Here is a 72089-nt window from a genome sequence, read left to right as displayed (position 1 = left end):
AAATCAAGGTCACATTTTATTTTGGAACAAAAAACTGCACGTGGTCCAAATTTGAAGCCTGTACCTTTAAAAATGTGAAAGTAGGTCACTAGATCAATAACAAGGTCAAAGTTTTTTTCGATACACAAACCTATGCATGTGGTCCAAATTTGAAGGCTGTAGCTACAGAAATGTGAAAGTAGGCCACTAGGTCAAGATCAAGGTTCATCTTGCCACTCAAAGCTATACACGTGGTCCAAATTTGAATGATGTAAGTTATGGACATGAAGATTCTAAGTTTTTCCCTATATTAGTCTATATGAACCATATGACCCCTGGGGCGGGGCCAAATTTGACCCTAGAGGGATAATTTGAACAAACTTGGTAGAGAACCACTAGATGATGTTACATTAAAAATATCAAAACCATAGTCTTTGTGGTTTGGACAAGAAGATTTTCAAAGTTTTTCCCTATATAAGTCTATGTAAACCATGTGACCCCCAGGGCAGAGCCATATTTGACCCTAGGGGAATAATTTGAACAATCTTCGTAGAGGACCACTAGATGATGTCATATACCAAATATCAAAGCCCTAGGCCCTATGGTTTTGGACAAGAAAATCAGAAACCGTTTAACGGTTCCTGGCCAATGTGACCTTCATCTTTGACCTAATGACCTCAAAATCAATAGGGATCATCTGCTGGTCATGACCAACCTAACTATTAATTTTCCTGACACTAGGCCCAAGCATTCTTAAGTTATTGCCCACAAACCTTTTTACTGTTCCTGGTCACTGTGGCCTTGACCTTTGACATACTGACCTCAAAATCAATAGGGGTCATCTGCTGGTCATGACCAACCTCCCTATCAACTTTCGTGACCCTAGGCCTAAGCGTTCTTTAGTTATCATCCGGAAACTGTTTTACTGTTCAGGGTCACTGTGACCTTGACCTTTAACATACTGACCTCAAAATCAATAGGGGTCATCTCCTGGTCATGATCAACCTCTCTATCAACTTTTGTGACCCTAGGTCTAAGCCTTCTTGAGGTATCATCCGGAAACCGTTTTACTGTTCAGGGTCACTGTGACCTTGACCTTTAACATACTAATCTTAAAATCAATAGGGGTCATCTGCTGGTGATGACCAACCTCCCTATCAACTTTCATGATCCTAGGCCCAAGCGTTCTTGAGTTATCATCCGGAACCCGTTTTACTATTCAGTGTTACTGTGACCTTGACCTTTGACATACAGACCTCAAAATCAATAGAGACCATCTGCTGGTCATGACCAACCTCCTTATCATCTTTCATGATCTTAGGCCCAAGCGGTCTTGAGTTATCATCCGGAAACGGATTGGTCTACATTCCGACCGACCGACCGTCCGACAGACCGACCGACATCTGCAAAACAATATACCCCTCCTTCTTCGAAGGGGGGCATAATTAAGAACCATTAAACATGAAAACGCATCACGCTTAATTAAGAGTAATTTCACTGAATCAATCAGCACTCCCAATATTTAAGTAATACTTAATGATAATACAAGATTAGTAATGACTCGGTTCTTACTTATAAGGATCTTACATGCCTGCCTGTGAAAACTGGGTTTTCCCTACCCGAGGGACAATGTGGAATGGAAAACCGAGCGTTAGCGAGGTTTTTTATCCACGCTGTCCAGAGGGTTGGGAAAACAGCCGTCTTACATAGGCAGACATGTTAGATCATTTTTCTTGCCTATCACGTTCAAAATAGATCATGGAGACAAATAAATTTGGGAATTTCCTGACATTTCCTAAATAATTGGTCTTGCCTATACCTAGTGGGGAAAATATACATTTGTCCGAGCTCGTGTAGGGAAAACACTTCTCAAAAATAGTGCACTTAGGTGACGTCACATAGTACTGGAACTACTATGACATCATAAACTAAAAAAATAATGCCAGGAAATACCCAAAGCTATTTGTCACCAGGATCTAATTTTGAACGTGATAGGCAAGAAAAATTATCTAACATGTCTGTCTGTGTAAGACAGCTTTTTCCCAACCCTCGGGACAGCTTGGATAAAAAACCTCGCTAACGCTCACTTTTTCATTCCATACTGTGTCTCGTGTATCTTATACAAGCAGCCATATAAGATCCTTATAATATAATATATAATAATAACTCTTATCAGAAATATAGATTTCTATATTGTTTATACTAAATGATTCAATACAGAGTAATCTATAGGCCACAAATGTTAATATATTTATGCTGAAATATATAACGGTAGAAACATGCTATACCCATCCAGCAGTGAAAATTTACGCTTTATATTCTATAGATTCTGAATTATTACTGCTTAAAACAAAAGCAGTCACACTGATTTTACTTTTAATTCATTATATAACAGCTACTAAAGCATAAAAGATTTTTTTCTGAATTTCAGACATTTGGTATGAAAGCGTGACCCTTTAGATATCTATCATTGTTTGTGATCAACAGTGTGTAGAAAGAGTAATCATTAATGGAATAACATGTAAAAAGCGTATGTGTGGCTGTGTTCATTCCTTTTTTAAATAACCAATAAATTTTAACAGTTACTGTGTAGAACGTAACCTCCTACATTTTAAAATAGAAAAACACATATTTAAACTTCACAGTCGTCAAATAAATTATGCAGTTTAATATCAAATGGTATATGTGACGTCCACTTGCCGTTACACTACATCTTTCATACATTTATTACTGTTCTTTAACTTCTGACACTATTTAGCGCTGGAACTTTTTTTAGTTCTAAAGCTACAATCCACTCCAAACCTAAGAGAGACCTGAAACAAATCTTTCTTCTTTTTTACATATTCAATGGCTGTTTCTAAAGATCCATGTTCTATGTACAAATCTACTGTTTCAACTTCAATAGACTGTCGCAGTAAACTCAAACTGTCAGCAATATCTTTCCAGCTGCTAATACTCATTAAAACCTTTTCAAAGCTGACATTTCTGAGATTTTTCATTTCACTTGAAAAACTTAAGGAAGCATCCGGTATATTCAAGCTCTGGAACTCTAGAATTTCTAATTGCTGCAGGTGATGTAAACTTAGGGCAAACTCTATCCATGCCTCTTTTGTTAGTATAACGTTTTGTAACAAAATATGTTTAAGGCAAACTAAACTCGGTGGAAATGTGAACGATGAGCTTTGAATATCCATGTTCTTAAATACTAGGCGCTCTAAAGTACATAAATACTGTAAACTGTTCACAAAATCGCATATGTCTGTCTCAAAACATTTCACATTGTTAACAACTAAATGCTTCAGATTGCACAAACCTTTCGGAAATTTTATGGAAATATTCATGTCCATCAAATCAAGACGCTCTATCTGTCCTACACCTTGAAGGGTATTCAAAAGGGTTATCTTCACTCTGTCAGGGATATTCACTGCACGCAAGGTAAGTTTTTGTAAGGAAGGAAATGTTTTCAGACTGTCAGTAAACATAAGCCATGTTGTCTCACTCATTTGTACCTCGGACATTTCTATATATTTCAATTTCTGCATATCCGATATAAACGTTTTACTGTCGCTGTGAAATGTCCAAGACGACAAGTTAATGTATTCTAAAACTTTGGCTCCACTAAGTAAATGGTCAATGCTGCCATACTTGTCCATCCCAATCAATACAAATCTCGTAAGGTTTTCTGAATTTAGTCCAGTCAGGCGGATGTCGGCATCACTTATGTCCATACTCCTCAGTTTGACATGTTTTGATAAGTTTGCCTCATGCACTGTGCACTGATCAGCTTCACAATGCATATCTCTGAGTGAAAGCACCTGTAGGTTTGTGTTCTGCTCTAAAAATGACGACAGACCAAACATCTTGTCGTGCTTCCACCTTATGTCTTTCAACTCTAAAGCCTGTAGATGGTTATATTTGCATGATACAAGAGTTGAGTAAACTGGCAACTCCTCTGCAGGATCGGCCGTAATAGAGTCTAATTTAGAGAAACGGTATAATGACGATGAACACTGACTTATTGTACTGCATAATATTCGGACATCACAGTCGCTGAGGTGTATACTTGAACGGGACAGACCCCATATTTCTCCAGCTATAGTTATTGACAAAATGTTTTCTTTCTTAATATTTTTGAGAAGAGGAATGTCTGACTTATCCCTTATTATAGCATCTGCAAGGTATAAATCATACCCTTCGCAACATTTACTGGATTGAAATTCCTTGATACACCCAAAAACAAGCTCTTGAATTTGAACAATGATGTTACAATCGGGCCATTGTTTGAGTGTCTCTCTGAATTCGATGAATCTTTCATCTCTTATTACGATATCATACATGTACTTAGATACATCTGCTGTTAGTGACGGGTTAAAACCACATACTAGTTCAATTACATCAGACTGTTCCAAAATATCTTCCGCTGTTTTTACATTTCTAAGATATTCTGAAACAGTTTGACTCATAGCGTCACTTTCAACAGATTCACATTGCATCACAATATATATGGCCGCCAAAACCTCTTGTATAGACTTATGAGTAAATGAAAGTTGAGTATTTCGACGCTTACTTAAAGAGAAAGTAACATTCTGTTCTTCAGTGAAAATTCCCATCTCCAAACAACACTGTATAAAATCTTTATTAGCTCCATATTTTCTTAGCGTTGCTTGTCCAAACGTAAGCGACGATTCCTTTTGTTCTGAAAATAGTGTATGGTATGCAACTTTGCCTGCTATGAGTAATATATATTTGTATTCCTCACATATTGAGTCTTCATCAAAAGTGAGAGGAAGACTGATTTCTTCCAAGTCCATTGATTTCTCTCGAAACATTTCGAATATTCTGTCATCAGGTTTCCTCTGTACAGACCATTCCAGAGATAATTCAAGCATACTGGTGTAAATGTTACGTCGGGAAGACTGGTGAAGTTTGTCATCAAACCAAAGACAAACCAACTGCTGTAGCATTACTGGCGATTTCATAATGTCATTCAATGGCGTTTTGTTTTGTTCATTGGAAAGAACGTACTTCGCTAAAAATCTGTTTGCGGATTTTTTCTTTTTGAAAATTTTATTCAAATAACTAACAATATAGGTAGTCATTTTGATAACAGACTTATATTCAATTCCACACAGTCTAATCTTATTGTCTATTTCTGATTCTTTTATTTTCAGAATATCTACTTTCCATGGTCTAGAAGTTGTTATCGTAGTATATTGCTTGCTGAGATCACGTTTTGGCAGTCCAATTGTTTGAAATTGTGACAACTTCTCCTCCGCTGGTGGTTTCCATTCATCGAGTCCATCGATGAGTATCAGACAGTTTCTCGATTCTCTTTCCAGAATGACATCTAATGCTGGATCTTCGTAATGATTGTTCAACATCGTCCTAATATCTCCCGTGTCGGTGTTATGACGTAGAGAAATGTAAAATAGAAATTCATAGCTTTTCATTATTTCCTCATCTGACATTACTACATCGGTGGCAAAGCACTTTCTTTGACTATTCGAACAAACTTCACTTTGTTCGAAATTGGACAAACACCATTTGTGAATCATCTTTTTGCAAAATGCACTTTTACCTGACCCAGCCTCTCCAATTATATAAATTAACTTCATCAATTGGCCATCTTTATAAAATATGTCATAGAAAAATGATATAATCCTACTTCTTTCGTTTCCTGGTGCTACTTCTGGTGACGTTTTGGTTTTGAAAACGTTACAGCTGTTATTGTCTAGTTTCAACCATGGTGTTACATACAAATCATTTATAGTGGCATCGTTTCTCTCGAGATGAAGTGGCAATGCAGACACTTTCACAACGGTTTCCATGTAAAGACTGATTAACCGCTTCTTGAAAACTAAAAGAAAACAGATGACTTTATTTCTCCAGCAGTAATCGTACCAATGACATGGCAAATAAAAGTGATATTAGAGGAGGATATTCACTTCACATGATGTGTAAAGAACTGTTAATAACGATGTTCGTTTATGGTAATACTGCTGCAAAAAATAATCAAAATATTGTGGGGTTTTTTTCTATCCTGGTCACAAACATTTATTGCGTTATGGAAACTTGTAAGCTATTCCTGAGAATATGCTCCAGCTCACCTAAGCCAATTGCCCCGTTTAGGCACGATATTAAAACCGTATGTTCGTAAACATTTAACGGTCTACAAGTGTGGTGTAAGTGTTATAATGTTGCTGACAAAGCCTAAATATCTAAATTGTCATAACTAAAACATTTATATTTTGAAACATAATTCCATAATTTACCTTCTTTCATCATTTCATAATCGGGCTGTTTCTGCTCTGTAGATCCATCTGCTTCATCTACATACATCCGCTGCAAAATATACATACTGAATGTAATTAGAACTTTTTCCGGTGTCCTTACATTATATTAGTTTTAAACAAAGGAGTGATGATAAAAAAGTAAAATGTCAACTCACGCAGTACTGATTTTATAATATGTAAAAACATATGACACATTACCTGTGTTATGTATTGTGGGGTAGAAACAACTATTTCCTTCTGCTCAGATGAATTGACATCTTTTGACATCGATTTCAACATTTGCTTTTGTTTAGTACCTGTCTGTTCCAATGATTTTACAATAGACAGTTGTTTTTGAGACAAAGTTTGATTAATTTCTTCAACTTTCTTACCCAGCTCTTCCATATGTTTGTTTAACAAGTCACTTTGTATATTTTTCATTTCTTTTATAGCTTCTACTTTTGAAATTGTTAAATCACTCTCTGCAGTCTTCATACTTTGGATGATTCTATTTTCTTGTATGCGTACAGATGACTCAATGTTCTCTAAACATTCCGTTGCCTTTACATCTAGGCTAAGTGTATGTTTGTTCAGAAGGTCATGATGAGAAGCTTGAATTTCATCTAAGGTTTGAGCTTTTGTTCGCTGTATTGCATCATCTACGTCTCGAAACTTTTCCTGTATCGTACTGACACGGCCGGTTGTAGTACTTTCAATTTTCTCCAAACTTTCGTCTGTTTCTTTTGCCAAAGCCTTTCGCATTTCCTGAAATATCTCCATCTCGTTCTCGGTGGAAACAATGAAATCCTTTGTCTTCAGCTAGTTAAGAATTAAAAGAAAAATACAGATATTCGGTTTATAATCTAAATAGTCATATATGTTTGTCTGCATTAATAATACTTAACCGCAATCATTTTTAGAATTTTTGTCATATTACATATAGTCAAAACAAAATTAATTCCTTTCTTGAAAGTGTTAACTGCGTTTAGACAACGTTTTTGCAAATTAAGCATTTTTCAAATATTCTGTGAAAACTTGTATAAGTGTGCAGTTTGGAAATCATTTACTGGCTTATTAACGGTATATAAGTTGCCTAGTTGTGGCTTACAATCTGGAACGAAGGAAGACAAACACATCTATAAACATGAACCTATAAAGAAGTTATACTTAATCATTCAGTCTTATGCGAATATTCGATAAAGTAAAATGCACGTTTTTAAATACCGTAGTATAGTTATTACATTAAGATAAATTTCAAAGCGTTGATTCGGCAACTAGTTATTTCAAGTTTTCAGATAATTATGTGTGATACAAAGAATCAAATTTTCAGTAGCAACACAACCAAATAATATAGAGAGGACAGTTTCGATGCTTCAAAGATTATCGTCATTCTGCGGTTTTACAAAGCGGGGGTTAATATGTACGATTATAAACAACTGACCAATTAGTATAGGCCTTTATTAGCTGCATACAAATTTGTTTACTTACTGTATACAAAGCGTTTTAAACGGATTAAAAAGTTTAAGCATTTAAATGTACATATATACCAAAATATTGACGTTTAAACTTTAACAGGAAAAGTCGTGTCAAGTAAGTTTCAGACTGTTTAAGGATAGGCGTAAACGTATTGTTATTGAAAGAATTCAAAAAGCAAAATGCACGCAAGATTGTATCCAAGTTCGAATCCCTATCAAGGCAGCTATTTTCCCTTTCAAAAATTTGACACTGGTGCAAGATACTTACCTCTGTCAACTTTTTGACAGCTTCTACAGATTCTGCACGTGAACAAAGCTCTTTGGCGTCTTGTAGAACAGCTATCATATCATCAATGTAGTTACCAGCTGTCTCATTCTCTAGTTCCATTGAAGCTGAATGCAATATCTCATTCCGATATTGTCTCGTCTAAAATATGAAGTAACCATTTACAGAACTTGTATGACAATTCTAACTTTCAGAATAAATGGTATATAAGAATAAAGTAAACGGAGGATAAACAATTTCAGAAGAAACATACATATGAATTATTGATAATTAAAACTGATTTTTCAATAATCATTCCGTGGCGATTTATAAAGTTTATTGTCTCATTAAAATATCAAATTCAATTGCATCAGTTACCATATTCAATGTATACGCGCCTACCTTGCATAAAATATCAGAGCCGTTTATATCACACTGCAGATGAGAATGGAATCCCTTGTTGTTAACAATGATATGTAATAGTCCAGCACAGTCAGTCTCACTTGCTGATCTGGTATGGGCATACCCTGGAGCATTGATAAAACATTTACCAATCTCCCACGGGTTTGAACACCACAAAGTGGCATCAGTATTTCTCCAGTACGGTGCAGGGGGTGTCGAACCATGCAGATGTATTACTTCTTCATATATTGCACCACATATATCATTTGGGCAAGTTCGTTTTCCTTTTGGTTGTCGGCAGTTACAATCGTTAACTCCCAACGGGCAGTGATTTGACCTTGTTCGGGCATGATTTGGCAACAGAGAATTAACTTGACATTGATTACAACTTGTGGCCATGGATTTACTTGCTTTCCTCACTGTCATTAGAATAGCTAGGTGCTGTTCATCCAAAACATCCACTGTGAATTGTTCTAATCCTTCTTTTAAATACTTCAGGCCCAGTCCTGATTTTACCCAGCTCCGATATTTCGGATTTCTGAGTTGCTTTTCATGAGCCATTGAAGTGAAGTTTAAAACAGGCCTGTCAGAAGGAATAACATTTTTCTAATATCTAAGTGACATCCTTTCCAACCTATGGATGTACACCATTCCGGTCGTTCTTGAATACAGGCACATCCTGCAAAACAATACAATCCTGTCACAGCTTTAACTGAAAATGAGGTAGGAACAGTGTATGTTGTATCAGTTTTTCTGTTCTAAAATTTCCGTAGTACAAATATCATGACAACATTTACTATAAACTACAAGCCATAATACATACTCTCTCGTATCAAATAAACAATTTCTTCATATTATTAATGAAATTCGTAGATCGGCACAGCATAAACTGGCCGATAGTTAATTTACTTGTATATACTGCGCAAAACTAAACAAAGATGACTAACATTGTAATGCAATGCAGCAAAACGGTGGGAAGCACTACTTTCGGTTTCCTGTGTTCTTACGAGTTCTCTAATATATACAACTACTGCATTATGAAAACGCGGCAAGGGAAATTCCGCTTATCGATTGCTGCTATTTTTGCTTCAATGTAACCTGCTCAGGCGTAAAACATTGAAAATTACATTTCTTTGTATGTTCAAATAGACATTTACAAAATTTATTCATAGATACTTACTTTAATACTTACTTTAATAAGGAACTCCTAATATCCTTCTTTTCTTCTTTTTTTAGTTGCAACATGCATATTTAATACAGGAATGCGTGCGCAGCTTACCACTCGAGTCGATATGCTATGCAGGAAATAATGAAACGGTGGCTATTGCTATTTTGAATGGGACGCACGCTTGAGCGAATTATTCATATTATTCGCTGCAATTGACTGAATGTAAAAAGGAGCGGGTTTTTCGAATTTTTTTAAACACGTCCCGGTTGCTCAAAGATTTCCGTTTGTATCAAATTTAGAAAGAAGTAGCAGCACTTGTACTTTAATCTGTAATATGGCAGAATGTGTGTGCTTCACAATTTAGACCTACCGAGTCACCTCTATAAGTACTAGGCTTTAACCTACACCAGTTCCCTCTTAAAATGAAAGAAATTTTGACATTTTACCTTATTTCCAGTACATGCCATACTTTAATATAAAAGGGTGCACACCTCTGCTAATTTATTTATTTGGGTTTTACGGCGCACCAACACAGTATAGGTTATATGGCGCCAAACAGGACTACAAATTTTGGTTTCATATCTCATTTACATCGAAATAAAAACATGAGGTATGGAATCAAAGTTTGCATACCTGGCGGAATCACAGAGTTACAGCAAAACCAAGTGTTAAGACCCTATTAGTCGCCTTTTACGATCGAAGAGTGAGCCCTAGGCAATTCTGCCACAAAATTCATGGATCTTAGTGTACCCAAATATTCTCATCTGTTTCTTATATTTACGTGTATGTATGCTACACGTTGATCTTTTTGATAATTTATTAGTACACTTTGAACAAAGATATGATATCTAAAATTGACTGGGACATATCCCTGGCACCCTGACTATGAAAACAATGGGACACAAGCGGGTCGTGAGTTCGAACACCTGCTCCAACTAAAACTTGCGTACATTGGGATGCTTACAGTCCCGTGTACACCTGTCATGCTGAAAAACCATGAAAAAGGAAGGAATAGGGACTGTTGTTCCTTAAACTCTTCTCCCAATAACATCACTAACAGACTTCTGGGGCAGGGGGTCGCCCCTGAGTTACCTGAGGCGACTATAGATAAACATGCAATCAAGCAAATTTTACCTGTAGAAATAATCATTTGCAACATTATTAACCTGTTCTGTTGTAACTAGTTATGATCACAAACGCAATCAGAGAACAGCCACGCTAGCCTTGTTACTTAGATAGTGGAAAAAGGTCGAAAAGGGAAAATAATTATGGAACATGTGCATTGCGTGTTAGGTCATGAATGTAAAATTGTGTATGCTACTGGATGCTGGCATACTAGCCTACACACACAAAAATTACCAAAATTAAATATTGCTAAGAGAATGAAAGGGCATAACTTTGTAAAATGCAAATAGAGTTATCGAACATGTGAATACCATTAAACGACAAGTGTATACAGTTCCAATCCATTCCCAACAGTAGGTATTGAGACAAAAACGTAACCAAATCGGAGTGAGTGCATAGCTTTAACTATTCTTGAAAAGTAGATAATTTCTGAATGCTGAAAATATGGCTAGAATGGCAATTTATTCCGAACGAAGAGCAAATATAACAGCAGGGGGTCTACTAGTATTACCCCAATGGGCAATTGTGAAAACATGTATATTGAAAATTCCATTAAATAATCACTTTTAAATGTCTTAAACAAACTGAAGGGTAAGGGCCTATACAGCTTACCTAACCTAGTTTCTGAAACAAGTTTTAAAATCAACCTAGATCTGGTTACATGAATATTCTGAAAAGTTTATTGCATGTTAGGTTGGAAAACTTTTAATGAACTGTAAAAACGATATAGCTTTGAATATAAGACAAACATTCTGACTGGGTTCATGTAGATCATGTGAAGATGCTGCTGCTGTTGTATGAACAAGGGTTTTGTTCATTTTTACCAACTGGTCTTGTTTCAGACCCATTATGACCTAGTTTCATTCTTGACCTACATTTAATTATGAAATATTTTAAGCAGGTTTCATCTAAAAGGGATTTCTGTTCCTTAACCTTGTGCCCTTATCACAAAATGACACAGTTTCTAAACTGACCTATATCTTATAGACAAACATTCTGACCACAACTCATATAGATCACATAAAGATGTGGCCTCTGGAGTGTTTTTTGTTTGTTTGTTTTTTAATTTGGGTTTTACGGCGCACCAACACAGTATAGATTATATGGCGCCAAACAGGACTGCAAATTTTGGTTTCACATCTCATTTACATCGAAACAGAAACATGAGGTATGGAATCAAAATTTGCATACCTGCTGGAATCACAGAGTTACAGCAAAACCAAGTGTTAAGACCCTATAAGACACCTTTTACGATCATGCAAGGGTAAGGCAGTGGTTCCAATTCTTTTCTTACACAGATCGGCCCAGAACCACATGTGGCACAAGGTCTGTCTTTGAATGGACCTGGTGATCTTGACTTTGACCACAAGTGTCTTGGTTTCAAAGCTGCCATAGAATTAAAGAGATAAGCATTCTAATCATTTTTCACATATCTCTAGTTTATAATATGGTTTAGTAAGGTTTTGTATGACTGGACCCCATGGTAAGTCAATTTGTTGGTTATATGGAACAGAAGCAAAAGATGCTAGCAACCACCTGACGCCTTGAAAAAGTGATGGGCTCAGTATATAAGACATGTCAAGCAGGAGAGGTACTCCACCAAGGTAGCACACACTCTTTTGGAGATGTATTGTGCTTTAAAACTAAGAGCTATTTTCGAAATACCTATGAATACTGGCAGACCCTGAACTTTGACCTACCGATCTAAAACTAATACCGGCCATGTACTTATCACAAGAAATAATCCTATGAAGTTTTACTGATATAGCCCCAAGCTATCTTATTTATCTGAAACCATTTTCAGTTGTGAGTTCAATGTGTCATTGACCTTTGACCTACTGACCTAAAATAATTGGGGTCAATGACCAAAAGACAATCATTTTATGGTTAAAGCATTCTCCAGCTATTGACTGGAAAAAGTTTTCACCTCCAAACTTCAGGCAATCCTGTGAGATTTTATAGATGTAAACCTTCACAATATTCAGTTTTTGATTCGAAACCAAAATGTCTACTAGCCACTAGATGTACAGATCCACAAACCAACATGAGCAAAACAATATACCTCTTCTCCTATAAAACTTGCATAAAATTAAGATGTAAATGCTGCTTTAATCTTTTCTACTGTGACTCACTGTCAGTAGATGAAGCCTAAAAAATGGCCAACCGTGATGTTCACACCTAAATTAAAGAATATGAAAAAATTACGTATCAGACTTTAGCAAGAAATTTGACGTTTAAGAGATAGTTGTACCACATAGGTATAACGTTTGCTTAGTAAATTAGCAATTTTTCAGTAGTTTGGGTCTGGCTTTTCACCAGAGGTAAACACACGTTAATGATTTCATAAAGCAAAATAAAAAGCAGGTCTACTTCAATACATTTGAAGTTACACACTTATAAAAGCTAGACATCTATCCTGTGGTATTCAATGCCAATACACTGAATACATGATTAGCATTAAACTGCTCATATAGGGTGGAAATAAATTTTAGGTGGTATAAAAATAACAAAACAAAAGTTCAATAATATAACTGTTTTCATACATGTGAACAAAACAAGATTGCATCAAACAAATTTACACAATAAATGTCCCAGCATCAATAGCCCCCTACCAGAAGGGGCACATAACTTTCAACAAATGGAATAAGGTATTAGTTGCCACATCAACCACAATAAATATAGATGTAGCAAAACATAAAATGACTGCACATTAATTTTGTCCTACTACCATAAACATATCTATCTAAATGAGAACATCTCTTATATCCAGAATTTTATTTTGTTTTATGTTAACAATTTGTTTGTTTAGGAACTACTGTTTTAGTGTTTCGACAAAATAAAAACCTGCTTATTCTCAAAAGTGCTAACAATCAAAATAACATGCATAATTTTTTTTGCTCTTTGCTGCAATAGCAACAATACTTTTTGACAAAGCAACAAAATTTAAAATAGTTCATATTCCCCACAAAGCACTCATTATGAACGCCACCTTGTCAGAGGAAAGAACACGCCTTGTTGAGGGACTTTGGCTTAAATACAACTGTCACATGAATTATAATATTAAAGCAACACAAATCAAAACCTAATCATATCACAAAAATATCACAGACGTAAGGTTTTTTCATTTAAAAAGTTATTCATAAAAAATAAATATATTTGCTCTACTACCTTAATGTATAAAACCTTCCAATCACACATGCCCCAGTTTTATTCACACAAGTTTATATCTTTTCGTTCACTTAACTACTTTAGGGTACACAGACCCTTTTTACTGGAGAGCTTTAATCTACCTATAAAGTTTCTACACAGCTATTTTGTAACAATACAGTTATAACATGTTACATATCAAGAGAACTATCAGTAGTATTCAACCCTAAGTTAAATGAAGAGTTACAAGTTACTGAAATCTTACATAAATAGTCTCATCTCAAACTGACAGTGTTTTAATTCAGAGGATTTGGGTAGCACACCTTTGATCAATTCTGCAAAGCAATGTCATATTAGTCTCACCATGAGAAAACCAACATAATGCATTTGCAGCCAGCATGGATCCAGACCAGGCAGCGCATCCGCAGAGTCTGGTCAGGATCCATGCTGTTCGCTAACGGTTTCTCTAATTGCAATAGGCTTTGAAAGCGAACAGTATGGATTCTGACCAGACTGCGCAGATGCGCAGGCTGGTCTGGATCCATGCTGGTCGCAAATGCACTATGTTGGTTTTCTCATGGTGAAGCTCAATAAATGTGAATCAGTTTCCATTACTGATGACAATAAACAAAATTTGAATATCAATTCTATTCCTTTTCTTGTTCTTTAAAGCAACTGTTACACAAAATCAGAAAACAAAGATTTCATCTCATGTCAAACACAGGACTCAATAAATAGTCCCTTCTTCACTATACCTATCATAACAATGTATACATCTAGGTTGGTTAGACAATGACTCATAAAATACTTTTAAAGTGAAAACATCTTAAACATATAAAGACTAAAAATAAACATGGAAATTAAATACCCTAAAATCTCACAAAAAGACTTAAAAATAATTAAAGTAATCAAGATTATTTTAAAATCAATTGTCACAATCTGTGTCACCCAAGTAATATACATTTTGTAATTATAAACATTTAATGTTATCCTGAATATAATGTGTTATAACACCATTTTAACCTTTAATGCATAATAATGCTTACCATATATCACCATACACATAAAAGTTTTTATACATTGAACTGTGTGTACCCTTGGCTTAACTGAATTCAGCTGTATAAATTCAAATGCAGACAGAAAAACATTTTACAGGAAAAAATGAAACAAATTACCTTTTTTTAAATTTGTCTTTGAATTAAATTTAAATATAATACATCTGAAAATATTCTTGAACTTTAAAATGAACACTTTCTTAATGGATTAACTGTAATTTTAACATGTACAATGATTCTGTTTAAAAACACTATCACTTTTTAAAATGTTAAAAAATATCTTATGACCCAAATTTCAACCAAATATCTTTACCATACAAAACGAGCTCCACCGAGCATGGCAATATACACTGAAGTGTTATATCAGAGGAGGTTAAGAGCAAAATTTAAAGAACTAGACTGTTGAAGCCTAAAGGACAGGAAAAACAAAGGGAAAAAATTCTAAAAAAAATTCTAAGGGAAGAAATTCTAAAAAAAAATACTAAATCCACAAAAAATAATATTCTAAGTCCACAAAAAAATCCTTACCAGGTACAGGTATGTCAAAATACACCTAAAAATTTGAGGTACTTTCCATGTTGTACCACAGAAAAGTGGTCTAGGTTTTACCCTATAGCCAATAATAAAAAAATTAATTATAGTAAGAAACAAGAGGGCCTTGAAGGCCCTGTATCTCTCACCTGACCTAATTCTAACCCCTGATAAGTTGGAATATAAGTTGGCCTTGATTTTATTAAGACAAACATTTCTTACTTTTTGACCTGGTGACCTAGTTTTTGACATACTTGACCCAGCTTTGAACTTGATTATCATTCTAACCAAGTTTCATAGAGATATTATCATAAATGTGGCCTCTAAAGTGTTAACACACTTTTCATTTGATTTGACCTGGTGACCTAGTTTTTGATCCCATCTGACCCAGAATTAACTTGACCTAAAGATCAAGATTAACATTTCTCAAAGTACAATAAATATTGTAATAAAACTTCTAAATCAGTTTCAGTTTTAAATCTACCCTACGGTGGAAAGTTTTTTTGTACAAATTAATGTATACATGGAATTCAGAATATTAGATTTTATTACTTAAACTAAAAAAACCTAAGGTAAAGCTAACATTAACTATCAGTTTTAGTCAGTTTGTATTTCAATGCTAGTGTTACATTCCAGACCCGCCCATTGCCCACCAACTCCAGCCTGTTTGCATACATGTACATCGTACCGAAATCCGAATCCCTGTTGTTCTCCAGTACTCCTGGTAATGCCATATGTAGGATGTTTTTCTCGTCAAAGGCCATTCCACCACTGTGATCATGACCGGAGAGGTAGCATAACACACTGTCACTGTGCTCGTGAATCTCGTGCAGGATGTCAGGGGCGTTCCAGCACAGGCAGGAAACATCTGTAGCATCAGCATATACACCACAATGACCTTCAACACAGAAATAATCATAATGTTGTATGCAAACATGTATGTACAGTATAATATACTGATTACTTGATTTCAGCCATTTTATCTTTACACTGTTAAAAACATCTAGGGTAATACCAGCAGGGAACTTATTCTATCACTGGACATGGATTAAGTACAATATGGTATGATAATGGAATATATCTACCATCCATGGGTATTCTATATAGCAGTCTGAAAAGCCAAAAAAAAAATGCCATAGACAAAAAAATTTGGTATAAAGGTAAACTTAACTATTAACTGGTCTAAAATGAAACTTTGGTCAATATCAATTAAATGGAATTGTTGATTTTTCCCCAATTAAAGATCTGAGAATTTTACCACTGAAACGACTGGTGCAGTCTGTTTCATGCAAGCAAGTTACATAGTATAAACATAAGGAAAAATAGTACAAATGAATCTGACTTAACTTTGACTTTAAACAAATTTACCTAGCAAAATCCTTTGTAGGTACTGATTGCCAGAATGCAAACACTTTTACAGTATAGCAAGTAAAATGATTTACCCATAATTATCACATTCTGCCTCAACTTCTCAGCCTCCTGTAAATTTCTTCTCATCCAGTCTATTTGCGCTTCACTTGTTGCACCATTAAACCTGACGAACCTTCTTCTATCTCCGACCAAACCTTCTCCAGAGTTCTTGTCTGTGTTTAGATTGTTAGCCATGTATTCACCAGCCATTTTAAACTGTTCCGAATCAGGTGGACTTGCTAGCATGCTTATCTCATAACAGTCTAGGGCTATAACCCTGAGGTTAGGATGTGGTTCACAAGTGTAGTATACTTTCCCTGGAACTGGTGTACTGTAAGCCGTATTTCCTGAATACAGACTGGACTTTAATAAATATTCCCGAGAGAAGTTATAGTATTCATGGTTGCCCCATATATGGTAAACACAACCTTCAAAATTAGATAAAGAGTTCATAACATCAGCTAGTCCTGATTCTGAAGTGTTTTGTCTTTTATTAAGACCGTCAATAACATCTCCTAGCTGTAACACAAACTGGGGCTTTTTCTGTGCTTCTTTGTTCCAGAAAGTCACCGCTTTGTCAAGCATTTTTAAAGCTGTTCTGTAGTATCGGCGATTGGTTTTGCTGAAGTTATAGCCATCATCTGCATCAGCATATTGGACATCAGCAATTACTCCAATTGCAAGGCATGGTTCTTCTACTCTCCTTGTCTCCATTCCTGAAATATACAACAAAAGAAATATAATTTATATACATGTATCAATAGAGAATTTTAGATTTGGATTGTGCTCATAAATAGCTGAATCTGTTTTACTGTTAAAGCAACTAAGTTACTGAGGGAAATCATCTATAAAATTTCATATAGATATATTCAATAAAACTATGTCTCCAATCCAAGTGAAAGATTATAAAAAAATATTTACAAAAAAACTTTGTTTTAACGGCAACATCATGTCAGCTTTATCACATTTCCCCCGCATTTACCTTATACACTTGTAATATAGTACAGAACAGTAGATACAAGGAATACCAGACCTCTACACTTAAAAATAAATCATATAAAAATTAGGCAAACCTGATCGCCAATTAAACAAACTGTGGAAATGATGGTTGTAATACTGATGTACTGTTTTTTTAACTGTTTCTCATACACACCCAGTTTCAAAGGCAAACTTTCATATATCGGTCTGGTATTATAATTTATATCCTGGATACATCAACTGCCCTTCCTCAAAAAATTTTACAACCAAATGTCAAGTTTACAATCAATTCCCTAATTATAACCTCATAAATTTTCACAATAAAATGGTAAGTTTAAAATCAAATCACTAAAATGTTTCTCACTGTACAGTAAGGTCCTTCTGGCCGTAAAATTGGAAAGAATTGTGAAATAAAGCCTTTTATGCTGCTTTCTCCTTGATTCGATGCCTCTTAAATCTTTTAGAGGTGTGCAAATTTTTGTAAACCTGTTCAATTAAATAATTTTTGTTTTTTGTTACAAAAATATTTGCATTTTACAATGGGCAATAAGAATTACAATGTTATCATCTTTTATATGTACTTTTTTGCATGAGACTGAAGGAGGTGAAACTCCACATCATTTTAAAACTTTCTCATCGATTCGAGCCCTCTGTTTGGAAGGTCATTAAATGTTTATGTTTGCATATTCTATTTCCATAAAGCAAATTTCTATCAAGTTTGACTTCTTGTTCACTCGTTACAACAGTCGAAATATGCTCGGGGTGCTTTTAATTTGAAATTTGGGCTCACAATATTACCCACTATGTAATTTCCTTTTGAAATAAGTAATTTTAGATGCAAAAATTTAAAATAGGTATTTCATCAATTTTTCAGTGGTTTTATGACTAATATTTTCCAAGGAATTTTAAAATGTAAATGACACACGTTTCTGATGGAAGAACATGCTACATGAGCATGAATTTTACTAAAACACAAGGGCTCGAATCGATGAGAAAGCTCGAATTGACGAGAAACAGGCATAAAATTCCCTAACTGCATCAAAGCTATTTTTAACTGCCACGACGTACAAATTACATGACACACCGTCTATTTACTAATCGGGTTAGAAGAAAAACATCTTTTCTCAAATTACACGTTTGCTTTGTGACATCTGAAAGGATAATTTCTATTTATGAACACTGTAAGAAAAATTCTTGAAGTTCAACTTTTTTTTAAGTTGATATGCAAACAGATTCTCTCAGTCTTATAATTTCAGTCTTATATTCGTTCTCAAAAATTGTCGACCGCAGTTCGGTTTCTAATTACCGGCAAACAAAGGTGTTAAGCATTAGATCATTGCATGTTGATGTAATTCACAATCGATTTAAAATGGCCTAGGCTATCTGTGCAAATGATAGTACTTATTTTTTTTTTTCGGCATGACCGTCGTGCTGATTATTTCCATTATTGCTAGTCCAAATAATAGGCCATTTTACGACAGCGTGGTAACAATTGACTGTTGCTGTCCCATCCCGGCCAAACATATTCTGCATATTTCTGTTAGGAAATCCCCAATGAAATCTATATTGGAAAGCTTTTCTGGTACATGATGTACATGTTTTTGTAACGATTACCTCTGATAATGTAAAATGTTGACATTAAGGTAGTTCTGCACGTTTGATAAACCAGAAGTGATGGCATGACGCCATTTTTCCGGAAAACGTAGAATAAAGACTGGATTCGGCGTAGGGAACAGAAAATCATTTTATGAATTAATTGCAACCTGTGAGTAAATTTATTACAATGGTACTGTTGCTATATTGTAAAGTCAAAATATGATACAGCGAACTTGCCCATTCCGAACCAGTTTTTAATTTTTTATCGTTTTACTTCGTCAAGTTTATATTCTAAATATAAATTTCATTTTAAATGCTGGACAAATATGTCACGATTAAAATAATGTGAAAAGAAATTCGAAACAAAACATTGTTTGTAACAGATTTCTGTAATTGATCAGACTGGTACTGTGCGTAAACCGGGTCATACTCACCTATTCCGAATCACGACAAATGACCTGAAATGGTTTTCTTACTACTATCCACAACAACATATAACTACCATCTTGAATCGAAAACTGAAATTATTTTAAGTCAGGAATAGAAATAATCGCATTTAAGGCCAATTAAATGACTAAAACGATAGGCATGACATCCTTCTTTGGCATTATTGAAATATTCTGTTTTAAAACAGACATGTGGACGGTCTTGTCCTTTATGTGAATTAAATAGTCACATTGTATAATAATACCTCCGCCTTTTTCTTTAACATCTGGTCATGGGTAAAAACAATAACATAAATTAATATTTTGGACACATTGAATCGATATTTTTTCTGCAATCTTTAAACAACGTGCAGCAGAACAGAACTGAAAATATGTGATTCGGAATAGGCACAATGTATGCCATCTATATTTCCTCTTTAGGCATCTCAATGGACAATTTGTTTTTAATGTGGGATATATGACTGGAAAGAGCATAAAATTTCCTTCTTTTTAATCTCCCTTCCTTTTCATTTCATTAAAAAACTAGAACGCAAGCGCTCTTTGAATCTGACATTTTTGTTTACATTCGTCAAATTTCCACATAAGAAAAAATATAGCATTTGGACAATGTTGTAAATATGTATTATGTAAGAATAACTTGAACATTTACCAGCAATTAATTATTAGTTTAATGTATTAGATATAAAACCAAAACATAGCTTACGGTTTTTCTTGACGTATGCGCGACAGCTGCTTGAAAAATTGGAAATGAGTCAATTTACAGACTGGTTCGGAATAGGCAAGTTCACTGTATTAAAACATATCACATGTTAAATAATTCAAAATAACGTCCTAAAAGTAGCATGAAATGTCGGGTTTACTTTAATCATGGTCAAATATCTCAAAAATAAGCACACGGACCTATATATTTTATTTGATCAAATTATAGGCCATGTCTTTATTTACAACTGTGAGAAGTTTCATCAAAATCTACATTGTAGAAAAATTTCTATTCCGATTATGTTAAGAAAGTTATGATTTTCTCATAGACTCTCATTATGAAATATTGTGTGAGGTCCCTATTTTTCAAATCAGTCTAGCAAAAAATCAAGCACACCACCCTATCTTTTTTATTTGCTTAATTTTCTAGGTATATTCTGAAGTTTTGAAAAATCAGTGTTTAATCAAATTCCACGCAGGGCCCTCGTTTGCCGATTTTTGGGGCCGAATTTCGGCCACGTTCCCCCTCGAAATAGTATATTTTTTTCCCCCAAGTATAGGAAAATTCCCCCTCGAAAGAAAAAAAATTCAAGAAAAAAATCGATACCCAATAGTCTTAGGAGCGTCTCGTAACTTAATGGGCCTGATAAAGTTTTACTGATCCGTATAATACGCGCGTTTTTCAGTTCCCCGGATGCGTGTATGCAAAGTTACTTCCCTTTGAAAAAAAATGTTGCATAATGCAAAATGATACCGTAAAAAGATCACGGATGCAACAGGGGCGAAATGCACAAAGATAGATTTGCTTTTTAAGCAGCATGCCCTCAAAAAACAAATACTGTCACGGACACCGCTGTTTCACCAGGGCCAGACATGCACGATCAGGTAGATACGATGAAGGGAAGCCCTGCTCCGGCTGCTGCTGAGACAAATTATGTCCGTGGATTCTGCTAGTGCTACCGATAATGACGATGACATTAGTGTGAATAATTTTATATTAAACTCTGAATAATTTTTGCTAAGAAATATTTGACCTCAACATTAGTTTGATATCTGTAATACTCAATTGACCTTAATTTAAGGGTTTATGATCAGGTGTCATATCTCCAGAATGAATTCCCCCCTCCCTTGAAAACGACGCGAAATTCCCCCCTCCAAGGGCCCGGCCCCAATCCCCCAAAATGTAGAGAGGGCCCTGCTACATTGTAGAAATAATTTCGATCCAAACGTGCAGAACTACCTTAAAGCATAAAATTGCCTCACTGACATTTTTTTAATGTAATATTTTGTGTTTTGTTTCTGCAATTGAGTTTCATCGGCAGTCCGCTGTGTATTGAAGCCGGTGTCAGGTTAGATATCTCCTGGCACCTGTTTACACATATTTCCACAGATTTAAGTCTCTTTTTTTTTTAAATTATGGATTATATTCAACCAATCTGAAGTTTCTTCTGGAATATTAATATTAATTTATTGGAGCAAGTAAGTTTGACCGGTATTTTATAGGGGTGCGTATCGGTCAAAATGATCGATACGATATTTGTATTGATACAAAATGATCGATATTCGATATGTCGTATGATATTTTCAAACAGAATAATAACAGAGTACAAGACCATTATAGTAATGCAATATGAACTTTATTACTAGTGTTAATTAATCACTGTTAAGGTCTATCTATTCTGAGACAAAATCACAGGTCTTGGATACATTTTTCTTTAGGAAACAGAGGCAAGCATATTAGAATTGTTGTTTTACTTTTTTATGCCCCCGAAGGGAGGCATATTAGTTTTCAACTGTCCGTCCATTCATTCGTTTGTTCGTTAGTTAGTTCGTTCATTCATCACAACGTTAACTTTTTGCATGAAGGCACTTTACTCACAAACCACTGCACCCAGGACCTTCAAACTTCACATGCTGATAGTACTTATTGAGTATACCACCCCTACTGACTTTGGGGTCACCAGGTCAAAGGTCAAGGTCACAGGTGCCAACGTTAACTTTTTGCATGAAGGCAACTTTGGGGTCACCAGGTCAAAGGTCAAGGTCACAGGTGCCAACGTTAACTTTTTGCATGAAGGCAACTTTGGGGTCACCAGGTCAAAGGTCAAGGTCACAGGTGCCAACGTTAACTTTTTGCATGAAGGCAGTTTACTTGCGAACCACTGCACCCAGGACCTTCAAACTTCACTTGCTGATAGTACTTATTGAGTACACCACCCCTACTGACTTTGGGGTCACCAGGTCAAAGGTCAAGGTCACAGGGGCCAACGTTAACTTTTTGCATGAAGGCACTTTACTCGCCAACCACTGTACCCAGGACCTTCAAACTTCACATGCTGATAGTATTATTGAGTACACCATTCCTACTGACTTTGGGGTCACCTGGTGCAAAGGTCAAGGTCACGGGCCAACGTTAACTTTTTGCATGAAGGCACTTTACCCGGGAACCACTGCACCCAGGGCCTTCAAACTTCACGTGTTGATAGTACTTATTGAGTACACCACTCCTACTGACTTTGGGGTCACCAGGTCAAAGGTCAAGGTCACAGGGGCCAACGTTAACTTTTTGCATGAAGGCACTTTACTCGCGAACCACTTCACCCAGGACCTTCAAACTTTTCCTGCTGATAGTACTTTATGAGTACACCAACCCTACTGACCTTGGGGTCACCAGGTCAAAGGTCAAGGTGCTGTGGGGGCATTTGTCACCATTAGTGACAGCTGTTGTTTAATGAACTGTTTTGAAGAAATAACTAACATCTGATTCAATATTTCAGAATGGTATCTTTCAAAATGACATGAGCTTCTCAATTCAAACGATAACAAAAGGTGTGATCATAGTCTTTTTGTTATGATCAAATAGCCAGCAATTAGCATGTCACCTCTGTCAATTTTGTTGTTCACAGTTTGATCTTGGTTAAAGATAATACTTGATCTTTAATTAGTATCATAAATTTTGTGATTTATTAATATTTCTTTAATCAAAATACTTTAAAATTTATATGAAATTAATTTTGTTTGAAAGAAAATTAGACCATTCGATCTTTTACGGAACATAACGGCAATCTTATATTTTAGCGGTGACAGTTAGCGCGGAGAGTAGTTTCCGTTTACTAAAATGGCGACCATCGAAAACAAACTTGTTTTGAAGGCCTAACTAGACTAAGGTGGCAGGGGAGTACAGATTTGCGAATTCCACATTGACGTGTGGGTACCAATGTTGAAATATCGATAGAAATCTCGTTTTTGCTTATTTTTCTTTGAAACTACTATGGACTATTGCAGACACTATAGACTACATAAAGACGACCCTCCGGTCCTATGCACCTGTTGCTTTCCATGCCAGATGTAGTGAAAATTGGCCAAATCACCCAAAATTTATAGACCAAAATTAGCCTAACCGGGCCTCACTTTGAACTCTGTCATTCATCCATTTTGTATTTTTAAATCCAATTTCGTAGCATATATGTATAGTGCGAACATAGATGCATACCCAGGTGGTGTGGAATGTGTCTCCCAGCCACCACTTTATTTCCCTAATCTTCACTTGAAAAAAAGTGGATGGATAACAGCCGAGCGTCAGGTCGACTTTTTGTTCTGATGTTAATGTTTTAGCCTCAACCGGAAGTACGGAGCTAGGAATTTTAAAACACCCACCGTGTAGAATCATTAACCGTTCCTCATTCCCCAGATATATTAAAGAATTAATAATGATAAATAACCAGTAAGATAGATATGCCTTTATATCTACCCTGTCCTGTTTATACAGAAAATCGACCGGGGCCAAACTACGAAACCGCTCCCCTGCCACCTAAAGGAACCAGCGTTGGAGCCATCTGGTCTAGTCGCGTAATGGCTGCCAGGTATTTGAACACTAATTTTTCACTTGGCATGGCAACAGAGGTCTAAATTGAGGCTAGTTTTTGTTTAAATTCCATTGTGGATGTATTGTTGATATTTTGGTAGGAAAAATGGGACAGCAGGTTGTATTTGGTGAAGTCAAGCTCAATTTTAGTATGAGTAGTACTTCCAGGTCACAGCAGTGTGATTTTGATGTCAGTTTACAGTAAGTAAATGTGACCAGAGAAATCTCTCTTAGAAGATACATGACCCATACTTTTCTCTTCATTTTATATCAGTTTTATCATAACTCTTTAAAATGAGTTAAGGATTTGTTCTCTGAAATGGGTCTAGCTATCTTTGGTAGCTCTTTGAAAAAGGTCAATTTTTATATAGAATATATAGGGAAAACTATTCAGGCTATTGTGACCTGAAGTTAGAAAATCGTCTATACCTGTGTATAGTCTGCGCGTCGACGATTCGGGGGTGGTCCCGGTGGTAAAAAAACTGCGCATTATACATAGGTATCTGCGGTTATGAGGCCATTTACCATGTAGTTAGCTTTCTATCGATATTTTGATCGATACAGGAACGTTCAATCCAATGTATCGAACCCAGAATACTGGTATTTGATACATATTGAGAACCGGTACGCACCCCTAGTATTTTATGACTTTTTTTGGATTTCTTAACATCTTCATTTCTCTAACAGTAAAATGCAGATACGGATGTTAAAGTCCTAGAGGGATGACAGGTATGAAATAACAGATCATAAAATAAGTCATCCTGATAAGCCAAATAAGTAAGGCTACGTTATCACGGGACGATCATGCCTGGAAAGTAAACATACTTGTATACATACGTAAAATTTAGTTTTTCTGAAATTTTATCAGATCCCCATAGACCTGATTTCTGGCATGCACTTTTTGGCAAATTTACAACATTAGACATCAAGTGATTACGATGCCTATAACTATTATGTTGAATTATTATACTTTCTTTTTTGGTTCATTGAATTAAACATAACATGAAAAGTAAATAACACAACATTAAGGAATAATAGTTATCTTATTAAGTAAGTAGGTATTAGTTTTCTGTGTAGTCTTAGGATTTATATTTGTTCAGCATTTGATGAAATAATTGATTGATTTGAGTAATAAATATGGTATGTAATATTATTACTATACTATATATACTATATTACTATGCATAAAATTAGAATTAAATTCTTTCTTTACAGGAAAGGACCTGAGATCGAGTCAGTGTCAGATCTTAAATATTTGCATTCTGTTACAGCATGTATTTGAAGGTAATTAGACTGTTCAAGATGTTCTATATTTTTAGCGAACAGTACACTGGATCATTGTTTAGCAATCCAGATCACTGTTGAACACCCAAATAATTTATATTATGTCCCTTTGATGTTTCTGCTATACATGTCCAAGAAGAGTTACATTTCCTTGATCACTATGAAAATATTAAATGCTCATAACGATACGCTTCTGGTTAAAATAGTGTAAATATATTAATTGACTTCATACCTAGATGTTTTGGATGTTTTGAAAAAATAGATACTATCTCTACCATGTGTACACAACATCTCCAACAGTTTCCAATCAGTTAATATGAAATATGGTATACTGCAAGAGCATGAAGTAGAAATGTGCATTTATTTGAAACATTCATATCCAATTATTATCCTCCGCTGAAGTCAGAGGGGATATAGTTTTGGTGTTGTCCTTTCGTCCAAAACCATATCTATGACATGGTGTGGAGTATTTAGATAAATGTAAACTGCTGTAGGGAAATGCCACCCAGGGGTCATATGTTTACAGTCTTGTAAATTTCTAAAATTGTTTATTACTGTTTGCAAGCTGTTCATAAAAGCAAGTTAAAGGCGTACACTAGAGTCTCTGTATATGTCAGAGATGGGTGAAATTTTTCCCAGTGATATAATTTCTTCAAATTTTGGATGTTGAAGGACAATCATCCAGGAACAAAGATATGCAATAAAAGTCATAGGTCACCAGTATTGAAAAAGAGTTAACTGCCCGAAAAATGATGTTTTCTCATATACAGAGACCCTAGTGTTAGTAGCGTATGCCTACAAGATAATGGCTTTCAAATAATTGCCACAGAATTGACTGAAAAAAGTCTGCTGTATTATGATAATTGTATACATGTATAGTAATTACAGGATATATTTCATGTATAGTAATTACAGGATATATTTCATGTATAGTAATTATGTCTCCCCCAGGAGACATATTGTTTTTGTCCTGTCCGTCCGTCCGTCCGTCCATCGGTCCGTACGTCACACTTCATTTCCGAGCAATAACTGGAGAACCATTTGACCTAGAACCTTCAAACTTCAAAGGGTTGTCGGGCTGCTGGAGTAGACGACCCCTATTGTTTTTGGGGTCACTCCGTCAAAGGTCAAGGTCACAGGGGCCTGAACATTGAAAACCATTTCCGATCAATAACTAGAGAACCACTTGACCCAGAATGTAGAAACTTCATAGGATGATTGGTCATGAAGAGTAGATGACCCCTATTGATTTTGGGGTCACTCCGTCAAAGGTCAAGGTCACAGGGGCCTGAACATTGGAAACCATTTCCGATCAATAACTAGAGAACCACTTGACCCAGAATGTAGAAACTTCATAGGATGATTGGTCATGAAGAGTAGATGACCCCTATTGATTTTGCGGTCACTCCGTCAAAGGTCAAGGTCACAGGGACCTAAACATTGAAAACCGTTTCCGATCAATAACTAGAGAACCACTTGACCCCGAATGTTGAAACTTCATAGGATGATTGGTCATGAAGAGTAGATGACCTCTATTGATTTTGGGGTCACTCTGTCAAAGGTCAAGGTCACAGGGGCCTGAACATTGAAAACCATTTCCAATCAATAACTAGAGAACCACTTGACCCAGAATGTTGAAACTTCATAGGATGATTGGTCATAAAGAGTAATTGACTCCTATTGATTTTGGGGTCACTCCATCAAAGGTCAAGGTCACAGGGGCCTGAACATGGAAAACCATTTCCGATCAATAACTAGAGAACCACTTGACCCAGAATGTAGAAACTTCATAGGATGATTGTACATGCAAAGTAGATGACCCCTATCGATTTTGGGGTCACTCCATTAAAGGTCAAGGTCACAGGGGCCTGAACATTGAAAACCATTTCCGGTCAATAACTTGAGAACCACTTGACCCAGAATGTTGAAACTTAATATGATGATTGGTCATGCAGAGTAGATGACCCCTATTGATTTTGGGGTCACTCTGTGAAAGGTCAAGGTCACAGGGGCCCGAACATTGAAAAACATTTCCGGTCAGTAACTTGAGAACCACTTGACCCAGAATGATGAAACTTCATAGGATGATTGGTCATGCAGAGTAGATGACCCCTAGCGATTTTAGGGTCACTCTGTTACAGGTCAAGGCCACAGGGGCCTGAACATGGAAAACCATTTCCAATCAATAACTTGAGAACCTCTCGACCCAAACTGTTGAAACTTCATAGGATGATTGTTCATGCAGAGTAAATGACCCCTATCGTTTTTGGGGCCACTCCGTTAAAGGTCAAGGTCACAGGGGCCTGAACATTGATAACCAGTTCTGATCAATAACTTGAGAACCACTTGACCCAGAATGTTGAAACTTCATAGGATGATTGAACATGCAGAGTAGATGACCCCTATTGATTTTGTGGTCAGTCTGTTAATGGTCAAGGTCACTGTGGCCTGTTCATGTAAAATCATTTTTTGGAAATAACTTGAGAACCACTTGACCTACAATGTTGAAACTTAATAGGATGATTGGACATGCAGAGTAGATGACCCCTATTTATTTTGAGGTCACTTGATCAAAGGTCAAGGTCACAGGAGCCTGAACAGTGACTTGAGAACCACTAGGCCAAGAGTGTTGAAATTTAGCGGGATGACTGGACATGCCAAGTAGATGATCCCTATTGCAGCCAACCATCAGTGTCGCTTTGATTTTTGCTCCTGACCCCTATTGACTTCTTGCCTATAGGACTTTGCATTGGGGGAGACATGCGCTTTTTTACAAAAGCATTTTCTAGTTACAGGATATATTTCATGTATAGTAATTACAGGATATAATTTCAGTATGGTAGTGTTAAATTTCTTTCAGATTTTTTCTACAAATGGTTGCAGTTGAGAGTCAGAGAGAATGTGATCCAGGATAATGAATACGTTGAACAAATGCTGGAGTTATTTCTGTGGCTGCAGGCAGCTGTTTTTCGGTTTATGATTAGAGGTGTTGACTTAGCAGTTCAAAATGCACCTTAAGCTTCTTTTACCTTTTGACCAGTTGAAGAAATGGACTCATCGACTTCTGTGCCAAAGAAGATGTACACTAACTAAAGCGCTACTTATAACTACATTATTGACAGTCATATCGTTTTTTGTCTTGAATTATCACCATGGTGACTGGACAATGAAGCCAAAAAAACCTCAGTTATCATCGCCACCTGCCCCTATCACTACATGTAATTTGCTGAACAAAGCAAAAATTGATAGAGGTCCAAATAATCATGATACTCAGGGAAACCTCAGGATTGGGCGTAAGGTGCTGATTATGGTCGATTCTCCATTTTCAAGGAACGCCAAAAATATTGCAGCTTCAATGGAATATTCTAGATATCCGTATAAAATTGTGGACGATGAGAAGAACTTGCCTACATTAATCCATATGGGTAAAGGTAGATTTGGCGTGATTATATTTGAGACTATGTCATTGTATTTATCGTTAGATGCATGGAATAGGCAGCTTATTGACAAATACTGTCGGGAATATAATGTTGGTGTGATATTTTTTATGAAGCCTAAAGGCGAGTTAGAAGTTTTAATGGAGAATATGCAAGATTTTTCTTTCTCAGTGCAATATAATGTAGCTTTAAAAGACTATTCTCTTAATGCGGCTTCCAAAGTGTGGCGAATTACAAAGCCAGGGGAGGTAATAAAGGAAACTTTCCCAGAAGAAGACTGGGCAGTATTTTATCCAAATCATTCAACATTTGAACCTTTAGCATTTGCAACACAGACTGTGTCTCTGTATGATGATTATGATCCATCCAGTGTCACGAAAAATAAAACTGTGTATCCAGCCATCCTTGATACAGGAAAAAACGATGGAATTCAACGAGTGTTTTTTGGTCACAATTTTTCGTTCTGGTTGCACTCTTTGCTGCTGTTGGACAGCATCTCCTTCCTGTCCCATGGGAAACTGAGCCTCGGACTTGAACGTCATATACAGATTGACATTGATGATATATTTGTAGGGGCAAAGGGAACAAGAATGAAAGCTCATGATGTTGTTGTAAGTAAATTTATCTGTTACTTTTTAATAGCTGCTGGAACATGTTAGTAGCTCCTACAGTAAATTATATAATGGTTTCATCGTTGGATGGAGTTAATTTCAATGGTTGAGGGATTGCTCTTAGTTCGGGTTTTTTTAAACTGTATGTCAGAGTTATAACTGTTAAGTCATGACTTGTGTGTAGTTTGACATCAGCTGTCCAAATAATTGTTAAGAATGCAAAATAAATTTTTTATGTCAGTAGCTTTGTATAAATTTGAAAAGTCTAGGCAAGCCACATGAAATAGTTATGTCATTCCAGTTATTTTTTAGCTCGACTATTCGAAGAATAGGGGAGCTATCCTACTCGCCCCGGCGTGAGCATCACACAAATGTTAAAGTTTGCGTACCACCCCAAATATTTTCAAAGTCCATTGAGATATTGCTTTCATATTTTGCATACTTGTTTACCATCATGACCCCAGTCAGTAAAAAGGAGGAGGCAACTCTATCAAGCATTTTGACTGAATTATGGCCCCTTTTCTACTTAGAATAAATGTTAAAGTTTGCGTACCACCCCAAATATTTTCAAAGTCCATTGAGATATTGCTTTCATATTTTGCATACTTGTTTACCATCATGACCCCAGTCTGTAAAAAGGAGGAGGCAACTCTCTCAAACATTTTGACTGAATTATGGCCCCTCTTCGACTTAGAATATGCTTATTGTAATGTTAAAGTTTTATTCATTGCTTATATTATACTATCAAGCACTGAGAATAGTCGAGCGCGCTGTCCACTGACAGCTCTTGTTTACTCATTGAAGCCAAAAATTTGAGATATTTAAAAGATGTACAAGCCCGCCTGCTAAGCTCAGTAGGGAGAGCGTTGGTCTACGGATCGCGGGGTCGCGAGTTCAATCCCCGGGCGGGGCGTATGTTCTCTGTAACGATTTGGTAAAAGACATTGTGTCTGAAATCATTTATCCTCCACCTATGATAATTCATGTTGGGAAGTTGGCAGTTACTTGCGGAGAACAGGTTTGTACTGGTACAGAATCCAGGAACACTGGTTAGGTTAACTGCCTGCTGTTACATGATTGAAATACTGTTGAAAAACGGTGTTAAGGATGAGAATCAGGCATTGAGAAACAAAACTCAAACAACACCAAATCATTGAAAGAAAAAGTTGTTTGACATGGAAATTGAACAGCATGTAAAACATGTATATTACTTTTTGAAACTAGTGTCAGTATACTGATAAAAACATTGAATTCTAGAAAAGGACTGCCTAAAGGGGTTCCACATCCGGACAGTTAAACGCCTTTAAAATCTCACCATTTTTAAAGAATAGTTACACATCTTCGTTTTGATGCATTTGCAATAGCATGCAAGTGGTGAAATTTCGCATAACAAGGTGGAACACAGTTTTCAGCTATTGTTTATCTTTATTTCTTTACAAATGGTATTCATTTTCAAAGGGAGACAACTTTTTCGGAATACTTTAGGTACAAAATGCATTCATTTTCAAAGGGAGACAACTTTTTCCGATTATTTTAAGTAATCGTGGAGAAAAAGTTGTTTCCCTTTGAAAATGAATGTCATTTGTAAAAAAATAAAGATAAATAATTGCTGAAAACTGTGTTCCACCTTGTTATACATGTGAAATTTCACCACTCGCACGCTATTGCAAATGTTCTTTGAAAATGGTGGGTTTTTAAAGGGGTTTGACTGTCCGGAAGTGAGGCCCCTATAGGCAGTCATTTTCTGGAATTGAATGTTTATATCAGTATACTGACACTTGTTTCGTAAAGTAATATACATCTTTTACATCCTATTCAATTTTCATGTCAAACAAATCTTTCTTTCTATGATTTGGTGTTGTTTGATTTTTGTTTCTCAAGGCCTCCTTCGTAACCTTAAACCCAAAACAAACAAAAATAAAAGATGTACATTGTACAAATTTTTTCTTACTGGTTTAAAATATTATTACAGTGGAACACCATAATATTCAATTTCAATTTAATGCCCTTAGAAAAATGTATCTTATAATAGCTTTACTTTTCCATTGTTTTGATATAACATAGACAGGACTGTGATTGACAAAAGGTGTCCACTCAACAATTTCGCTCTTAGACAGATTGTTTCTCTTGTGTAATGAGGGCTTAGGGTAAGTCTACATGTATATAATAGCCTATAATGAACACAACAACAAGGCAGACAAACTGGTTTAACAGCTGTTGCAAAACTCATTATAGAACAAAGTGATATCAGTTCAGTGCATGAGATTCATGTGGAAATCAGACAAACTGGTTCTGACAGCTGGTGCAAAGCTATTAATAGAACACAGTGATGTCAGCTCAGTGAAATTCATGTGGGAAGCATGCAGTCTGTCTTGGCATGCAGATTTCATTGTTTTGTTGAGAAGCTTCCAGCAGTTCAGGATGTGGTTGTGGTTGCAAGGAATTTTTGTACACCAATGTTGTAAGTAAGATGAATTGAATTTTTGGCAGTTTTATTCTTTAGAAAGAATATATTAGAAAATATGTTTTATGAAGTCAGGTCTGTGATATTTATGTATTGTAATGTGTTCTTTTATGCTGTGCAACTAACAGTTAAGTTATATTATGGTAAAGCTGAAAGAACCACATTTTTATTGAAGGCAGACTGTAGAATACAAATTTTTGTAGTTTTTTGTTAAGCTATGATGAAAACAAGTATGACAGTTTAATGTTTAGCCTGCTAAATTTCTAAAATGGACTGGTCCATCATTCAATTTGGACAATACCATGTATTATTCGAAGGGGTGTTCACTGAAAATTTACTGACTGAATAGCGAACAGTGCAGACCATGATTACCCTGAAAGATTGTGCAGGCTAATCTTAGTCTACACTGGTCGCAAAGGCAGAATCTCTTGCCACCAGCATGCTTAACTTTTTAGGTTAATTTTAATATAAAGGTATTGTTGCTACCTACTCGTTGCAAATTCCATGTCCTGTAAGCTAAATTAAATAGCTGGTATAAAAAAATACTGAACAGAATGATTCTAAACTCCATACAAGTCCTTGGCATCATGAGGCCTAAAAAAAAAATTGTTTCCAGTAACTTGCTCGAAAAAATTATGGTTGGTAGGTTGGTAATATTTATTTTTATTGAGTGGGACTTTTCGAAAATTATTTTTGTGTCAAAAAATGAATACAAATAATGGGGCTACGCCTTCAGAAATCAAAGCATCAGTAATTTGATTTCTAACATCACTGACCATGTTTAACAGGCTGGTAACATTGCCCGATCGGGCTTATGACACAAAAAGTAATATTTCTTGAAAAATAATGAAGATATTTCTTTCAAACTTGGTCCATTTATTAAGCATAATGAATGATACAAATTAGAATAAAAATAACTTGGTTGCCTTCAGTTTTGGTAGAATTATTTCCCTGATTTTTATGACGCATAATCTTTGAAGTCCAAAAATAATGTTTTAATGCTAAGTTTAAAACAAAAAAGGGTTAAATGGCTTTCTAATGCTCTAAATTATTGCGCTAGTACATGAATGTATACATTTTACTCTGCTTTCACTTACAACATTATAGAGAAATGTAAGTTCTAAAAAAAATGCTCAAACATCTCAACTAGAAACAAAGTATTTACCCTAAATATATAGAATAAAGGTATTGGGGCACAAGTTTGGAGCAATAGAAAGCCATTGAACCTTTTCTGTTTTAAACATTGCATTGAAACATAATTTGTTTGGACTTCAAAAATTATGCATCATAAAAATCTGAAAAAGGGAGGTAATTCTAACTAAACTGAAGGCAACAAAGTTATTTCTGTCTTGATAAGCATTATATGTAATGCTTAATAAATGGACCAAGTTTGAAAGAAATATCTTCATTATTTGTCAAGAAATATCACTTTTTATGTCGTAAGCCCGATCGGGCAATGTTACCAGCCTGTTTAAAGCATAAAAAGTGCAGTTGAAACAAGAAATATCTTTAAAAAAGATGGTTGGCGTGATGTAACTGAAGCACAAGTTATATAATGGGCAGAAACCTGTATTTCAAATCTTTTGGCAATGTTGAAAGGGGCCTCTGTGAAGTTTTGTATAAATGAGGACAATAGTTCTGAAGAAGACTTGTGTTTAGAAATTGTGGAGTGACACACGACAGACACCAAACAATCACAAAAGCTCACTTTGAGCCTTTGGTGCTTAAAAGATGGTAACAGTAAGCAAACAATATTGAAATACGTTCTGTACTTTATTTCTGGAATTGTTGGAAGCAACATGAACCCTTACCCTACTTCTGCTTATTATCAAATTTGTCTATCATTCAGAATATGTACAGTACTGTTTTAACCGGAAAGATCAATTTAAAATTTGGAGTCTAAAATTTAACAGTATCGGACATGTTGTTGCAGGTTAGTAATGATTTGCACTAGTTAGAAATTGTTGCTGTAATGCAGAGTAAAAGTTAGTGACTATATAAAACTAATAACCTTTTCGTAAAACAAAACTTAAGGGAAGGAAACTTAACAAAACAGAAATAACTTAACAAGAAAACTTAACAAAACAGAAATATGTCAGGATGAGCAGATGAATACTTGGTTACGCACACCTGTTCCAGTAGTACGCATACAACAGGCTGGTAACATTGCCCGATCGGGGTTTCGACATAAAAACTAATGTTTCTTGAAAAATAATGAAGATATTTCTTTCAAACTTGGTCCATTAATTCAGCATAACATATGATACAAATTAAAATATAAATAACTTGGTTGCCTTCAGTTTTGATAGAATTATTTCCCCTTTTCAGATTTTTATGACGCATATTTTTTGAAGTCCAAAAAGACATGTTCTAATGCTAAGTTTAAAACAAAAAAAGGGTCCAATGGCTTTCTAATGCTCTAAAGTATTGCGCTAGTACATGAATGTATACATTTTACTGTGTTTTCACTTACAACATTATAGAGAAATGTTAGCTGTAAAAAACTTGTTCATACATCTGCACTAAAAACAAAGTATAATCCCTAAATATATAGAATAAAGGTATTGGCGCACAAGTTTGGAGCAATAGAAAGCCATTGAGCCCTTTTCTGTTTAAACATTGCATTTAAACATAACTGTTTTGGACTTCAAAAAGTATGCATAATAAAAATCTGAAAAAGGGAAGTAATTCTAACAAAACTGAAGGCAACAAAGTTATTTCTATCTTAATATTCATCATATGTTATGCTTAATAAATGGACCAAGTTTGAAAGAAATATCTTCATTATTTTTCAAGAAATATTAGTTTTTATGTTGAAAGCCCGATCGGGCAATGTTACCAGCCTGTACAATCCGATGGTGCTGTACTTACAGAGGTTATAGATGACGAACGCGTTGTCATTTCACTCAGTGTCACACATGACTCAGAGTGAAGCATTTTCAGCCTTTCCTCCAGTCAGCGCCACTCTTACAAAATCTCTCATTATGGCTGAAAATACCGAGAATACCTTACCCAATCCGATTGGTACATTATTCTTGTTAGTAATGGGCACTGGCTGTTGAAAGGTAAAGAGATGGCCTGAGCAAACTATTGCAGTTTTCAACAACTGTATGGCAGTGCTCATGTTAAATTGTTTTTGTGCCCCTATTATGAGTGGTGGGGGCATAAAGATTTGGTTTTGTCTGTTTGTGCGTTGTCCATCAATCCGAAAAGTTTGTGATGCGCCTAGCTAAAAAAATATTTGATTTATGAAATTGATGAAACCTTGCATTAGTCTTTATTACGATATGAACTTGTGTATATTCTATTCGTCTGCCTCCACCCCCTATTTCCAAAGTTATAGCCCAGGACTGAAATAGTCAGAAATGCACATTTTCACCTTGTCACACGCCTAGCTCAAAAAGTATTTAATATGAATTGATGACACCTTGCACGAGTCTTTAACATATGAACTTCTGCACCTCCTATTTTTCGTCTGGCTCCATTCTCGATTTCCAAAGTTATGGTCCCTGAAATAGTCAAAAATGCACGTTTTCACCTAATCATTGGCTAATGACGTGCCTAGCTCAAAAAGTATAATTTATGATGTAAATTCATGAAACCTTGCATGAGTCTTTATCATGTGACCATGCACACTTTACATTCTTCTTGAGATTTAGAGCTATTTACAGAGTTATGGTCTTTGAAATAGCCAAAATAGTGGATTTTTATTTGTGATGGCCATGCTCATAGTTCAAAAAGGTCTAGAATAATGAATTCTGTATAGAAAATGTTTGTCGAGGCTATTCCCCCTTAAGATTGCAAACATTTGAATTATTGCCCCTCATTTGTGACAAATGTACCAGTGGGGACACACCCTGTGTCTGTAGACCCTGTGTCCTACAGATGCGTTCTAGTTATACCCCAACAAAACGAAGTATCGGGGGTATATAGGAAGGAGCTTGTCTGTCCGTTGGCTTTTGTGGTTTCTGGACAGTAACTCATGAAAGGTTTGAAAGATTTAAATAAGTTTTGGTATATGGGTGTAACATCAGAAAATACAGGTCAGGTTTGACTTTGAGGTCAGTAGATAAAAGGTCAAGGTCACAATGACCCTGAACAGTTAAACGGTTTCCAGATGATAACTTGAGAACTCTTGGGCCTAGGATCATAAATTTGACCGAGGTAAGTATGTCAAAGGTCAAGGTAAAAATGACCCGGAACAGTTAAAACAGTTTCTGGATGATAACTTTAGAACAAAGCTTGGAGCTTGGGCCTAGGATCATGAATTTTGGTATACATGTGTAACATGATAAGTACAGTTAAAGTTTGACTTTGAGGTCAGTAGGTCAAGGTCATAATTACCGGAAACATTTAAACGGTTTCCTGATGATAACTTGAGAACGCTTGGGCCTAGGATCATAAAATTGATAGGGAGGTTGGTCATGACTAGCAAATGACCCCTATTGATTTTGAGGTCAGTAGGTCACGGGTCAAGGTCACAGTGACCTGCAACAGATGAACAGTTTTCAGATGATAACTTCAGATCACTTGGGCCTAGGATCATGAAACTTAATCATTAAGTTAATGGGGAGGTTGGTCATGACCAGCAGATGGCCCCTATTGATTTTGAGTTCAGAAGGTCAAAGGTCAGAGTGACCCGGAACATTTAAACAGTTTCTGGACAATATCTTGAGAATGCTTGGGCAGAGGATCGTGAAACTCCATAGGGAGGTTGATCATGAACAGCAAATGACCCCTATTGATTTTGAGGTCAGTAGGTCAATGGTCAAGCAAGTTTTGCTTTGACATTGGCTTAGTTCTGTGACAAGGCCATATTGTGGGGTTATAATTTGTCACTCCTGTGACAACTCTAGTTTAAGATCTCATGCTGATGGCTTCATTTGCAGTGAGTTTTAAGAATACCTAAATAAGAGTGTCGCAGCAAATTACAAAAAACAGGTGGTCTTGTATAACTAGTTCATCCTTATACTGTACTACTAATGAGCAAGAACATTTATAACTATAACCATGGCAAAGGTTTAAATAGAGGTGTTCCACAAATGACATTTTTGACCAAGAATAATACCAGATGTGAAACCCAGAGATATACACTGAGGGCATGATACATTTGAAAATGAAACAGTTTTTGGCCATAACCGTTTTAATGCTTTACAGTATAACTTACTGTTCTGTTTGACAGGCCTTGTATGAAGCCCAAGAGAGACTGCAGGAGCAAGTGGATGGTTTCCGATTTATGCTTGGCTTTTCTGGCTGGTATTATCAGCATGGTACAGAGGAAGAAAATGCTGGAGACGAGATGTTACTTCGTAAGTTACTTTGTGGGGGCAATTGGGATTTTACTTTGAGTCAGACATTTTTGTTAGTTATGTCTGTCTGTCTGTCACAAAGCTTGTCCGCACTCTAAGTCGAACATTTCTCATCCGATTTTCACCAAACTTAAACAAAATGTGTTTGACCATGAGACCTCGGCTAAATTCGATAACTAGCCAAATTGGTGTAGGCATTTTGGAGTTATGGCCCTTGAATTGCCCAAAAATCGGCCTTTCTACTCTTGTCTGCACTCTAAATGGAACATTTCTCATCCGATCTTCACCAAACTTGAACAAAATGTGTTTGATCATGAGACCTCGGCTAAGTTCGATAACTAGCTAAATCGGTCCAGGCATTTTGGAGTTATGGCCCTTGAATTACCCAAAAATCAGCCTTTTTACTCTTGTCTGCACTCTTTAAGTCGAACATTTCTCATCCGATCATCACCAATCTTGAACAAAATTTGTTTGACCATAAAACCTCAGCCAAGTTTGATAACTAGCCAAATCCGCCTAGGCACTTTTGAATTATGGCCCTTGAATTACTGATTGGATCCACTTGTCCGGACCATCTAATTGGACCCACTAGACATTTTCATAGGGGCAGTTGTGGGAGACATGCGCTTTTCTCAAAAGCATCTCTAGTTTTCTATGAAAGTAAGAAATTTTTTTTTCAGAGCTTGAAGGTCAGAATTTTTGTTCAGTATGAACCAAAGTTATTTTTTTTTTTCAAAGTAATTTTTATGCCCCCAAGGGAGGCATATAGTTTTTGAACTGTCTGTCCTGTCAGTCTGTCCGCAATTTTCGTGTCCAGTCCATATCTTTGTCATCCATGGATGGATTTTCAAATAACTTGGCATGAATGTGTACCGCAGTAAGACGACGTGTTGCACGCAAGACCCAGGTCTGTAGCTCAAAGGTCAAAATCACACTTAGACGTTAAAGGTCATTTTTCATGATAGTGCATTGATAGGCGTGTCCGGTCCATATCTTTGTCATCCATGGATGGATTTTCAAGTAACTATGCATAAATGTGTGGCACAGTAAGACGATGTGTCGCGCGCAAGACCCAGGTCTGTAGCTCAAAGGTCAAGGTCACACTTAGACGTTAAAGGCCATATTTCATGATGGTGCATTGATGGGCGTGTCCAGTCCATATCTCTGTCATTCATGCATGGATTTTAAAATTATTGGGCATGAATGTGTACCACAGTAAGACGACGTGTCGTGCGCAAGACCCAGGTCCGTAGGTCAAAGGTCCTAAACTGTAACATCGGCCATAACTATTCATTCAAAGTGCCATCGGGGGCATGTGTCATCCTATGGAGACAGCTCTTGTTATCAAAAACTAATAAACACAATAAAGAAATATATTTTATGAAGGTTGATCCAGAAGTAATGTTACTCCTTTTATTGCACATTTAATCTTTTTTAGCTCACCTATCACATACTGACAGGGTGAGCTTTTGTGATCGCCCTTCAGCAGCCGTCCGTCCACAGTTTCTTGTGATTACGATAAGAGACCACATTTTGCTATCGATTTTAATCAAACTTACACATAACTTGTATTGGCATAATATCTCTGTTCCTTTCGAAAACTGGCCAGATCCCATCATTGGTTCCAGAGTTATGGCCCCTTAAAGGGCCAAAATTTGCTATTTTTGGCTTGTGAACCTGATAGAGACCACATTTTGTCATCAACTTTAATCAAACTTGCACACAACTTGTATTGGCGTAATATCTCGGTTCCTTTCGAAAACTGGAAAATCCCATCAAGGGTTTCAGAGTTCTGGCCCCAGATCATGGGTTCAAGAGTTATGGCCCCTTAAAGGCCAAAATTTGCTATTTTGGGCTTGTGAACACCATAAGAGACCGCATTTTGCAATCAACATTAATCAAACTTGCACAGAACTTCTATTGGCATAATATCTCAGTTCTTTTCAAAAACTGGCCAGATCCCATCATGAGTTCCAGCGTTATGGCCCCTTAAAGGGCCAAAATTTGCTATTTTTGGCTTGTGAACCTGATAGAGACCACATTTTGTCATCAACTTTAATCAAAATTGCACACAACTTGTATTGGCATAATATCTCGGTTCCTTTCGAAAACTGGAAAATCCCATCAAGGGTTTCAGAGTTCTGGCCCCTTAAAGGGCCAAAATTTGCTATTTCAAATTCAGCTTTTGCAGTCATATAGAGACTTCATTTATGGTTTGATTTGACACAAACTTGCAAAATATCTTCAACAACAATAAATCTTGGATTCATTGATGAAACTGTCAGATCCAATTATAGTTTCCGGAGTTATGGCCCCTGATTGACCCCTGAAAGAGCCGAAATTTGTTAATTTTTACTTTGTGAGCACGATAGAAGTGACATTTTATATTTGATTTTAACCACACTTACACAGAACTTAAGTCACAATAATATTTTGATTCCTTTCGAAAACTGGCTAGATTCCATCATGGGTTCTAGAGTTACTGCCCCAGAAAGGGGCAAAAATTTTATGCCCCTCTTCGAAGAAGGAGGGGTATATTGTTTTGCAGATGTCGGTCGGTCGGTCGGAATGTAGACCAATCCGTTTCCGGATGATAACTCAAGAAATTTGGGCCTAGGATCATGAAAGTTGATAGGGAGGTTGGTCATCACCAGCAGATGACCCCTATTGATTTTGAGGTCTGTATGTCAAAGGTCAAGGTCACAGTGACCCTGAATAGTAAAACGGTTTCCGGATGATAACTCAAGAACACTTGAGCCTAGGATCATGAAAGTTAATGGGGAGGTTGGTCATGACTAGCAGATGACCCCTATTGATTTTGAGGTCAGTATGTTAAAGGTCAAGGTCACAGTGACCCTGAACAGTGAAACGGTTTCCGGATGATAACTCAAGAACGCTTAGGCCTAGGATCACGAAACTTGATAGGGAGGTTGGTCATGACCAGCAGATGACCCCTATTGATTTTGAGATCAGTATGTCAAAGGTCAAGGTCACAGTGACCAGGAACAGTGAAATGGTTTCCGGGCAATAAATTAAGAACATTTGGGCCTAGTTTCAGGAAAATCGATAGTTAGGTTGGCCATGACCAGCAGATGACCCCTATTGATTTTGAGGTCATTAGGTCAAAGGTCAATGTCACATTGGCCAGGAACAGTTAAACGGTTTCTGATCTTCTTGTCCAAAACCATAGGGCCTAGGGCTTTGATATTTGGTATGTAGCAAAATCTAGTGGTCCACTACCAACATTGTTCAGATTATTTCCCTGGGGTCAAATATGGCCCCACCCTGGGGGTCACATGGTTTATATAGACTTGTATAGGAAATTTTTTTGAAAAACCTCTTGTCCATAACCACAGGGCCTAGGGCTTTGATATTTTGTATATGACATCATCTAGTAGTCCTCTACTAAGGTTGTTCAAATTATTCCTCAAGGGTCAAATATGGCTCCGCACTGGGGGCCACATGGTTCATATAGACTTATATAGGGAAAAACTTGGAATCTTGATGTCCATAACTTAAATCATTCAAATTTGGCCACATGTATAATTTTGAGTGGCAAGATGAACCTTGACATGAGTTGACCTTGATCTTGACCTAGTGACCTACTTTCACATTTCTGTAGCTACAGCCTTCAAATTTGGACCACATGCATATGTTTGTGTGCTGAAACAAACTTTGACCTTGTTATTGACCTAGTGACCTACTTTCACATTTTTGAAGGTACAGGCTTCAAATTTGGACAACATGCATAGTTTTTTGTTCCAAAATAAAAATTGACCTTGATTTTGACCTAGCGACCTACTTTCACATTTCTCAAGCTACAGCCTTCAAATTTGAACTGCAAGCATAGTTTTTGTGTACTGAAATGAACTTTGATCTTGAGATTGACCTAGTGACCTACTTTCACATTTCTGAAGCTATAGGCTTCAAATTTGGACCACTTGCATAGTTTTGTGTTCCGAAATAAAATTTGACCTTGATTTTGACCTAGTGACCTACTTTCACATTTTTCAAACTGCAGCCTTCAAATTTAAACCACATGCATACTTTTGTGTACCGAAATGAACTTCGATCTTGAAATTGACCTAGTGACCTACTTTCACATTTCTGAAGCTATAGGCTTCAAATTTGGACGGCCTGCATATTTTTGTGTTCTGAATTGAAATTTGACATTGATTTTTACCTATTACCTACTTTCACATTTCTCAAGCTACAGCCTCCAAATTTGAAGCACATGCATAGTTCTGTCTACCGAAATGAACTTTGACCTTGAAATTGATCTAGTGACCTACTTTCACATTTCTCAAGCTACAGCTTTCAAATTTGGACCACATACACATTGTACCGCCTCGGTAGCCTAGTGGTAGAGCGTCCACTTCGAGTGCGGGAGGTCGTGGGTTCGATCCCCGGCCGCGTCATACCAAAGACGTAAAAAATGGTACTAGTAGCTTCCTCGCTTGGCGCTCAGCATTAAGAGGGTAGTGCTAGGACTGGTCAGCCCGGTGTCAGTATAATGTGACTGGGTGGGGTATCATATCACGTGTCTATGACGTGATATTCCAGTGAGGCAGCACTATAAAGTTGGGCATTGTGCTCACTGCTACAAGTAGACACCGTCGTTTATATGACTGAAAAACTGTTGAAAAAGACATTAAACCCGAACACACACACACACACATACACATTGTTTTGTACCGAAATGAAATTTGACCTTGATTTTGACCTTGAGCTAGTTTTGAAATTTGGAACATTCAAAAATGGCTCAGTGGATGGTGCCAATATCACTCTGTAATCTCTTGTTAGGTTAATAGGTTAAAGGTCAAGGTCAGATTAAACCAGAATGGTAGAACTTTTGTTTACAGTGAGCATATTTCTGTTCCTTGTGCAATTACTAAATGCATCAAGGGGGGCATTTCGTGTTCGACGAGCTCTTGTCTATTTTGGCCCTTTCAGCCATATAGAGATTTCATTTATGCTTTGGTTTGACACAAACTTGCACAGAATGATTATCTTAATGTTCTCTAGGCCCGGATCATGTCGGGTCAAAAACTAGGTCATCAGGATAAATCAAAAGAAAAGCTTGTTAATAACCTAGAGGCCACATTTATGATGACCCTATCTTCATGAAACTTGGTCAGAATGTTTATCTTGATGATTTCAAGGCAAAGTTTGAAACTTGGTCATATGGGGTCAAAAACTAGGACACCTGGTCAATTCTAAGGAAAAGCTTGTTAACACTCCTGTTCATTTGATGTGCGTGCAACTTGGTCAGAATGTTTTGGCCGCATGAAATATTGGATGAATTTTTAGCTCATCTGATTTTTTGGAAAAAAAAAGATGAGTTTTTGTCATCACTTGATCGGCGTTGGCGTCTGCGTCAGCGTTGCCTGGTTAAGTTTTATGTTTAGGTCAGCTTTTCTCCTAAACTATCAAATTGCTTTGAAACTTGAAATACTTGTTCACCATCATAAGCTGACCCTGTACAGCAAGAAACATAACTCCATCCTGCTTTTTGCAAGATTTATGGCCCCTTTTGTACTTAGAAAATATCAGATTTCTTGGTTAAGTTTTATGTTTAGGTCAACTTTTCTCCTAAACTACCAAAGTTATTGCTTTGAAACTTGCAACACTTGTTCACCATCATAAGCTGACCATGTACATCAAGAAACATAACTCCATCCTGCTTTTTGAAAGAATTATTGCCCCTTTTGGACTTAGAAAATCAGTTTCTAGCTCACCTGTCACAAAGTGACAAGGTGAGCTTTTGTGATCGCGCGGTGTCCGTCGTCCGTCCGTAAATTTTTGCTTGTGACCACTCTAGAGGTCACATTTTTTGTGGGATCTTTATGAAAGTTGGTCAGAATGTTCATCTTGATGATATCTAGGTCAAGTTTGAAACTGGGTCACGTGCTGTCAAAAACTAGGTCAATAGGTCTAAAAATAGAAAAACCTTGTGACCTCTCTAAAGGCCATATATTTCACAAGGTCTTCATGAAAATTGGTCAGAATGTTCACCTCGATGATATCTAGGTCAAGTTCGAAACTGGGTCACGTGCCGTCAAAAACTAGGTCAGAAGGTCTAAAAATAGAAAAACCTTGTGACCTCTCTAGAGGCCATATATTTCACAAGATCTTCATGAAAATTGGTCAGAACGTTTACCTTGATGATATCTAGGTCAAGATCGAAACTGGGTCACGTGCCCTCAAAAACTAGGTCAGTAGGTCAAATAATAGAAAAACCTTGTGACCTCTCTAAAGGCCATATTTTTCATGGGATCTGTATGAAAGTTGGTCTGAATGTTCATCTTGGTGATATCTAGGTCAAGTTCGAAAGTTGGTCACGTGCCATCAAAAACTAGGTCAGTAGGTCTAAAAATAGAAAAACCTTGTGACCTCTCTAGAGGCCATATATTTCATGAGATCTTCATGAAAATTTGGTCAGAATGTTCACCTTGATGATATCTAGGTCAAGTTCGAAATTGGGTCACGTGCCATCAAAAACGAGGTCAATAGGTCAAATAATAGAAAAACCTTGTGACCTCTCTAGAGACCATATTTTTCATGAGATCTTCATGAAAGTTGGTCTGAATGTTCACCTCGATGATATCTAGGTCAAGTTCGAAAGTGGGTCACGTGCCATATAAAACTAGGTCAGTAGGTCAAATAATAGAAAAACCTTGTGACCTCTTTAAAGGCCATATTTTTCATGGGATCTGTATGAAATTTGGTCAGAATGTTCATCTTGATGATATCTAGGTCAAGTTCGAAACAGGGTCATGTGCGGTCAAAAACTAGGTCAGTAAGTCTAAAAATAGAAAAACCTTTTGACCTCTCTAGAGGACTGACTTGTGAATGGATCTCCATAAAATTTGGTCAGAATGTTCATCTTGATGATATCTAGGTCAGATTCGAAAGTGGGTCACATGCCTTCAAAAATTAGGTCAGTAGGTCAGATAATGAAAAAACGTTGTGACCTCTCTAGAGGCCATATTTTTAATGGGATCTGTATGAAAGTTGGTCTGAATGTTTATCTTGATGATATATAGGTCAAGTTTGAAACTGGGTCAACTGCGATCAAAAACTGGTCAGTAGGTCTTGAAATAGAAAAACCTTGTGACCTCTCTAGAGGCCATACCCTTGAATGGATCTTCATGAAAATTGGTCAGAATGTTCACCTTGATGATATCTAGGTCAGTTTAGAAACTGGGTCACGTAGGTCAAATAATAAAAAAACCTTGTGACCTCTCTAGAGGCCATATTTTTCATGAGATCTTCATGAAAATTAGTGAAAATGTTCACCTTGATGATATCTAGGTAAATTTCAAAACTGGGTCACGTACCTTCGAAAACTAGGTCAATAGGTCAAATAATAGAAAAACCTTGTGACCTCTCTAGAGACCATATTTTTCAGTGGATCTTCATGAAAATTGGACAGAATTTTTATCTTGATAATATCTAGGTCAGGTTCAAAACTGGGTCACATGAGCTCAAAAACTAGGTCACTATGTCAAATAGTAGAAAAAACAATGTCATACTCAAAACTGGGTCATGTGGGAAGAGGTGAGCGATTCAGGACCATCATGGTCCTCTTGTCTTGGTTAAGTTTTATGTTTAGATCAGCTTTTCTCCTAAACTATCAAAGCTATTGCTTTAAAACTTGCAACACTTGTTCACCATCATAAGCTGACCCTGTACTGCAAGAAACATAACTCCATCCTGCTTTTTGCAAGATTTATGGCCCCTTTTGGACTTAGAAAATATCAGATTTCTTGGTTAAGTTTTATGTTTAGGTCAATTTTTTCTCTTAAACTATGAAAGCTATTGCTTTGAAACTCGCAACACTTGTTCACCATCATAAGCTGACCCTATACAGCAAGAAACATAACTCCATCCTGCTTTTTGCAATAATTATTGCCCCTTTTGGACTTAGAAAATCAGTTTTCTTGGTTGAGTATTATGTTTAAGTCAGCAGACACTGTACATCAAGAAACAAAACTCTATCCTGCTTTTTGCAAGAATGATGGCCCTTTTTAGACTTAGAAAATCATGGGTAGGACAATATTTCTATTATAAGAAAAAATCAGATGAGCTCAGCTCTTGTTATCTGTGTCATGTGGGGTCAAAAACTAGGTCACTAGTTCAAATCAAAGAATAAGCTTATTTACACCCTAGGAGGCACATTGTTGATTCTGTCTTCATAAAACTTTGTCAGAATGTTTGTTATCATGAAGTCATGGGTCACGTGGGGTCAAAAACTAGGTCACTAGGTCAAATCTAAGGAAAAGCTTGTATACACTCTAGACACCACTTTTTTGCTCCAATCTTCCTGAAACTTGTCAGAATGTTTGTTTTTTATGAAATTTTGCACAAGTTCGAATCTGGGTCAGGTGGTGTAAAAAACTAGGTCACTAGATCAAATAAAAGTAAAAGCTTGTTTACACTCAAGAGGCCACGTTTCTTGGGCCAATCTTAATGAAAATTGGTCAGAATATTTGTCTCCATGAAATCTCTAGGTAAAACATGTTTTACATTGTTATGGTGTGTTACTTAGGTGAGCGACCTAGGGCCATCTTGCCCCTCTTTTGTTGTATTGTTATAGAAATTAGATCAAGATGTAAGCTAATTCAGTTGTAATTACATGGATAAGTATTATTTTCTAGGTTTGCTCCATTTTAAATACATAGAACTTCAAATTTCACCCATGACGACATTTCAACGCACGCAAAAATGTTTCTTTCTTCAACAGTATTAAAAAAAAACAGGCAAACAAAGACAATCACCTGATGACATCAAAACAACGCACCTACTCATTTGTAATTATAGTGATGTTTAGTTATGTCTTTTAGCAGTCAGTCCGGAAAATACTTGTGCCAACCTCGTGTACTGAAGTTCATTATATAATGTTAAGACTTGTTATTGCTTATTGAAAAACATATCACTTTCTGACGTCAATAATGTCTGTGGCGGGCGGCGAAATTTGTTACCATGTTTTCTGTGCATATCGATAAATTGATAAGAAAGCAACAATTTTATATTTTCAAAAAAATATTGCAAATAGATCAAGGTATACTTGTGCATAACTTTTTCTTCTTTTTTTTTATTTTCATGATTCACATTTTTATGGCTTCAGTGACGTTACTTCTGGATCAATCCTTGTATGTTGAGTAATTTGCTTAATTAAGTACTCATGAATTAGTCAGTCTCTGATTAATCTCCCGCCACAAGTGGTGAGGGGTTATAGGAATGGTCTCCATCCTTCCATCCATCCGTCCTGTCTGTCCATCCGTAACACTTTGTGTCTGCTCTGTATCTCCTAAACACCTTGAAGGATTTTTATGAAACGTGGGTCAAATAATCACCTCATCAAGACGATGTGCAGAACTCGTGACTCAGCCATGTTGGGTCAAGGTCACAACTCAAGGTCAAAGGTTTGAGCTCTGTATCTTCTTAACCCCCTGGAAGGATTTTCATGAAAGTTTGGTCAATGATCACCTCAACAAGACGATGTGCAGAACTCATGAGTCAGCCATGTTGGCTCAAGGTCAAAGTCACAACTCAAGATCAAAGGTTTGAACCTTCAATTTTGTGTCCACTCTGTATCTCCTAACCCCCTTGAAGGATTTTCAGATTCATTGATGTCGTCATACGTGGACTATAAAATATCAGTGCTTCCATCCAATACCATCAACCCTTTCACTTTCCATAACAGCGGCGGGGGATATAACTGTCTTTCAGACTGCCTTGTTAAATTTTTTAAATAAGAAGCACTTCGACTCAAATGATAGTTCCTAATTTTGAGCACAGTCACATACTTCCATAAGCAAAATCGGTTAAAAATCTAAATATGTACACATACATGTTACCACCTCTCCCCTGAAAGTAAACAAAGTTTTAAATTACCTCCCTTTACATTGAAAATAAGAATAATCTCACCAGAATGAAAGTTGGTCCGCCTAATTTAGCCTTTAGCCAACTGGTGGTAAGCGATTCTGCCTTTGCAAGTAGTGCAGACCAAGTTCATTTTAGAAATTTAGCAGGGTAAAGGTTAATCACCAGTTCTGTCTGTTACAGACCCAGATTCAGTTTCAGATTGCATCATCAAGATATCATTTCCTTAACCAGGCTCACATACGACTTTGAATGTAACCTGTGGGATTTCCCATGTATTTTACCGACTAAGGTTGTTGTTTTCAGTGTATAAAGTCTTTTTAGCTCACCTGAGCAATCAGGTCAAATTTGAATATGGGTCATCTAGGGTCAAAAAGTAGGTCACTAGGTCAAATCAAAGAAAAACCGTGTGTATGCGATAGACAGTGTTCGAAATTCACGGTAGTCCGACAGCCCGTGGCTACCAAATTTCAGCTCGGGCTACCTATTTTCCACAGGTACAAGCCCGACTGGGCTACCGAATTTTCCTCATTTGTTTAAAAAAAACATGCTAATTAAACGAGTACTGCATCGTGATTTTCCAGACTGAGAAACGCTTATGGAATTATTGGTTTATGCACTCCTACGTGTTTACAATCAAACACAGTGTCAAAGACGTAACCGCAGCGCTAATTGGCTGAATACAATAACGGATAATTTGATTAGCTTTCACACTTCTCGCGAAAATCTCACAAGTACCTGCAGTAGGCGGAGCTTTAATTATGCTATCAGCATGTGTGTAAATGTGTATTCAGCACTCGGTATTACATCTTACAAATTGTCAACAGTCCGAGTTGCAGTAATTGGCGAGTGCGGATCCTAATAAATCGGGCATAACAGTTTAGATTTCATTTTGGCAAGGAGTGTCATGTCCGATGCTTTTGGACTCTGACGATGCTGATCTGGACTGGAGTATTTCGAGTTAAAATTTTTCAAAAACATGGCAAACATGTACTCTGTAACTGTATGTCTTTTTTTATTACTTTAAACATGCATAGAGATGTCTGTAAAACAAAATGTTATATGGTGCAAAAATTATGTATTTTAAGGTGTTAAAGTTCGGGCTAGTGAAATTGGTGTCGGGCTTGGAAAATTTTTAATCTGGTAGCTCGAACGGGCTATTGGATTCAAATCTGAATTTCGTACACTGGATAGAGGTTGTATTTTTCAATTGATCTTCATGAAATTTGGTCAGAATGATAGCTTTGATGAAATCTAGGTCAAGTTCAAATATGGGTCATCTGGGGTCAAAAACTAGGTCACTAGGTCAAATCAAAGAAAATACTTATTTATACTCAAGATATTTGCTCCAATTTTAATGATAATTGGTCAGAATATTTTTTTCCATGAAATCACTAGGTCAAACATGTTTACACTGTTATGGTGTGTTTCTCAGGTGAGCGACCTAGGGCCATCTTGGCCCTCTTGTTTTTTTTTTTTTCAAAAGTAGGTTACAGCATATAGCATATAGTATAAGAGATATTCTATAAGTAGGTAATTACATACTGAGTTATTTGAAAAAGTTTGTATTATATAAAACTTGTATAAAGCCCTGACCCTTGCCATGTTAGATTTCTTTAAAGAAATTGTCTGTCCTTCAATTCGAACAGTACTATGGAGATTACAAGATGTTTACCAAAAAATACTGACCAATAGGCGTAAAAACAGCACAGATCTTGATCAGACTGCACTGCAGTGCAGGCTAATCAAGATCTACACTGGTCTCAATAGCAGAAACCAATTGTGTTAAACAAAACAAGGGTCAAAGCAATACGATAGTATAATAAGTACTATTGAGCTACATAAAGGGAAAAAATTCCTACAAGTATAATAAGCTAATCAAAACACAGTTATTCATCTTTCTTGTTTGTAATGCCTACTTCTTATAACCTTAATAAAGAACAAAAATAAAAGATACCAGATCGGCATGAGAGGCTATGCAAAAAAGCATGAGAGAAAAAAAAAGGGATGGGGAGGCGGGGAGAAAACACTAGCTTTACCAAAAATCAATCACATGAGTTTGCCAAATCCAAATAATGACATCATAAAAACTTTGCAAAATCCTTTTTATACATTTTTAGGAATGGCCAGGATAAGGTAAAAAGAAGTACTATTATTCAGTCCTACGAAAATGGAGGTATAAAAACGATAGAGTTACCGGTAGATACTTTCATTACCGCCTTAAAACTGACTTGGCTTCGCAGATATATGAGATATAATACTACATATTTTGAACTTATTACAGATATCTACCCTTTTCTTCAAAGCTATAGTAAATATGGAATGAATTTTATGAATAATAAACTGAATACTGTTGGAAATTACTTTTGGAAGGATGTCTTTAAAGGAATCATACGAATAAATGATCAATACCCAAAAAGCTGGAGTGATTTTTGTGCACTGCCAGTATGGCACAGCAGTAGTTTTAAAATTGATGGTGTTAGTTTTCACTATCCCATGTTCATAAGGAAAGGAGTTTTATTAGTCAACGATTTTTAGCTCACCTGTCACAAAGTGACAAGGTGAGCTTTTGTGATCGCGCGGCGTCCGTCGTCCGTCGTCCGTCCGTGCGTGCGTCCGTAAACTTTTGCTTGTGACCACTCTAGAGGTCACATTTTTCATGGGATCTTTATGAAAATTGGTCAGAATGTTCACCTTGATGATATCTAGGTCAAGTTCGAAACTGGGTCACGTGGGGTCAAAAACTAGGTCAGTAGGTCTAAAAATAGAAAAACCTTGTGACCTCTCTAGAGGCCATATATTTCACAAGATCTTCATGAAAATTGGTCAGAATGTTCACCTTGATGATATCTAGGTCAAGTTCGTAACTGGGTCACGTGGGGTCAAAAACTAGGTCAGTAGGTCTAAAAATAGAAAAACCTTGTGACCTCTCTAGAGGCCATATTTTTCATGAGATCTTCATGAATATTGGTCAGAATGTTCACCTTGATGATATCTAGGAGAAGTTCGAAACTGGGTCACGTGGGGTCAAAAACTAGGTCAGTAGGTCTAAAAATAGAAAAACCTTGTGACCTCTCTAGAGGCCATATTTTTCATGAGATCTTCATGAATATTGGTCAGAATGTTCACCTTGATGATATCTAGGTTAAGTTCGATACTGGGTCATGTGGATCAAAAACTAGGTCAGTAGGTCTAAAAATAGAAAAACCTTGTGACCTCTCTAGAGGCCATATTTCTCAATGGATCTTCATGAAAATTGGTCAGAATGTTCACCTTGATGATACGTAGGTCAAGTTTGAAACTGGGTCACGTGCGGTCAAAAACTAGGTCAGTAGGTCTAAAAATAGAAAAACCTTGTGATCTCTCTAGAGGCCATATTTTTCAATGGATCTTCATGAAAATTGGTCAGAATGTTTACCTTGATGATATCTAGATAAAGTTCGAAACTGGGTCACGTGGGGTTAAAAACTAGGTCAGTAGATCTAAAAATAGAAAAACCTTGTGACCTCTCTAGAGGCCATATTTTTCATGAGATCTTCATGAATATTGGTCAGAAGGTTCATCTTGATGATATCTAGGTCAGGTTCGAAACTGGGTCACGTGGGGTCAAAAACTAGGTCAGTAGGTCTAAAAATAGAAAAACCTTGTGACCTCTCTAGAGGCCATATTTTTCATGAGATCTTCATGAATATTGGTCAGAATGTTCACCTTGATGATATCTAGGTCAAGTTCGAAACTGGGTCACGTGGGGTCAAAAACTAGGTCAGTAGGTCTAAAAATAGAAAAACCTTGTGACCTCTCTAGAGGCCATATTTTTCATGAGATCTTCATGAAAATTGGTGAGACTGTTCAGCTTGATGATATCTAGGTCAGGTTCGAAACTGGTCATGTGCTGTCAAAAACTAGGTCAGTAGGTCGAAAAATAGAAAAACCTTGTGACCTTTCTAGAGGCCATATTTTTCACGAGATCTTCATGAAAATTGGTGAGAATGTTCACCTTGATGATATCTAGGTCAAGTTTAAAAGTGGGTCACGTGCCTTAAAAAACTAGGTCATTAGGTCAAATAATAGAAAAACCTTGTGACCTCTCTAGAGGCCATATTTTTCAATGGATCTTCATGAAAATTGGTCAGAATTTTTTATCATGATGATATCTAGGTCACATGTGCTGAAAAACTAGGTCACTTTGTCAAATAATAGAAATAACGACGTCATACTCAGTTCAACACTGGGTCATGTGGGGATGGGTGAGCGATTCAGGACCATCATGGTCCTCTTGTTTAATCCCCCGCCGTGGCGGAGGGATTATAGGAATGGTCTGCATCCGTCCGTCCGTCCTTCCGTCCGTAACAAAATCATGTCCGGTCCATATCTCCTAAACCCCTTGAAGGATTTTCATGAAACTTGGGTCAAATGATCACCTCATCAAGACGATGTGCAGAACCCATGAGTCAGCCTTGTCGGTTCAAGGTCAAGGTCACAACTCAGGTCAAAGGTTTGAGCCTGCCATTTTGTGTCCCCTCTATATCTCATAAACCCCTTGAAGGAATTTTATAAAACTTGGGTCAAATGATCACCTCATCAAGACGATTTGCAGAACCCATGAGTCAGTCTTGCTGGCTCAAGGTCAAGGTCACAACTTAGGGTCAAAGGTTTGAGCCTTCCGTTTTGTGTCCGCTCTATATCTCCTAAACTCCTTGAAGGATTTTCATCAAACTTGGGTCAAACGATCACCTCATCAAGGCGATGTGCAGAACTTATGAGTCAGCCATGTCGGCTCAAGGTCAAGGTCACAACTGAAAATCAAAGGTTTGAGACCTTCCATTTCGTGTCCGCTCTATATCTCCTAAACCCCTTGAAAGAATTTTATAAAACTTCGGTAAAATGATTACCTCATCAAAACGATGTACAGAAATTATGAGTCAACCATGCCAGCTCAACGTCAAGGTCACAACTAAGGGTCGAAGGTTTGAGCCTTCCATTTTGTGTCCACTCTGTATCTCCTAAACCCCTTGAAGGATTTTCATCAAACTTGGGTTAAATGATCACCTCATCAAGAACTCATGAGTCAGCCATGTCAACTCAAGGTCAAGGTCACAACTGAAGGTCAAAGGTTTCAGCTCTGTATCTCCTAAACCCCTTGAAGGATTTTCATGAAACTTGGGTCAAATGATCACCTCATCAAGACGTTGTGCAGAATTTATGAGTCAGTCATGTCAGTTCAAGGTCAAGGTCACAGCTAAAATCAAAGGTTTACCCTTTCACTATCCATAGCAGTGGCGGGGGATTTAGCTGTCTTTCAGACTGCCTTGTCTAGATAGAAATGGAAATTTTCTGTTGTATAATGATTTTATTGATAAATATGAAGTCAGAACAAATTTTTTACAATACCAAAGTATCATCGCATCAATAAGAGATTTCATTGACAAGGTTAGATTTCCACATTATGCAGTATATAAAGTCTTGCTGAAAAATAGAAATTCAGAGGATTGTTGATGAAAAAATGTATAGCATCATTAAAGATGTTTTTGGTGATTTTGTGTTATGCATGAATAATAAATGTTAAATTACTCGTGGTTTCAGAGTACAGAAATCACTTTCATTGGTTCCCACACATGTGGCGACACGAACAACCTCACAAGTTCACAGAAGATGAGCTTCACAGAAATATGTACCTCAACTACCAGTTTGCAAAGGTAATGTGAATTACATTTTGTTAGTTTGATGGAAAAAGTACAGACTCATCAAATTCATTCAAGATTCTGTATTTTAGGTTTAATACTATGTATATTCATGCTTTCAGGTTACAAAACATAAAAAGGAAAATTCAAATTGGTGAAAAGATGTGTACATTGTTCTCTGTTTTCTCTACAAGTTTGTCATCAGTGCTTTTGTTGGGTCTAACATTGCACCGACACAAATATAGGTCATATAGTGACTCTAGCTTTGATGGTACAGGAAGACCCCAGGTGCCCCTCTGTGCATTATTTCATCACAAGCAGGCACCTGGGTAGAACCACCGACCTTCCGTAAGCCAGCTGGATGGCTTTCTTACATGAAGAATTCAACGCCCTGAGTGAGGCTGGAACCCACATCGATGAGGGGTAAGTGATTTGAAGTCAGCGACCTTAACCACTCGGCCACGGAGGCCACGAAGGCCCCTTTACCATCAGTGCAGTCAAATGTCTGTACTTTCTAAGTTTCCAGTGCAAAATGTAAGTTTCCTAAAACTTGAAAATATATAAGTTCAGATATTACTTTTTAGCTCAACTATTTGAAAAATTTCAAATAGTAGAACTGTTGAAATCACCCTTTCGTCTGCATTACAAGGATAAGTTTTGCATGTTAGCAGGTTTCTCAGAAACTACTTGGTCAAATATTTTCAAACTTCACACATGTCTTCAACATCATGAAATGACCTCATGTGGCAAGTTACATAACTCTAGCTTTTATTTTGTCCAAATTATGCCCCTTTTTAACACAAATTGTGACAGTTTTGCATTGTATGCAGGTTTCTTAGGAATTACTTGACCAAATTTTTTCAGATTCTCCTTGCGTCTTTGGCTCAAGCTATGACCTTGTATGGCAAGTTTCATAACTCTGGCTAATATTTTAGCAAATTATGTCCCTTTTTCTAATAAGGAAGTTTTGCTAAAGCTTTTGTATGTAAGCTGGTATTAGGTGGAAGTGCTTCAAATAGTTGAGCATGCTGTCAACAGACAGCTCTTGTTTAATGTGAAGCTTAAAAAATTATTTTCATAAGCTGTACTATCAGTGTGTGTGTGTGATAACTTGATAGCCTATAATTGTTTCGAGGTCATTAGGTCTGTTAGAGGTCACAGGAACCTGGAGGCTGAAAACGAGTTTCCAATCAATATCTGGAGAATGCCTGTCCTGCATTGGTTACAGTCAATGATTGTGTGTGATCAGAAGACCTTCGATTTCTTGGCTGCTGTGATCAAAGTTGTAGCAAGTTACCTCAGAAAAACCATCTGTTGGAAAAATGTACACAGCTTCTTTTTGTTTATTTTACAGGACAATAAAATTCCAGTTTTGCATCAGTATGCAGTTGCCCCACACCATTCAGGAGTATTTCCCGTCCATGAACCATTGTATAATGCCTGGAAGTCTGTATGGGATATACGGGTAACTAGCACAGAGGAATACCCAAAACTTCACCCAAGTTGGGGAAGAAGAGGATTTGTTCACAGTGGAATAATGGTATGTTAACTTAGATTTGTTTTGAAATATGTATTTTATCCTGAGGAATTTTGCTTGTTAGCTCACCTGAGCACGAAGTGCTCAAAGGTGAGCTTTAGTGATCACCCTGTGTCAGTCATCCGGCATCAGTTGTCCATCCGACATCAGTCGTCTGTCGTCAACAATTTGACTGTTAACACTCTAGAGGTCACAATTTTGGCCCAGACTTTATGAAACTTGGTCAGAATGTTACCCTCAATAAAATCTTGGACAAGTTCGATACTGGGTCATCTGGGGTCAAAAACTAGGTCACCAGGTCAAATCAAAGGAAAAGCTTGTTTACACTAGAGGTCACAATTTTGGCCCTGTCTTAATGAAACTTGGTCAGAATGTTACACTCAATAAAATCTTGGACGAGTTCGATATTGGGTCATCCAGGGTCAAAAACCAGGTCACCAGGTCGAATCAAAGGAAAAGCTTGTTAACACCTTAGAGGTCACAATTTTGGCCCAATCTTAATGAAACTTGGTCAGAATGTTACACTCAATAAAGTCTTAAACAAGTTCGATATTGGGTCATCCAGGGTCAAAAACTAGGTCACCAGGTCAAATCAAAGGAAAAGCTTGTTAACACTGTAGAGGCCAGATTTATGACCCTATCTTCATGAAACTTGGTCAGAATGTTAATCTTGTTGATCACAAGGTCCAGTTTGAATCTGGGTCATGTAGGATCAAAAACTAGGTCACCAGGTCAAATCAAAGGAAAAGCTATTTAACACTGTAGAGGTAAATTTATGACCATATCTTAATGAAACTTGGGTCAGAATGTTAATCTTGATGATCTTTAGGTCAATAGGTCAGGTGAGCGATACAGGGCCTTCATGGCCCTCTTGTTTTTCATGTTTGGCATGATAATTTTGCATGGACAAGTTAAGATAATGTCCCAGTATTTGTGAGAAAGACATAAAAATGACCAGAGCTTCACTTTTTTCGAAAATGTAAACAAAATAAGGGTATAGAAACCACTTTGAATCCTGTGTTGGGCAGTTTTCTCCATGGGAATTGTTAAAGTACTTTCACCTCTGATACATATAGAGAAGTTGTCATTTACAAGTAGGTACTAGTACAGAATCCAGAAACACTGGTCAAGTTAACTGAATGTTGTTACGTTTCTGAAATATTGTTTAAAACATTCATGAGTCAGTTATTTAAATAATTCATTGTGTTTGAATTACTATGTAGTTTAATACATTTATCTATTACGTTTCAGGTATTACCTAGGCAGACATGTGGACTTTTTACTCACACAATATTTCTCAACTCATACCCTGGTGGTCCATCCAGACTGGAGAGAAGTATTAATGGGGGAGAACTCTTCAAGGCATTCCTTTACAATCCAGTATGTACTGCAGTTTATCCTGTTAGTGCTGAGCTTCATTTTAGCCATTGATAAAAGCTCTTTATGGACATGAATGATATTTAGAATGTATAAACTCGGCCTTAAAAATGACTAGGCCTTGTCATTGAATTAAAGGACATGGGGGGTGGGGCTTTAAGCTTCAGGATCTGCCTATTTCAGAATGGCAGCATTCGCTGAGTTATCTTCCCTAATGATTTGACAGGTGTCGCTACGGGCGAATAGGTCCTATCATGCGGTGTACTCCCGGCTTTTATCATAATGTTAAACTCTTTTCTTAACCTTTCATGCGTTTGACAGCTGAATTAAAAAGTAATTAAAGTATTAAAAAAAAATCCCAATCATGTAATTTATCAATATCATCTATTTGGATAGCTGTTTCTAATGTTTTTAGCATCAAATTGAAAGCCTTGTAAAATTTTCGTCATTTCAAAATGCTGGCTAGTAATATATAACTGAAATTATTGTTATAGCATTAATCTTTAAGCGCGTCACATTTCCGTTTAATTTATAAGCAAAGAGGGTCTAGCTAATGTAGCTAGTTGAAAATATTGCTAAATTTTAACCCTGAATGGAAGATTTGTTTCAAATAGACACATGGTTACTCTGGATACATTAAGTTTGCATAAAATTTCCTATCCACTGGCTGCATACTGATTGTTATCATAACAGTATGCATGCCATGTGTCCTGTTAACTCTATGGGGTTCAAGAATAATTGAAGCAGACTTAACACTTCCTGCTCCCACTTGGGTGTTAAATATCGGTCAGTCTGATATTAATGTAATGTGTATGATAAGTTTTCTTAATACTTTTAACAATTTGAAATAATGTCTGTAATAGGTTTTCTCAATTATTTTTATTTTTAAAGCTTTATAAATTTGTGGTCTGTGTTTTAAAAATCCTACGGGCATTTTTATTAAATGTAAAAATCTTTATTTTCATCTTATGTGGGCAAGTTGCTTTGAATTTTAATTTACTGAAAATTAAAGAGGCAGCACCATAGCATTAAAATTAACACGTGGTATGTCAACTTGTCAATAGAGATCATTTATGCCTCATGGATGATATTTTCATGAAATATATGAGAAACAGCTATAATAATTAATTGGGCTGATGGAAAATTGAAGGGAATATCTTATCACAAGGGCATAAATTCTGATATTTTACAGTAATTATTATACCCCCACCAAACATGTTTGAAGGGGGTATATAGGAGTCAGTTTTGTCGCGTCCCGTCCCGTCGCGTCCCGAAATCTATTATCTCAGTTATTACCAAATGGATTTGATTCAAACTTAAAATACATGTTCCACCTTATCACCCACATCATGTGACACAAGGTGCATAACTCTTGACACCAAGTTTTCATGAATTATGTCCCCTTTTACTTAGAATTTAAGGTTAATTTTGTTGTATTTTCACTATATCTCAATTACTACTGAATGGATTTGATTCAGACTTAAAATAGATGTTCCATCTCATCACCCACATCATGTGACACAAGGTGCATAACTCTGACACTATTTTTCTTGAATTGTGTCCCCTTTTACCTAGAATTTAAGGTTAATTTTGATGTATTTTCACTATATCTCATTCTGATTGGCTTAGAGCCAAAGGGAAGTAACCTTTTTTTAACCTTTGTACTGAGTTTCTTCCCCTTAAATTCCAGGAATTAGTCTATTTTTAGAAATCCTATTTTTAGATTTTCAATATTTTAGGTATTTTTCTAACTTTTTTATTATAAGTCCTATGTAAAAAGTAAAAACATTTTTCCGTGGTAACATGGGTCGGTAAGACACTTTTTTGTATTCACTTTTAGTGTATCTCTAATATTAGAGATTTAATATATTTACTAGTATTACTATACTAGTATTATACTAGTATTACTTATATGTGGAAGCCCAGGATGAAGTACTCCAAAGTATTTTTAAGATTCCTTATGGTTGCCATTCTTCTGTGACAAGACCATATGGTGGGGGTATGAGTCACTTCTGTGACAGTTCTAGTTATTATTATTTCTATATTATTCAAGACCTCATTGCATTAAGCTGTGTATGCAGCATAAATTCTGACATTTTACAGTAATTATTATAATTTCTATATTATTCAAGACCTCATTGCATTAAACTGTGTATGCAGATCTTTTTTTAAGTTGTAACTTTAGGAATATATACTGTCTGTATTGATCCTTATTAGCTCGACTATTCATAGAATAGTGAGCTATTGCACTCGCCCATGCGTCGGCATCCGCGTCCGCGTCCCGATTTTGGTTAAGGTTTTGTATGTAAGCTGGTATCTCAGTAACCACTTGTGGGAATGGATTGAAACTTCACACACTTATTCACTGTGACAAACTGACTTACATTGCACAGGTTCCATAACTCTGTTTTGCTTTTTTACAAAATTATGCCCCTTTTTCGACTTAGAAATTTTTGGTTAAGGTTTTGTATGTAAGCTGGTATCTCAGTATTTACTAATGGGAATGGATTGAAACTTCACATACTTGTTCACTATCATGATCTGACATGCACTAAGCAAGTCCCATAACTCTACTCTCTTTTTTTTTCAAAATTATGCCCCTTTTTCGACTTAGCAGTTTTTGGTTAAATTTTTGTATGTAATCTGATATCTCAGTATCCACTAATTGGAATGGATTGAAACTTCACACACTTGTTCACTGTCATGATCTAACATGCACTGTGAAGGTCCCATAACTCTACTTGGCATTTTTACAAAATTATGCCCCTTTGACTTAGCAGTTTTTTGTTAAGTTTTTGTATGTAAGCTGGTATCTCAGTATCCACAAATTGGAAAGGATTGAAACTTCACACACTTGTTCACTGTCATGATATGACATGCAGTACAGAGGTTCAATACCTCTACTTTGCATTTTACAAAATTATGCCCCTTTTTCAACTTTTGTATTCATTCAATTGACAAGGCTGTTGAATAGTCGAGCGTTGCTGTCCTCCGACAGCTCTTGTTTTAAGAATATAGTCAGAATATGTGCACAATGATAAAAGGATTTTCCAAGGAGGGCATTTCAATATTGAAAGATACTGTAAAGCTAAATAAAAGCCTTTATTGTCAAAATTAAAAAGAAAACATAACAATCATACAGTCTGTAAATAAACTGACACACAGAATATGCACTTTAGAACAGCTGGTCTCATATTTTTCAAGGCATAGAATATCAATGAATAAAGCTCTTTCCTCAATTGCTCAATGGATAAACAGCTGAATTTTGATGACATTATCGGATACTTTCCAAATCTACTAATATTGTTTGAAGTGACAGTGACTGAATAATGATGTAAATAATGTAAACAAACTTTTCTAGGACCTATTCGCATGTAGCGCCACCTATACATGCACCTGTTTAATCAGGGGAATTAACTGACCGATATCGCCCATTTCTTATCCTAAGATAGTTTAACTAGAGTATTTTTGAACTTTCAATCACTAAACAGTCTGATTTCCAGTTAAAAGGTGAGATTAAGCAGACATTTTATTTCACGTTGTAATATCAGTGTAGAATGTACTGTGCTCCTTCTCTACAGCGACCCTCTGAACAACAGTTCCCTCCTTGCAACAACACTTGCTACTGACTCCAAAATACGCTTATTGTTCTTTATTTTACTTCTCTGCAACAACTCTCTCCGAACAACAACCAACTTTTCCATCTCCCAACGAGTGTTGTTGTAGAGAGGGAGCACTGTATAACCTTAGCAGAGTAGCAGTTTGCTTTGGTTTAGGCCACAGGCGTAGTCACTACATAGTTTGAAAATCTGGCTTTGCATGTAGATTTCATGAGAAAGCTGTCCAGCCAGCTCGAAGATGGTCAGTGGTTCTACCAGGTGCCTTGCCATATCTTAATATAATACCATGTCTTGAGAGGTAGCTGGAGAAACAACCAACCAGCAAAGCTGGACTGATTCTCCTTGATCTAAATTGTCAGTGTTATTTCATACCATATACATTCAAATAAAGGCAACACCAGCAGTTACATGTTGCACTTGTTGACACCTCTTTTTTTTCTGATTTCAGTTGAACATTTTTATGACCCATTTGTCCAACTATGGGAATGATCGACTGGCATTGTATACATTTGAGAGTGTAATAAAGTTTGTGCAGTGCTGGACCAACCTTAAACTGGTACAGAAATCACCTATGGACCATGCCATCAAGTATTTCGACATGTTTCCAGAGGAACAAGCTCCAGTCTGGAAGGTGGGTACAATAGTTTCAGTTTCGTTTTTGTTGCTTCTGTAGTAGCATTTATTACATCACTTTTATATAACATTTTTACATTCTGCCTGGTCAATTATCATTCTCCCAGAAGGGGAAGTATATAGTCCCCGCCTTGTTTGTCCAGTTCTTGCCTGTAGTATTTCTCAACAACCACTGGTTTGAATAGAACCAAACTGCAAAGGAAGTTTCGCTATCAAGATGAGACGCACATATTGTCTGTGTTCCGGTTGGATGATTTTTCAGAGTTATTGCCCTTTGATTATTCAACAGTATACTATAGTACAATTCTTGTCCGGAGTTATCTTAGCAACCCCTGGTTGGAATTTAGTGAAACTACATAAGAAGCTTTGCCATCAAGAGATGTGCATATTTTCTTCCTCTTCCAGTCAGATGTTTTTTCACTGAGTTATTTTCCTTTGAAAATTCAATGATAGTATACAAAGTACATTTTCGTCAGCAACCACTGGTTGGAATTTAGTCTTCATAGGAAACTATCAAGAGGATATTTGCATATTATCTTCATGTTCCGATCGGATGACTTTTCATTATGTTTTTGCCACAGTCTAATACTACAGTACAATTCTTGTCCAGAGTATTTCTCAGTTACCTTTGCTTACATTCTTAGGATGCTTCACTCTCAAGAGGTGATGTGCATATTTTCTTCATTATCGGTCAGCATGATTTTTCAGTGAGATATTGCCCTTAGATTATTCATAATTAGTAAATTATATGTGCCCAGTCAGTTAATTCCGCTTTAGTTCTTTCAAGGTATGACCCACCTAATAGTGAATATTTCAGATGTTCAAAACAATGTTACAGCAATATAATGCATCCATTGAGAGACTTGTATGCACAATTTAAACAACTTTTATCATGCCGTTTATTGTAAATTTTGTATAATTCGTGATATTTCAAAGTGATGGCCACTGTCCAAAACATTTGCAGAGAATTCATTATACAGACAGTTTTGATAAAAGAAACTTCAGATTATTGGTAAACAGTTATAAAACACAAAATAAAACTGTGAATATCATTTTTTTCTAGAGTGCCTCAAGGAAAAGATTTAATGATGCAGAATTCTAACTCCCAACATTGAAAAATTAAGGTCGAGTCCTGTGGGACTGTTTTAAATTTTGCTCACGTCATTCAAAAATAACCTTGGGGAAGAAGTAAAACCTACCTACATTTCTTCCACAATGTGTAATCTAAAGAGTAAAGGCAAAATAGAGAACTTTTACTGCATACAACTCAGTATTTTTAAAAAAGTGTAACTCTGCACTTCTGTTTCAGAGGTAAATTCACTTTGAACAGCAAGAAAATACTTATAAAATGAAAATTTTTCACTTTTGTACAATAAATGAATAATAAGTCTTGAAAAAAGTAAAAACTTACAAGAAAAAAAGAAATATAAGGAAAAAAAGATTTGGTCCCAGTGGGGCTTGAACCTATGCCCCCTGAAAATTTAAGTCAAAGTAGGATTATTGTAGGAATTGAATACTCTACAAAAGGAGGTACACTATTACACGGGTCATACTTTAATATGCAAATTTCAGGGAGCATCCATCGGTTTTACTGATATTTTCTTGTTAAATTCTTGTAGCCAGTAAAACCAGAAATTTCACTGTATTTGCTGACATGCCATATTTGTGAAAATTAATACACATGACTCCAAGCATGTGGTGTTAGGGTTTGAATCCTAGTTCAGACATATGTTCTGTTTGATGACTGACTGAGGACAATGGGTCATTATTTCCTACAGGAAAAGTGTTAGTGTTCGGTACTTGTGGAGAAAAGTTAATGTGACCAGAAAAGAATCCATGAATTTTAGTAAGGTTAAATGACTACTGTATATTACTAGGGGTGACTATTGAGGCCAATTTTGACTATTGCAATACTATTGATATTGCTTAAAAACTATTGCGATACTATTCTATTGCAGGTTACTATTGCGATACTATTGCAATAGTTATCGGCCATCCTATTTTATACAGTAAAGCTACCAACTGGCATTGTTACACAGTGTAAGAGACGGCACTGTTTATAATTGCTGTTAACACACATTGAGATGTTTGTATAAATGAAATGGACAGAAATAATTCTAACATTAAATATTTCTTGACTTCCTTAGCTTTGGAACAATAAGTAAAACAATAAACCTATGCAAGGTATACTCAAACGAATCGGCCATTTTGTTGCGAGTGTCAACATGTTTAATAACCCAAAGCATCGAAAAAGACGAAAATTAACGGATCCGTTTAAGGTGTACCAGCACTAAATGAAGGGCCCTACCGAACAGTTTGCTGTATAATACAAGTATCCTTCTTTCTCCATGTCCATAGTACATTTTCTCATCTAAGATTAACAGGTTATTTAAATATATTTAATCAAAGTTTCTAAGAAACTAAATTTATTAATTATCTCCAGACTTCTCAGTCCTTTATGGTAGTTAAATTCCGTGAGCGTAATTATTGTAATGGAGACGTAAACATTTTCCGAGGCGCAAATGAAAGCTGGCTCTGTTTCTTGGTTTATAAATTATAAATTATTTCTGTATTTACTAAAATTTCAAAACTATCGAAACTATCGATTGTTGAAGGAACTATCGGCGATTGTTATTGGATCGTGACTTTTCTATCGATGCATGCTATCGGGACAATTAGTATCGCAATGCATCGATAGTTCGATGTATCTTTACACCCCTATATATTACTAAAGAAGTGACTATAACTTGCTTAAACAAACCGAAATTTAATTCTGTGTTTTGGTTCTTTATCATTGTTTTGCTTTAAAGTTAATATGAAATGTAGAAACAAGTAAGAATTTTAACATTCTATTTCCTTTTGCAGAATCCATGTGATCATGATAAACACCTGGAAATTTGGTCCCCTAACAAAACTTGTGATAAGTTTCCTAAATTCCTTGTCATTGGACCACAGAAGACAGGTAAGTGTAGATTTAGGGTATTCATTAGTCACTTCTCTTACACCATTGGGCAGATTTCCACCAAAACTTACAGGAGTTATCAGTGCCAAATCTAGTTATAAATATTGTCAGATGTTACAGTTCATTGATTTTCAATGGAGTAATGGCCCTTGATTGTCAAATTTTATATTTTGGCAACTGCTCTTACACCATTGGGAAAACTTACACTAAACATTACAGGAGTTATCAGTACAAAGCTTAGTAATCAATATCATCAGCATGTTCTGGTTCAGCAGTTTTCAGTGGAGTTGTGGCACTTGATTTGTTGTATTTTACAGTGTTGACACTACTTGGCATATAATGTTTGGCTGAAGTTCATCAAACCTCGTGAGTGATCAGTGTAAAGCGTGGTAGTGTGTATCATCGGCATGTTCTGGTTTAATGATTTTCTGCAGATTTATGACCCTTGATTTGTTAAATTCTATGATGTCTGCTATTTTTCCTATGCCACTGATTGCAATTCCACCAAACTTCACAGGAGTGATCAGTGCCAAGGCTGTGTATATCACTGGAATGTTATGGTTCATTGATTTGTGGCATTGATTTCTAAAGATAGCCAGCAGCCTGAGTAGGGGTGTCTTGGGCTTTCCTTAGCTCTGTTGTTAGGCAGCTAACGTAAGAGCTTTGTACTTTTTAAAACCCTTTTGACAGTTTGATGGGTAGTTTAATGCAAGGTTGTATCAATGGTGTTTAACCTTCTGTGTTATACTGCGTTTGACAGGCAAGTGAAGGTTTGCAACATAATAATATTTACAACATTTTCATTTTTCAAGGGCTGAAATGCAAACGATTTTGCATCTACTTGAAGGCAACTATAGACATGCAAATTGTTTTTCCAGGTACAACAGCTCTGTACACATTCCTGTCCATGCATCCACTCATCAAAAGCAACTATAACAGTAAAGATTCATTTGAAGAGTTACAGTTCTTCAGTGGAAATAATTATTTCAATGGCATAGACTGGTAATGTTTTTTTATTACTGTTAATCAAGACACAGATAATAAATAGTTTGAGATTTCAGTATTTGTATGTGTACTAGAATTTGTCTGGTATATTAAACATAGCTAATTATGTCTCCCCCAGGAGACATATTGTTTTTGCCCTGTCCGTCATTCCGTCTGTCCGTCCTTCCGTCCGTCCGTACGTCACACTTCATTTCCGAGCAATAACTGGAGAACCATTTGACCTAGAACCTTCAAACTTCATAGAGTTGTAGGGCTGCTGGAGTAGACGACCCCTATTGTTTTTGGGGTCACTGTCAAAGGTCAAGGTCACAGGGGCCTGAACATTGAAAACCATTTCCGATCAATAACTAGAGAACCACTTGACCCAGAATGTTGAAACTTCATAGGATGATTGGTCATGAAGAGTAGATGATCCCTATTGATTTTGGGGGTCACTCCGTCAAAGGTCAAGGTCACAGGGGCCTGAACATTGAAAACCATTTCCGATCAATAACTAGAGAACCACTTGACCCAGAATGTTGAAACTTCATAGGATGATTGGTCATGAAGAGTAGATGATCCCTATTGATTTTGGGGTCACTCCGTCAAAGGTCAAGGTCACAGGGGCCTGAACATTGAAAACCATTTTAGATCAATAACTAGAGAACCACTTGACCCAGAATGTTGAAACTTCATAGGATGATTGATCATGAAGAGTAGATGATCCCTATTGATTTTGGGGTCACTCCGTCAAAGGTCAAGGTCACAGGGGCCTGAACATGGAAAACCATTTCCGATCAATAACTGGAGAACCACTTTAACCAGAATGTTGAAACTTCATAGGATGATTGTACATTCAAAGTAGATGACCCCTATCGATTTTGGGGTCACTCCATTAAAGGTCAAGGTCACAGGGGCCTGAACATTGAAAACCATTTCCGGTCAGTAACTTGAGAACCACTTGACCCAGAATGTTGAAACTTAATAGGATGATTGGTCATGCAGAGTAGATGACCCCTAACGATTTTGGGGTCACTCTGTTAAAGGTCAAGGCCACAGGGGCCTGAACATGGAAAACCATTTCCAATCAATAACTTGAGAACCTCTCAACCCAGAATGTTGAAACTTCATAGGATGATTGTTCATACAGAGTAAATGACCTCTATTGTTTTTGGGGTCACTCCGTTAAAGGTCAAGGTGACAGGGGCCTGAACATTGATAACCAGTTCCGATCAATAACTTGAGAACCACTTGACCCAGAATGTTGAAACTTCATAGGATGATTGAACATGCAGAGTAGATGACCCCTATTGATTTTGGAGTCAGTCAATTAAAGGTCAAGGTCACAGTGGCCTGTTCATGTAAAATAATTTTTTGGAAATAACTTGAGAACCACTTGACCTACAATGTTGAAACTTAATAGGATGATTGGACATTCAGAGTAGATGACCCCTATTTATTTTGAGGTCACTTGATCAAAGGTCAAGGTCACAGGAGCCTGAACAGTGACTTGAGAACCACTAGGCCCAGAGTGTTGAAATTTAGCGGGATGACTGGACATGCCAAGTAGATGATCCCTATTGCAGCCAACCATCAGTGTCTCTTTGACTTTCGCTCCTGACCCCTATTGACTTCTTGCCTATAGGACTTTGCATTTGGGGAGACATGCGCTTTTTTACAAATGCATTTTCTAGTTGTACTTTGTTGTCGGGGGGTATACTGGTTTCAGGTTGTCTGTCTGTCCGTCCATCTGTCTGTCTATCCGTAGACACAATCTTGTGTGCACCATCTCTCTTCATCCCCTTGACACAATTTAATGAAACTTCACACAAGTGATCAGTAACAACAGTAGTTGTGCAAGGGGCATGTTAGGTTCTTTCAGGAAAAAAAATTGCAGAGTTACGGGACTTTGTTTTTTGTTACTATACTATATACATAGACACAATTTTGTGCGCACCATCTCTCCTCATCCCCTTGACACAATTTAATGAAACTTCACACAAGTGATCAGTAACAACAGTAGTTGTGCATGGGACATGTTAGGGTCTTTCAGAAAAAAAATTTGCAGAGTTACGGGACTTTTTGTTACTGTACTGTACACATACAGTCTATATACATACAGTCCACATAATTATGCAATCTTGTGTGCGTCAAATTGCAATGTACTGTATCAGTGCATGCGGGGGTACATTCATCACCTTTAGTGATAGCTCTAGTTTGAATTGTGAAATCAGGTTTTACAAGTGAACATTAAAAACTATTTTTCAGTTTTAAAGCTGCTTCCCCACCATATGGTTGAAATGTTTCAATGCGTTCAATTCCAAAAGTTTGGAATATCATGTATACATAAAACTGAAAATGGTAAAGAATGTGAATATAAGTGTTAGATATTGATAAATCAGCAAGAAGAATGCTGATTTTCTCCATAAAAGAGTTTACTTCTGCAAAATATTTTTAGTAAAAGTCATGAAATTTCATATGTACTCGTACGAGCATAATCTCAACCTCTCTTCTGATATGAAAATTTAGCTTCAAAAAGTCTTGCTTTTGTCATACATCAAGCATACTTAATAACCTGCTAGGTTTTTTATTCTGCAGCAATTCCTGTATAATTTTATTAACCTCAAACACCACTCGAAAGACTGAAAAAATTGTTTACATAGTATAAGAGTGGTTTTCAGTATACACAGATTCTGAAATGTTACCAGTATTAAATTAAACTTTGGTTGCAGTCAACATTATTAATTAATACTGATGTGCAAGCCAATGCATAGTTACCAAGATTGGGAACGAAAATCTGCATCACTGAAAATATTAACACAAGTTCATTTGTACCATCAGTGACATATTCAGAATTATTTTCAAGGTCATTTAGGAAAATGGTGTGCTGAATGCACAGAAATGTGCATCAAGAAAAACAATGAAAGTTATTCTCTTAAACAAAATAAAACTTGAAAGCTTTAAAATATACTGACATTCCGTGTAGTAGTAGCACATATTTCTTAAATGAGTGCAGAGGTTGTGATTATAAAGCGACTAACCCACACATTGTGGTGTCAGATTTTAAAAAGTCATACTTTTGCTTTATTCACCTATATGCTGCATATTCGATGTTCTTACATTGTATTTTTCCTCAAATTCATTATTCTGTTGAAAATTGTTGTTTTCCTGATACATTTAAAACAAAAATATTCGTCTGCAATTTCTGATAAGGGTTTCCCGGTTTATGAAAAAACGGAATTCCCGTCGGCAAACATCACGTGATTTTCAGAAGTGCGCACACGTATAGGTATCGCACACTGTTGTGACATTTTGAAATAAAAACAAAACATAAAATGAAGTCAGTACACTTAAAACGTTAATGATACAGTTAGTGATATCTCGTTGGCCTAGTGCGGTTACAGTATTCCTATCATACTTTTTCATTGTGTGTTCGATTCCCAGACCCGTTATTTTGTCTTTAATTTTTTCTTCACTACAATTCAGTGAAGACAAAACGAGTTAGTAAATCTAGTTATAACATGTTCATTTAAGCTATGTCACAACAGACACGTAATTGTGTATTTATACACTGCACCTGTAATATTATCTAATGTTTTTAGCTCACCTGAGCCAAAGGCTCATGGTGAGCTTTTGTGACCGCTCGTTGTCCATCATGTGTCGTCCATCGTCCACCCATCAACATTTTCTAAAAAAATCTTCTTGAATACCACTGGACAGAATTACATCAAACTTTACAGGAATGATCCTTGGGTGGTCCCCTTTCAAATTTTTTCAAAGAATTGAATTCCATGCAGAACTCTGGTTACCATGGCAACCGAAAGGAAAAACTATAAAAATTTTCTTGTCCAAAACCGCAAGTTTTACATAGACTTATATAGGAAAAAACTTTAAAAATCTTCTTGTCTAAAACCACAAGACCTAGGCCTTAGATATTTAGTATGTAGCATTGCCTTGAGATCCTCTACCAAAATTGTTCAAATTGTAACCCAGGGGTGAAAAGAGGCCCTGCCCTGGGGGGGTCTCAAATTTTACATAGACTTATCTAGGAAAAAACTTCAAAAATCTTCTTGCCTGAAACTGCAAAGCCTATGCTTTTGATATTTGGTATGTTGCATTGCCCTGTGATCCTCTACCAAAATTGTTCAAAATATGCCCCTGGGGTGAAAAGAGGCCCTGCCCTGGGGGTCCCAAATTTAACATAGACTTATATAGGGAAAAAAAATCTTCTTGTCTGAAAATTCAAGGCCTATGCCTTTAATATTTGGTATGTAGCATTGCCTAGTGGATGTCTAACAAGAGTGTTCAAATTATTCCCTTGGGGTGAAAAGAGGGTCACTTGTTATATTGGTTATATAGGGATAAATACTTAAAAAATTATCAGATCATATTTCCTAGACTGTTTAATTATAATTACCTGATGACCCCAAGTGATTAGGGTTCACCTGAATGTGACCTTGACATACTGACTTAGTTTCTAGTTTTTTTAAGGTACAGCCTTGAAATTTGGATGACATGTACAGTTTTGCACACCGATCTTAAAACTGGCTTTCAGTGACCATAAATGTGACCTACTGACCTACATTCTTAATATTTTAGCATTAGTTTGCCATTTTAAACATGTGGCTCATATTATTCAGGTGAGCGATTCATTGTCATCATGACCCTCTTGTTTAAGCTTTCCTGTGATATTTTAAAACCTGTACGGGTTAGTTTTATAACAATCTTACACTTCACAATAATACAAGCATTGCCAGTCATAATTTTAGTATTGATTTATAGATACTTCCAGTTTTATACAAAAATAAGAAACAAAACAATAAATTAAAAACCAGAGAAAAACAAACTTAAACAAAGTATGTAATGCAAACTGAAAAAAATTGGGGGTCAAACTCCTGACAAAAAGGTATAATAGAAATACCGTAACCGCTCAGCCAATGGGGAATCACTGACTAAATCGTAAACTTAGTGTTTTGACATAATTTTATGTCATTGTTTTGTTTTCACTTCTAAACGCCATAATTCACATAAAACGCTATAGTTCAGTTTTGTGGCGAGCGATGTTTATGAATTGACCCATCAGATTACATGCGCACTTTTGATTTGCTGCCCAAGTGATGATAGCGTGTAAATATACTGTGGCGTCTTATTCTGTATTTATCAATGTTTACAAAATAAAGCGTTGTAATGGTTTATAAAAGTACATAAAAAAATGCAAATATTCGAATGTTCCTGTAATTCTGGAAACTATAAACTGGTCAGCCATTATATTTCATGTAAACATGAAACAGTGGCGGTATTTTGTCTTTCGGTGATAAATTATATTAAAAGTTACAATTCACAATGTATGGGTTAGTCACTTTAAGCTTGTTTAGTCAGGAGGACTTGCAGGTTTCTGTAAGTGAAGTATTTGATTTTGAATTGGTAAAATGTAATTGTAAAGCCAAAATCTGAGTCTTAAATATGTAGATTTACTTGTAAAAGACGTGATTGAATCTATCAGACAGGTTTTCAGACCATTGCAATAAAACAAACTATTGTAATGGCAATTTTTTTACAGCTTACTAGTGTTTAATCTTCCAATTTAGGTTTCATAATATACTGTATAAAAAGAATTACTTTTTCAGGTATTTGGACTTTTTTCCTCGACCAAATAATGCCAGTACAGAGATGTTGTTTGAGAAGAGTGCTGGATACTTTGATAACTCTGTTGTACCAAAAAGGGCACATGCATTGCTACCAGATGCACGGCTTATCTGCATACTGATCAGTCCAGCTAAACGAGCATACTCTTGGTATCAGGTTAGTTGATAAATGCTCACTTTTGCAGATACCTTTAGGTCCTCCTCCCACTTGGTTAATTTATTGGATAGACCGCAAGACCAGTGGATAGATGAAAATATGCATGGAAAGATTTCAGGTTTTGTACACAGAATGAATAGATAAACAAGATGGCCAAATAGAGAATGTGCATATTTAAGTGGTTAGAGAAGTACTTCTTTCAGTGTTGTACATGAATTTACAATATCGGAGCCATAAAGGGAGACAATAAAAAAGAATGGGTAAAATAATACATTTAATACTTCCTATTAAATTTATCAGATATTCAAACCTTGACAAATGTCAGACAAAAATTACCAAACATTTGAGTAAAAAGAAATTTGTTTTATGTTCATAACGAAATATGGCAGTCACATTTTAACCAATGACCCTTTAGTTCTGAGTTTCATACTTTAAATGTTCATGAATATTGGACCAGAAGGTGGAAGCTTTAGGATTTCAGAAGAAACTGGGTCTGCAACAGGACCATTGTCAATGTGATATTTGAAAATGATAATGTCACTAAATAACATGAAATTAAAAAGAATATGTCTTGCCACATTTTGACATGTTTCACTGACATATTGAAGCGTTTTCTAATCCCCAATGATCACGTGATTCCCGCTGAAACGCGAGGACGAGTCTATTTCATGATAACTGATGAAATAACAATTCATAGTGATTGCACATTATCTCACAAGTATTAGTATTTCTTTCGTTTTAGAACAACATAGCTCAGTTGGGTAAAATGCAGACAACAACTGGATATAAACACATCGTTTTGTGGGTTCGAATTCTCATGAGGTTTTTTTTTTTTTTTTTCCCAGATTTTTTCTGTTTTTCCTACTCATTTTCATTTTTGTTCCAGTATTTTTGTTTCTTTCTTTGATGGTTTATATTTGTATATATGTCTTTATATAACTCAATAGTATGTTCATTATTTGCATGGCTCTAGTGCGTGCATTTAATCATTATCATCTTTGATATAATGCTAAACTATTCTGATCTGCCATATCGGCTTCAGATAATTCTCTGTCGGGTTGTCACAGAGCTCATGAAGGAATCTAAATTTTTATGCAAAAGTGAAATAAAAATTAAATGTCAATGCTGAGTTTCGAACCCACACGGCAAAAGATCTGTTGAACATGGACCGTATGCTTTACCACTGAGCTAATTTGTAATTGGTACAAAATCTAGAAATATTTAGATTGTAACATGTCAGAAAATGTTGAATTCCCTATGTTCCATTTTAATCTATTTATAGTCATGTTTGTAAATATCAAGTTATCGTTGGGGCATAGTACCATGTCAGAAACTTACTTATTACTTCAAAACAGCTTTGTAGAAGCCCTTTATAATCTTCAAAATGCCTTTAATGCATATGGATTGTAATTGTCTTGTTCAGTAAAGTTACTTATATCAACGTCTAGAAACTAGCACATTATTTAACGATAAAAGTTCATAATATTATGTTATTGTAAACTGTGCTGATGAACCAGTCACTGAACTACATATATTGTATTTGCAGCATATGCGAGCACATGGTGATCCTGTGGCTTTGAAAAATTCATTTATGAAAAATCATTGCTTTAACACGCACCTGAAAGAAAGGGCACTCAAAAAAACCGTTTCTGAACCAGGATTTTTGATTTCCCACTAAAATGGCAACTATTATTCTCCAGACCGGTAATTTTAACAGTAGATTTGTTTTGTCTCGAGTTTTTTTTTAGTCGACTATTTAAAAGAATATCTAGCTGTTTTATCACCCGGGGTTTTGGGGTCACCCCCTTGGGTAAAAGTTTTGCATGCAAGTACAATGGCTATCTTTTAAAAGCATATGCTTTAAAATTTATTTTTCTTTTTCTAGTCAATTACAACCTCTTTGGGGTCAGCCCTATAACTCTAAACCCGTCACCCTACGAATATAACAGGCACATTTTTTACGAGATTGGCTCAAGCCCGATCTTTTCTATAATGGGAAAAAAAAAACCAAACACCCCCCCCCGAAAAAAAATTTAAAAAAAATCAATCTTTGTTTCCCCCGCATAGCCTAATTAAAGAGTATCCAA

The 72089-nt window shown here is 36.3% G+C and overlaps 3 protein-coding genes across 9 annotated transcripts in view; 1 reads left to right on the top strand and 2 right to left on the bottom strand.

Moving 5' to 3' along the window:
- LOC123563372 (uncharacterized) overlaps positions 1 to 9708 on the bottom strand; it is a 19147-nt gene extending 9439 nt beyond the window's left edge. For 2 of the 5 annotated variants that reach the window (XM_053530858.1, XM_053530868.1), the window contains exons 1-6: positions 9586 to 9708; positions 8394 to 9072; positions 7995 to 8153; positions 6471 to 7070; positions 6252 to 6321; positions 5645 to 5836 (exon numbers count right to left, since the gene is read on the bottom strand). In XM_053530858.1, the coding sequence (XP_053386833.1) occupies positions 5645 to 5836; positions 6252 to 6321; positions 6471 to 7070; positions 7995 to 8153; positions 8394 to 8954 (1582 nt within the window). In that variant the 5' untranslated portion in view covers positions 8955 to 9072; positions 9586 to 9708. Of the gene's footprint in view, positions 1 to 2160; positions 5837 to 6251; positions 6322 to 6470; positions 7071 to 7994; positions 8154 to 8393; positions 9073 to 9573 lie in introns of those variants that run through there. The other 3 variants (XM_053530845.1, XM_045356129.2, XM_053530864.1) reach the window with 3 other exon arrangements.
- Positions 9709 to 13204: 3496 nt separating this feature from the next.
- On the bottom strand, positions 13205 to 18246 carry LOC123563371 (manganese-dependent ADP-ribose/CDP-alcohol diphosphatase-like). 3 transcript variants are annotated; one of them, XM_045356126.2, is made up of 3 exons: positions 18172 to 18246; positions 16862 to 17545; positions 13205 to 16317 (listed from the first exon to the last, which is right to left on the bottom strand). In XM_045356126.2, exons 2-3 carry the CDS (start codon positions 17541 to 17543, stop codon positions 16004 to 16006), a joined length of 996 nt encoding a protein of 331 aa, XP_045212061.2. In that variant the 5' UTR covers positions 17544 to 17545; positions 18172 to 18246; the 3' UTR covers positions 13205 to 16003. The 3 variants fall into 3 exon arrangements, with proteins under 3 accessions (XP_045212061.2, XP_045212063.2, XP_053386803.1); XM_045356128.2 differs by having other exon boundaries at positions 18112 to 18186; XM_053530828.1 differs by lacking the exon at positions 18172 to 18246 and adding an exon at positions 17903 to 18103.
- Positions 18247 to 18883: 637 nt separating this feature from the next.
- LOC123563370 (bifunctional heparan sulfate N-deacetylase/N-sulfotransferase-like) lies at positions 18884 to 71680 on the top strand. Its single transcript, XM_053524625.1, has 11 exons — positions 18884 to 18988; positions 28558 to 29745; positions 37392 to 37518; positions 52990 to 53102; positions 54442 to 54627; positions 55876 to 56004; positions 60070 to 60252; positions 63120 to 63216; positions 64095 to 64218; positions 69828 to 70002; positions 71549 to 71680. The coding sequence occupies exons 2-11, from the start codon at positions 28705 to 28707 to the stop codon at positions 71678 to 71680; spliced, it is 2307 nt and encodes a 768-aa protein (XP_053380600.1). The 5' UTR covers positions 18884 to 18988; positions 28558 to 28704.
- The last annotated feature ends 409 nt before the right edge of the window (positions 71681 to 72089 follow it).

This window comes from Mercenaria mercenaria, chromosome 2, assembly GCF_021730395.1.
Source record: "Mercenaria mercenaria strain notata chromosome 2, MADL_Memer_1, whole genome shotgun sequence".
NCBI classification, from domain to species: domain Eukaryota; kingdom Metazoa; phylum Mollusca; class Bivalvia; order Venerida; family Veneridae; genus Mercenaria; species Mercenaria mercenaria.
Note: the sequence above shows the minus strand (reverse complement) of the source record. Positions and strands in the feature narration are given on the sequence as shown.

What these genes read in the sequence shown, in the direction of transcription:
- LOC123563371 (XM_045356126.2), bottom strand. Translation starts at nt 17,543, where the DNA reads ATGGAGACAAGGAGAGTAGAAGAACCATGCCTTGCAATTGGAGTAATT. An exon ending in GCAGAATGTGATAATTATGG is followed by an intron (nt 16,318 to 16,861) that starts GTAAATCATTTT and finishes TCTGTGTTGAAG; the next exon opens with GTCATTGTGGTGTATATGCT.
- LOC123563370 (XM_053524625.1), top strand. Translation starts at nt 28,705, where the DNA reads ATGCACCTTAAGCTTCTTTTACCTTTTGACCAGTTGAAGAAATGGACT. An exon ending in TCAACTACCAGTTTGCAAAG is followed by an intron (nt 53,103 to 54,441) that starts GTAATGTGAATT and finishes TTTATTTTACAG; the next exon opens with GACAATAAAATTCCAGTTTT. An exon ending in AGGCATTCCTTTACAATCCA is followed by an intron (nt 56,005 to 60,069) that starts GTATGTACTGCA and finishes TTCTGATTTCAG; the next exon opens with TTGAACATTTTTATGACCCA.